The sequence below is a fragment of the Gossypium arboreum genome, chromosome 13 (assembly GCF_025698485.1).
Source record: "Gossypium arboreum isolate Shixiya-1 chromosome 13, ASM2569848v2, whole genome shotgun sequence".
NCBI lineage: Eukaryota > Viridiplantae > Streptophyta > Magnoliopsida > Malvales > Malvaceae > Gossypium > Gossypium arboreum.
This window is the reverse complement of record NC_069082.1, coordinates 125,882,501-125,954,589: the sequence shown is the minus strand read 5'-3', so window position 1 is coordinate 125,954,589 and position 72,089 is coordinate 125,882,501. Positions and strand designations below refer to the sequence as shown.

The 72,089-nt window shown below is 35.4% G+C and overlaps 3 protein-coding genes and 1 long non-coding RNA gene across 4 annotated transcripts; 3 read left to right on the top strand and 1 right to left on the bottom strand.

Moving 5' to 3' along the window:
- Positions 1-4,343: 4,343 nt before the first annotated feature.
- Positions 4,344-6,587, bottom strand: LOC128286775 (uncharacterized). Its single transcript, XR_008277483.1, has 3 exons — positions 6,400-6,587; positions 5,439-5,480; positions 4,344-4,557 (listed from the first exon to the last, which is right to left on the bottom strand). It is a non-coding gene; the product is annotated as an uncharacterized LOC128286775 (long non-coding RNA).
- Positions 6,588-13,373: 6,786 nt separating this feature from the next.
- LOC108456045 (probable 2-oxoglutarate-dependent dioxygenase AOP1) lies at positions 13,374-15,065 on the top strand. The gene is made up of 3 exons (XM_017754637.2): positions 13,374-13,852; positions 13,990-14,311; positions 14,580-15,065. The coding sequence occupies exons 1-3, from the start codon at positions 13,476-13,478 to the stop codon at positions 14,850-14,852; spliced, it is 972 nt and encodes a 323-aa protein (XP_017610126.1). The 5' UTR covers positions 13,374-13,475; the 3' UTR covers positions 14,853-15,065.
- Positions 15,066-26,577: 11,512 nt separating this feature from the next.
- Positions 26,578-28,380, top strand: LOC108456216 (probable 2-oxoglutarate-dependent dioxygenase AOP1). The gene is made up of 3 exons (XM_017754811.2): positions 26,578-27,104; positions 27,244-27,565; positions 27,893-28,380. Exons 1-3 carry the CDS (start codon positions 26,728-26,730, stop codon positions 28,145-28,147), a joined length of 954 nt encoding a protein of 317 aa, XP_017610300.1. The 5' UTR covers positions 26,578-26,727; the 3' UTR covers positions 28,148-28,380.
- Positions 28,381-30,796: 2,416 nt separating this feature from the next.
- Positions 30,797-32,184, top strand: LOC108454974 (probable inactive 2-oxoglutarate-dependent dioxygenase AOP2). Its single transcript, XM_017753610.1, has 3 exons — positions 30,797-31,173; positions 31,395-31,632; positions 31,930-32,184. The coding sequence occupies exons 1-3, from the start codon at positions 30,797-30,799 to the stop codon at positions 32,182-32,184; spliced, it is 870 nt and encodes a 289-aa protein (XP_017609099.1).
- Positions 32,185-72,089: the final 39,905 nt, after the last annotated feature.

The window sequence follows — 72,089 nt, the reverse complement described above, 5'->3', positions numbered from 1 at the left end:
AATAAACTCGGTATGGTCATTACAAGTTTCTGGTTATGCCATTTGGACTAACGAACGCTCCTGTAGCGTTTATGGATCTGATGAACCGTGTGTTCCAACCATGTTTGGATCAGTTCATAGTTGTCTTTATTGACGATATCCTGGTATATTCTGAAACTGAAGCGAAACATGATAAGCATCTCCGTATAGTGCTGCGAGTGTTAAGGGATTAAAAACTCTTCGTGAAGTTCAGCAAGTGTGAATTTTGGTTGAGGGAGGTAACCTTCTAAGGACATGTGGTCTCTGCCGAAGGGATTAAGGTGGACCCTCGAAAGATTGAAGCAATTTTGGAGTGGAAGCCACCTAGGACGGTGTCGAAAATTTGAAGTTTCCTAGGGTTGGCAGGATACTACAGAAGGTTTGTGGAAGGTTTTTCTGTGATGGCAGCACCTCTGACAAAACTCATAAGGAAAGGGGTACCGTTTGAATGGACTGAGACCTAGTAGGAGGCTTTTGAGAAGTTGAAGAAAGTTCTGACTGAAGAACCTATGTTAATTCAGCCAGAGTCTGGGAAGGATTTTACTACGTACAGAGACGCATCATACGTGGGTTTGGGCTGCGTGTTAATGCAAGAGGGTAAGGTGGTTGCATATGCATCACGACAGCTTAAGCCTCATGAGGGGAACTATCCGACTCATGATTTAGAGTTGGCGCAGGTGATATTTGCACTTAAGATTTGGAGACATTACTTGTATGGAGAAAGGTGTATTATATACACTGACCATAAGAGTCTTAAGTATTTGTTGACTCAGAAGGAGCTGAACCTTAGACAAAGGAGATGGATTAAGTTACTTAAGGATTATGACTGTTCGATCGAGTATCACCCGTGCAAGGCTAATGTGGTAGCCAATGCTCTAAGTCGTGAGAGTCAGATTCGATCTAAGAGCAATGTTTGCTCGTCTGAGTCTCAGATGATGATGGAAATCTGCTATCGAGTTGCAAGTGAGGCCAACCTGGGTGGATCAGATTAAGGAAAAGCGGTTGAACGATGAGTCTTTGGTCGCTCGTTTCCAACAAGTTAAGGAAGGGGAAACTTCTGAGTTTGGGTTAAATGGCTAAGGAGTTTTGTGTTTCTGAGGAAGAATTTGTGTTCCGAAGGACTCTGATTTGAGGCAGACAATATTGAAGGAAGCTCATGGAGGACTTTGTGCCATGCATCCTAGAGGGAACAAGTTGTATCACGACTTGCGAGAATTGTACTGGTGGCCTGGACTTAAACGAGAAGTAACGGAGTTTGTAGGGAAATGTCTGACATGCTAGCAAGTGAAAGCTGAGCATCAATTACCTTCGGATCATGCACTAGTGAAGATACCACTTTGGAAGTGGGAGAGGGTAACCATGGACTTTGTGAGTGGGCTGCCCTTGACACCATCGAAAAAAGACTCGGTATGGGTGATTGTGGATAGGTTGACCAAATCGGCCCATTTCATACCTGTTCATACTGACTTTTCACTTCAAAAGTTAGCCAAGCTGTATGTGGCGGAGATTGGACGACTTCATGGAGTCCCGATTCGATTGTCTCGACCGGATCCCGATTCACATCTCGGTTTTGGCAAAAGTTGCATGAGGCGTTGGGGACGCGATTGAACTTTAGTACGGCTTTCCATCCCCAAACTGATGGTCAGTCAGAGAGGGTTATTCAGATTCTGGAGGACATGTTGAGGGGATGCGTGATTGACTTTCGAGGTAGTTGGAAGGATTACTTGCCGTTGGTAGAATTTACGTACAATAACAGCTTACGGTAGTATTCAATGGCACCGTATGAAGCATCAGATGGACGAAGGTGTCGTACACCTAGTTGTTGAACCGAACTAGGAGAGCGACAAGTTCTTGGACCAGAGTTGGTAGCTGATACTGAGGATAAGGTCAGAATAATTAGGGATCGGTTAAAAGAAGCATCTGATAGGTAAAAGTCGTATGCAGATTTGAAGCGTAAGGAGATTGAGTACTCAGTAGGTGATATGGTCTTCTTAAAGGTTTCTCCTTGGAAGAAGATATTGAGGTTTGGTAAGAAGGGCAAGTTGAGTCTGCGGTTCATTGGGCCTTATCGGGTTTTGAAGCGAGTAGGCCCAAGGGCTTATCGCTTGAATTGCCTCGAGTTAGACAGATTCATGATGTTTTTCACGTCTCCATGTTAAGGTGTTATCGTTCTGACCCTGCTCATGTCCTGCTAGTTGCAGAAATTGAAGTTCAGACTGATTTGACCTTTGAGGAGGAGCTTGTCCAAATATTAGCTCAAGATGTTAAGGTTCTCAGAAGGAAATCTGTCCCATTAGTGAAAGTACTTTGGCGTAATCATGGAAGGGAAGAAGCTACTTGGGAATCAGAAGAGACTATGCGTCAACAATACCCTCAACTAGTTGGATCAGGTAAATTTCGAGGACGAAATTTCTTTAAGGAGGGTAGAGTTGTAACGCCCCAATTTTCGGGAATTCTGTGAATGTTGGCATAGGCTTAATTATGTTAGTGGGCCTCTAGAAGGCCTAAGCTTAAGATAGAACCCGACAATTTTAGTTAATTTTTGTTCCATAAGAAAAATGGGGTGAAATTATGAAATAGAACCTATGTGAAAAATGTTTGAAAATGCTATAGGCTAAATTGAAGTGGCCAAATAAATAGGAGTGCAAAATAGGAGGATCTGCATTACAAACCTCCCATTTTACATGAAGTGGCCAGCCATCATGTTGTTGTAGATAATATGAGCACTTGATATCCATAATTCATGGTACAAATTGATAATGGGTTAGGTAAATGTTCCATGATAATGGATTAGGTAAATATTCCATGATAATGGGTTAGGTAAATGTTCCATGATAATGGTTTAGGTAAATGTTCCATGATGGGCATTTCATGTCTTTTGTATTAAAGAATTAAATAGATGAAATATGAAATTTTATTAAAAGAAAAAGGGGTGAAAAGAACAAAGTTTTGTCCATCTTTGTTCATCATAGCCTAAAGTTAGAGAAGAGAAAGGAGAGGAGAAAGCTCTTGAATGTTCGGTCACTTGGGGAAGAAAATTGAAGGTAAGTTTATGGTAGTTTGCTTCTATCTTGATGTTCATGAGTTCTTCTTGATTCTACCTTAACTCTTGAAGCATATTTTGGTTTTTAGTTGTGCTGTGAGCATTTAGTCATGAATTAAAATGAAGGAAATGGCTGTTGTTTCATGTTTTTTTGATGAAAAATGGAAGATAGGTAAAGTAGAGCCAAACAAATGAGCATGCATGTGCCTTAGATGCTAAGGGGAAAAATCGGCCAACATGTTGTGCTTTAAAATGATGAAATGGAGATTATACTTAAGTAAAATCATAGATATGTGATGATTGATTGGAGATATACATGTTTAAATAACATGCATGTAAGTTATGTGTGAAAGAGTGATTTGGTAATAAATCTGCTTGGGACAGCAGCAGTAACGTGACTTTGGAAAATGACCATAAATTGTGAGAGATGAGTTAGAAGGTGAATAAATTATGTAATTAAAGCTTAATGAGTCTAGTTTCAAATGAAATAAACGAGAACATATTTAGAATTTTGTACAATGAGAAATTTGATTCGTAATGAAGAGTGGTCAGATTAGTCAAACAGTGAAACATGGGAAACTTTAAGAAAAATCTGGTATTGATTGGCCAAACCAAAAATTCTGAAAATTTTATGGATATAATATATATGAGTCTATTTTCAGGGAAAATTAACGGCACTTGATTTGGATTTTCTTAGCTCGAGTTATAAATGATTTAGTGATTGTTGCTCAGGAAGACAGCTTGCAGTGAAATTATGATTATGTGGTAAACATTGACAAAAATTTGTTAATGAGTTGCTTATTGATTTCTTATAAGCTTACTATGATCTGTAGGTGTGGTTGGCCGAATATTGTAAGGGGTTAATACGTAGTTTGCATTTGAATAGTTAGATTAACGTGTTAGTAATCCAATTGTAGGCGTGTAGCACCCCAAACCCGGCCCAGACGTTAAGGCCGAATCCGACGTGCCACTTTGAAGTCAAAAACCCGTGTTCCCTTTTTAGTGTTTTAAAAAAAAGCCGAATTTTGTCAAACTAACCAAGTGAATGGAAGTGGGCACCGGTAGGTATCCATAACAGAGGAGGTGAGCCATGAAGGTCGCTAAGTACCAAGCTCTCGATTGGATCCAATCCTAGACATGTCCACATCCATTGCTACACTTGGTTATAACAAATTGAAATTTCTTTGAGTGGTTATCTTTGGTAAATTGAATATTCGTGTCATCGTGTTATTTAAAAAAAAATATCGTTTTGAAATCGTGCCCTAAGTCTAGCCCATTTGAATTGTTATTATCCATCAATTTAAGGTTGTTTAAAATAATATAATCCCAGAAAATCAAAGAAGAAAATAAAGTTAAAATGACCTTATTACAACCCAAAACTTTAAATAGTAATTAAAAATAACTTAAGAATACCAGTCTCTTTTTCAAACCCAAAAGTGTTCACAATGGCCACTCTGAATCCCCTCCGGCTCCAAGTCACCCACATCAAGACTCACCTGCAAGGTTAAAGAAGGGGTGAGTTTAGGGAAACTCAGTGTGTAAGAAAAACCCATTCAAAGCCCAAGTCAGCTCAAGCCCATTGGGCCTAAGCCCATTCAAGTAACAGTGGTACTGGGCCAGAGCCCTTTTCAGATTACAATAAACTGGGCCTTAGCCCTTATTCAGATAACAAGATGGCCCATAGGCCCATTTCAAAATACATGCAAGATCAAGAAACATATGCAAGCCCATTTGGGAGACTACTCAACCCACCAACCACTACACTCCACCGTACCAGCCATACACTCCATGTGGGGAATAGCTCAACCCACCCAAATTTAACACTCCACAGCTTGCACCTTGCTGCTCGATTATCAATAAATTGAGGCAAAGCCTCCAAGACGTGGACAAGCCACTTTCAAGATTCCTCCGTCAATATCCCAAATCCCATGCATCGATAATAACAACATGGCATGCAAGAAATAACAATAGTCAAACATGCATTTAGGTCAATTTAACCCTAGGGGTATTTCGATAATTTATCTCCTAGGGGTAAACGTAAATTTTCACTTTTAAAGGTATTTCAATAATTTATCTATTTTAGGGTTTTTCATGCATATTCCTACTTTTCACGTACTAACGTAATCACGCATCGAGGGTTCTTACCGAATTGGGCCCGTTGGCCCATCATTCCAATTTTGGCCCATTAAGCCCAAAAATATCGAGGGCACAGAAATCATGCACTTTGCAGTCCAAACATTGCAGCTTACCAAAAACATTAATCGATTTACCTCATAGGCATTCGCACACTCGCAAATCTACAAAATATCGATTTTCGGCATTTTGGCTTTTCGGCTTTTGCCGATCTAGACTAAGAAAGAGGGTGTTAGTTACACACCTGTTTGCGACGATATGTTGACGAGATCCACACACGAACCGCCTACAATTGGATTACTAACACGTTAATCTAACTATTCAAATACAAACTACATATTAACCCCTTACAATATTCGGCCAACCACACCTACAGATCATAGTAAGCTTATAAGAAATCAATAAGCAACTCATTAACAAATTTTTGTCAATGTTTACCACATAATCATAATTTCACTGCAAGCTGTCTTCCTGAGTAACAGTCACTAAATCATTTATAACTAGAGCTACGAAACTCCAAATTAAGTACCGTTAATTTTCCCTGAAAATAGACTCATATATCTTCTATCCATAAAATTTTCAGAATTTTTGGTTTAGCCAATCAATACCAGATTTTTCTCAAAGTTTCCCATGTTTCACTGTTTGACTAATCTGACCACTCTTCATTACGAATCAAATTTCTCATTGTACAGAATTCAAAATATGTTCTTGTTTATTTCATTTGAAACTAGACTCATTAAGCTTTAATTACATAATTTATTCAGCTTCTAACTCATCTCCCACAATTTATGGTGATTTTCCAAAGTCACGTTACTGCTGCTGTCCCAAGCAGATTTATTACCAAATCACTCTTTCATACACCTATCTTGCATGCATGTTATTTAAACATGTATATCACCAATCAATCATCACATATCTATGATTTTTACTTAAGCATAATCTCCATTTCATCATTTTAAAGCACAACATGTTAGCCGATTTTTCCCTTTAGCATCTAAGGCACATGTATGCTCATTTGTTTGGCTCAACTTCACCTATCTTCCATTTTTCATCAAAAGAACATGAAACAACAACCATTTCCTTCATTTTAATTCATGACTAAATGCTCACAACACAACTAAAAATCAAAATATACTTCAAGAGTTAAGGTAGAATCAAGAAGAACTCATGAACCTCAAAATAGAAGCAAGGTACCAAGAACTTACCTTCAATTTTCCTCCTCCTAATGACCGAATACTCAAGAGCTTTCTCCTCTCCTTTCTCTTCTCTAACTTTCAGCTATGATGAATAAAGATGGACAAAACTTTGTTCTTTTCACCCCTTTTTCTTTTAATAAAACTTCATATTTCATCCATTTAATTCTTTAATACAAAAGACATGAAATTCTTATCATGAAACATTTACCTAACCCATTATCATGAAACATTTACCTAACCCATTATCATGGAACATTTACCTAACCTATTATCATGGAACATTTACCTAACCTATTATCATGAAACATTTACCTAACCTATTATCAATTTGTATCAATTTGTACCATAAATTATAGATATCAAGTGTACATTTTGTCTACAACAACATGATGGCTAGCCACTTCATGTAAAATGGGAGGTTTGTCATGCAAATCCTCCTATTTTGCACTCCTATTTATTTGGCCATTTCAATTTAGCCTATAGCATTTTCAAACATTTTCACATAGGTCTTATTTCATAATTTCACTCCCTTTTTCTTATGGAACAAAAATTAACTAAAATTGTCGGTTTCTATCTTAAGCTTGGGCCTTCTAGAGGCCCACTAACATAATGAAACCTATGCCAACATTCACAGAATCCCCGAAAATTGGGGCGTTACAAGGTGGTTCATGTGTGGATCTCGTCAGCATATCGTCGCAAACAGGTGTGTAACTAACACCTTCTTTCTTAGTCTGGATCGGCAAAAGTCGAAAAGCCGAAATGCCAAAAACCGGTATTTTGTAGATCTGTGAGTGTGCAAATGCTCGTGAGGTAAATTGATTAATGTTTTTGGTAAGCTACAAAATTTGGATTGCAAAGTGCATGATTTCTGTGCCCTCGATATTTTTGGGCTTAATGGGCCAAAATTGGAATGATGGGCCAACGGGCCCAATTCAGTAAGAACCCTCGGTACGTGATTCTGTTAGTACATGAAAAGTAGGAATATACATGAAAAACCTTAAGAATAGATAAATTACTATAATACCCATATGTATGGAAAATTACTGTTATACCCCTAGGTACAAAATTACCGAAATACCCCTAGGGTTAAATTGACCTAAATACATGTTTGACTATTGTTATTTACTGCATGCCATGTTGTTATTATCTGATGCATGGGACTGGGATATTGACGGAGGAAGTACTGAAAGTGGCTTGTCCACGTCTTGGAGGCTTTTCCTCAATTTATCGTTAATCTGAGCAAAAAGGTCGCAAATGTGGAGTGTTAATGGGTGGGTTGAGCTATTCCCCACATGGAGTGTATGGCTGGTACGGGTGGAGTGTAGTGGTTGGTGGGTTGAGTAGTCTCCCCAAATAGGCCTGCATATGTTTATTGATGTTGCATGTATTTTGAAATGGGCCTATGGGCCATCTCATTATCTGAATAAGGGCTAAGGCCCGTTTATTGTAATCTGAAAAGGGCTTTGGTCCAAGACCATCATTATTACCTAAATGGGCTTAGGCCCAATAGGCTTGAGCCGACTTGGGCTTTGAATGGGTTTTCCTTACACACCGAGTTTCCCAAACTCACCCTTTTATTTTCATCCACGCAGAAATCCTCAACCATAGTGGGCTTGGAGTCAGAAGGAATTGGAGTGGCCACCCGCTCGAAAGTTTGGTTTTCTTTTGGTGAACTGGACATCCTTTTCTTTACATTTGAAGTTTTGGGTTTTTTAAATGTAATAAGGCCGCTTAATTATTTTTGATGGTTTTAATATGTATTACTAAGATAGGTATTACTTATTTTAACTGTTGAAATTGGATAGCTTTAGGGCGCGTTTTCAAAAATAACAATTGATTTCAAAATAATACGACAACAAGCAAAGCTTCCGCAATGAAAGTATTTTCCAAAATTAATAACTTTTCCTAAAAATGACTTAATCAAAATCAGTTTCCTAGAAATATCCATGATGTTAAGGTGTGGCAATGGCGGTATGCATGTCTAGGATTGGATCCGAAGGGAGCTCGGTACTTAAGCAGTCCGATGGACTCACCACCTCTTTTCCGGTTTCCTACCTGGTGCACAGCTTCCATTCACTTTAACCTATAATGAAATTATCTTTTTAAAACACTAAGTAAGTTTTTTTCTGGATCAATAATATTAAATGTTTTGAACGCTTCGATGTGGCATGTCGGATCCGGTCATAACGTCTGGGCCGGGTTTGGGGTGCTACAGTACAGGTATACCTTCTATGTCTTGTTCAGTTGGCAGTAATTTTTTCTGGATTTTGGACACTGATGCAACTAATCATATATGTTTTGATTCTAAGAGTTTAACTTTACCTATTGCTTACCCTCCTAACTCCCGTTTTGTTCAGCTTCCAAATGGTAATCGTTCTCCTATTACTCATTCTGGTTCTTTTATTTTATCTCCTCATATTACCTTTACTGATGTTCTTTGTGTTCCCACCTTTCATTACAATCTTATTTCTGTTTCCAAATTGGCTCACGATTTACATTGTGCAGTCGTTTTTAACCCTGATTTCTGCCTTTTGCAGGATCTCTCCAATGGCAGGATGAAGGAGATTGGTAGACACTCGAATGGCCTTTACTTATTTGAGTCTTCTTCTTCTCTGGTTAGGTCATTTGGCTCTCCTTTGTCTTTGTCCACCTCATTTTTACCTACTTCTACTTCTTGTATGGCATCTACTGCACCTAAAATTCCATTATGGCATACAAGATTAGGGCATGTGCCCATGCACAAGTTACATCATTTGTCTTTCTTTAATACTTTGACACTTAATAAACACTTTACTTATTCTATATGTCCCATGGCGAGATTATCTAAACTGTCTTTTCCTATTAGTACTTCTAGGGCAGTGACTCCATTTAGTCTGATCCATCTTGATGTTTGGGGCCCTTATAGGGTGTCTACTCATAGTGGTGATCGTTTTTTCTTAACCATTGTTGATGATCACACTAGAATGACCTAGGTGTACTTACTAAAGCTTAAATCTGATGTTATTTTAGCTCTTAAATAGTTTTTTTTAATGATCAAAATGCAATTTTCTGCTGTTATTAAAATCGTCAGGAGTGATAATGGTTCTGAATTTTTTAACTCCGCTTGTTCATCTTATTTTCAGTCCTTAGGGATAATTCATCAAAGTTCATGTGTTGATACCCCTCAGCAAAATGGCATTGCTGAGCGTAAGCATAAGCATCTCTTAGAAATTGCTCGCATTTTGCGTTTTCAGTCGAATGTTCCAACCAAATTTTGGGGTGATTGTATTTTGGCTGCTTGTTACATCATCAATCACCTTCCTTCCTCTGTTTTAGCTTGGCAAACGCCATTTGAACTGCTTTATAAAAAACCTCTAGATTTTTCTCACTTTCGTGTTTTTGGCTGCCTTTGTTTTGCAGTAAAACCTTATTTTGATAAATTTTCTTCTAAATCACTTCCTTCGGTTTTTATGGGTTATTCTTCTTCTCAAAAGGGTTATATTTTGTTTTGTTTAGAGTCTAAAAAGTTTTTTGTCAGCCGCAATGTTAAATTTGTTGAAGATGTTTTTCCTTTTGGTCCCTCCTCGATGAATTTCTGCTTTGTTTCCCTACTCTGAAATATCAGATTCTGATTTTCTCATTATTCCTTGTCCCACTTCTATTCATTCCTCTCCCATCAATCATTCTCTAAGTACCCCTTCCACTATTCCAACTTCAGTTCCCGCTTCGGTAAGTACATCTCCCCCTTCAAACTCTCCTACTCTGCCCGTTGTTAAACCTAGGCGATCTAGCCGAACCATTAGGCCTCCTCTTGGTTACAAGGTTACTTTCATCCCTACCAATCTACTTCATCTGCAGGTTTTTTTTCCACTTATACTTCTTCTTCGCGTTTCCTTTTACATACTCATGCTTTTGTTTCTTCTCTTGCCAACATCACTGAGCCTATTTCCTATTCTGAGGCTCAAAAGTCTCCCCACTGGATTCAAGCCATGCGAGAGGAAATTCAGGCCTTAGAATCTAATCATACATGGACTGTTGTCCCTTTGCCTCCGGAAAAAGTTCCTATCGGCTTTAAATGGGTGTTCAAGGTTAAACTTCGAGCTTCTAGTGAAATTGAGAGATATAAAGCTCGTTTGGTTGCAAAAGGGTACAATCAAAAGCGGGGATTGATTACTTGGAAACTTTTTCTCCTGTTGCTAAAATGGTCACTGTTCGAACCATTTTAGCTCTTGCTGCTTCTTTCAATTGGCCGCTTTATCAAATGGATGTCTCTAATGCCTTTCTTCAAGGCGATCTTTCTGAGGAGATCTATATGACTTTACCTGAAGGTTTTCGCAGCCAAGGGGAGCATATGGTGTGTCGGCTACAAAAATCATTATATAGATTGAAACAGGAATCTAGCCAATGGAATGCCAAGCTTACTGATGCTCTTATTTTGGCTGGTTTTGAGCAAAGTAAGCATGAATATTCTTTTTTCATTAAAAAGAAAGAGGGCAAGATGGTTATTTTACTGGTGTATGTTGATGATCTTCTTATCACTGGAAATAACATGGACATGATTGCTGACTTGAAAGGGATTCTGAACCAGAATTTTAAGATGAAGGATTTAAGAGAATTAAGATACTTTCATGGAATTGAAATTTTAAGGTCTCCAGAAGGCATTTTGCTAAATTAGCTGAAGTATGCACAAGAACTCATCCAAGATACTGGTCTAAGTGACGCAAAGGTTTCTCTTACACCACTTGAGCAGAATCAAAACTAACAACAATGAGAATTTGATGAAGTCACTCAAAGAAAGATCAAGAAGATAAGTTGTTAGAAGATAAAGCGCTTTATCGAGACTCATTGGAAGATTGATCTATTTAACCTATCCAAGACCAGACATCACCTTTACTGTTACTCATCTTAGTCAGTTTATGGAAAATCCAAAACAATCGCATATGGAAGCAGCATTGAAAGTAGTGAGATATATAAAGAGGGATCCGCGGCTTGGAATTTTTTTGAAGGCTAACAATAAACACCAATTGGTGGCATATTGTGATTCAGATTGGGCTTCTTGTCCAATGTCAAGACAATCGATTTGTGTTTTTGTGTGCGTTAGGAGACTCACTTATCTCCGGAAATCGAAAAAAGCAGTATCAGATCTAAGTCTTCTGCTGAAGCGTAATATCGAAGTGTGGCATTTGTAACATCGAATCGGTTTGGATTTCGTGTTTGTTTAGAGAACTGGATATAGGCGAATCGAACCAAAGGAGATTGTTTTGTGACAACAAAGCAACCCTTCAAATAGCAAAGAAACCCTGTATCATGAGAGGACTAAGCACATAAAGATTGATTGTCATTTTGTAAGAGAAAAAAATACAAGGAGGGCTTATAGCTACTGAATATGTATCAACAGCAGAACAATTGGCCGATGTTATGACGAAAGCCTTGGGGTTACAACAGCATAGTCATCTGATTTCCAAGTTAGGGTTAAAAAGTATTTTATACCTCTAACTTGGGGGGTGTAGAAAGAGTTGTAGGCTGTTGAAGTAGTTAGAGTAGTTAGTTTCTTTTGTTATGAATCAGTTATACATGAGTTGTATAAATACATTAGTAATTGTAATTTTATATGATATATACAGATGAATTTTTACAGTTATTACATAAAATTAATACTTAATCTTTTACGATGTTGGATTAGTAATTATTTTTTAAGGTAAACATGTCATTAAAATGAAGAAAGACAAAAGTCAAAAGGGGCCAAACAAAGCAGACAGGAGTAGCCAATCCAACACAACAGTACAAACCACCAAAGAAAACATAAAATTCCGACATGAAAGACAAGAACAGTTGAAGAATCGAGAGAATATTTTGGCCTGAATTAAGCCCAGCCTGATTTTGATGGAGATCTAACTACTTACTAGTAGCAGCCATTACAAACGCAGAAGCAAAATCCCTGACAAATCCTGCAACAAAACAGCCGCCATGACAGCCCACGAGATCCAAAACATGAATTACGTACGGTGGCCGAAGCAGAACAAGAATGATATTCGTTATATGCATGCATTTACGTTCAAATTTGAGGGCTAACAAGTAGCTATAAATTACACTGATATTTAAATCGGAAGAGAATCTTATTTATAGGTCAATAGGTTTTATCTAGACTACAATTGAATTGTTGACTCAAAATTAATTATACCAAATTTTAAGAAACGAATAAATTTACTATTATTAAATACTAAATAAATACAATTATTTATTTATGTATATAATAGTAACGATATTAAAATTGTTATAATAAATAAATATAAAATTAAAATTTTACAATTGCATCAAATAAAAACTTTGATAATGTATCGAATAAAATTTTCCGTACGATCTTAATGAAAATAAAGAGTCTTTTGTGTTTAATGGTTGGAGATCCTTTGTGTTCATATCATGCTCACTTTCCTGACCATCTACGATTTTTTTATTCATATTGAGCAAATTGAAATTTAATATGTTGAAAACAAAATTCCAAATATTTTATATTATTACTATTATTATTTAGTCACATGGTTGATGTTTATTTTTTTGTCAAATTGTTAATGTTATTATATTCATGCTAATAATTATTATTATTTGGTCACATGGTTAATGTTATTATATTCATGCTAACAATTATTAAATGCATGCATTGATGTTCAAATTTGAGAGCTAATAGTTAGCCATAAATTACACTGATATTTGAATCAGTCAAATGGAAGACAGTCTTACATATATGGTCAATAAGTTGTTTGATTAGATACGTAATATGAAACTCAGTATTATTTCCTTTTTTTGTTCAATTTTTTAATTCATGAAATTTGACTTCAACCTTAATTTTAAATTAAGTACCGTTTAAAATTTCCTTTGACTAGTGCGCCTCCTTCGTCTTGCATGGATAATCAAATTATAAAAATAAAAAAAAAAATAAAAAAAATAAAAACTGGGAAGTTAACATAGATGTTTCTGCTCACCACGCCACCCTTGAGGAAATGATATAAATAGACCCGAATTCCTAGGTAAAGAGGAACCAAGTTAATTTACAAGCTCATTTAGTTTAAGAAAACATTTCCTTAAAGCATTAAAAAAGAGTTTAGGACATGGGTGTCAATGCTGAAATTGAGTTCCCTGTCATTGAGTTCCGTTCATCAGATTTGCAACGAGGAACTGATGGGTGGCATCGTTTGTGCAAGAGAGTTCGAGAGGCTTGTGAAACTTTCGGCTGTTTCGAGGTGGTGTATGAAAAGATATCGCCGAAAGTCCGAGAAGAGACGTTCGGGTTGATGAAAGAACTAGTTGAGGTCCCAGTGGAGAGGAAACAGAAAAACGCTAGTCCCATGCCTTACCATGGTTGGGTTGGACCATGCAGTCAGGTTTCTTTGCTGTATGAAGGCTTTGGACTTGGAGATGCCTCCAACTATGACTCTGTTAAAAGTTTTGCTCAACTTATGTGGCCTGATGGTCACCCACGCTTTTGGTAACCCTTATTTTTTTTTGGTTAAATTTTTAGGTTATTTTAAGTTATTTGTTCTAGTCATTTTGAGTTCCAATCATTTTTTCTTAGAGTTAAGCAAATTCGAGTTATTGACATTTTCTTTTGACCTTTTGTCCCAGCAACACTATACATACAATGGCAACTCAAATAGAGGAGCTGAACAAGTTAATCTGGTTAATGTTAATAGATAGTTATGGATTAGGGGACAAATGGGAGTCAGTGATGATAAACTATAAAACACTAGTGCGGTTTATGAAATACATGGCCCCTCCACCAGGAGAGTACGAAAGAGGACTCTTTGCTCACACTGATAAACCTGTGAGCACAATCATTTGTGATGATCAAGTTTCGGGGTTGGAAATTGAGGTTAATGACGGTCAATGGATCAAGTTGTCATTATCACCTTCTTCCTTTTGCTTTGTGGTTGGGGATCCTCTCAAGGTATGCATACATATAAATATATGTGGTTAATGTTTGATTTTTTATTTACTCAAAATTAATCATGTATGCATAACTTATGTGAGTAGAACTTGAAATATAATAGTCAAAATAAAATACGGAGCAATGTTGACACTATATCTCTAGATCAAAATTTTAAATAACCCCTTTACCTTTCTCATAATAAAAATATACAAAGAGATAATAGATTAGTGATGTTGAATGTGAATAATAATAAGGTACTTATTGATGCTGATTTTGGAAATTGAAGGCCTGGAGTAATGGAAGGTTAAAAGCTGTGAATCATAGAGTCATGATGAGTGGAGACAAAGATCGACTTTCTCTAGCAGCATTCGCCATTCCAGTTGAAGGTACCATAATCAAGGCACCCAAAGAGCTTATAGACGAGCAACATCCACAACTTTACAAGGACTTTGATTTCATGGACTTCTTCCTTTTTGCCTTTTCTGACCCGGCAAAGCACATTGACTCTGGCGAGCAGCTCCAAGCCTTTGCTTCTCTCTCACCACCAATTTCCCATTGAAACTATGTTTGTATCGACAAATAAAAGCCTAATTTTGGCTTAAAATCAATTTTAGAATAATAAATTTAAGTCCTATACCCGAAATCCATTACTATGTTTTAGCTTGTTAATAATTGTATAATTGTATTGTACCAAAGGCTTCTAAATCTATCATGTCGAGTTATTTTTGTGTTCTTTTTGTCATGAATAACGCCTTTTGTATTGTAAAAATAATTATGGTGCATTATTGTTTGAAGACTAGTTTGGATTCAATTAGACATACAAAATTTTCTTGCATTTATGGGACAAATGTTGAATATCAACACCAACTTATAATCACCTAAGTGTAGTAGAAAATATATTTTGTTAATGCTTTATGTTGTATGTAAGAGGCCTATTTTGCCCGGCCCTAGCCCAAACCAATAAACAATAAAAATATAAAATAAAATCCAAAATTACTAAAGTCTATTTACAACATTAAAAACCCACTACACTACTCAACTACAACCAAGCAGGCCTAATTTACAGACAACCCAAACTTAACCAAAATTCCTAACCCAGCTTCTGTAGACCCAATAGGCCCAAGACCTTAAGCCAACTCAGAAACCCTAGGGTTTCTGAGCCTCCTTCACACCGTAGCCACCACCCACGTGCCTCAGCGCGCACTCCACCAGAGGGTCGACTCTCCTTGCACGGAAGTGGAAACTCCCTCATCCGTTGACTCTCCAAGGACCTGCAAACATGCAAAAAAGGAGAAAGCAACCAGAACCAAAGCAACACGCAAGGAAAATCAAATAAAATAAATAATATGCATTACCTTTCAGCTATAAAACCCCGAAAGAACAGATTGTATTTTTTACACACACATCAGTAAAAAAATCAAGAAAACAGAAGCAAAAAAGGTTGATTTTAGTCTCCATTTGTTCGGTTTCTTCAATTTTTATTTTTTTATCTCTTTATTTTCATTACAAATCTATTTTAAATAGAAAAATAAATAAAAAGAAAACAAAAGGAGGAGAACCTTACCTGAACGCCCCGTGGTCGGCCATCAGAGTTCTCTCCGTCGCTGTAGTCGATTTCAAGAGGGGAAAAAAGACCATTTTTTTATCCTTTTTTTAGGGTTTGAGGAAGCTTGGTTTTCAAACGGTTTAAACGGAGGCGAAAAACCCTCCTTTTCGCATGCCTTCAACCACCGTCCATGGTGGCCTCAACGGCGGCGGCGATGATGGGTATGAAACCCTAGAGCAAGGGAGAAAGAGAGAGGGAGAGAGAGCAAAGGCTGCTCTTTGTTTTATTTTTAAAAAAAGGGGGCTAGAAATGAATAAAAAAAAGGGTTTTTTGGATTAAATAATAATGGAAAAAACGATGCCGTTTTGGTGATTGGGTTCAGAGGCCAAAACGACGTCGTTTTGGACCTCTGAACCGCGCGACCTGACCCGCGCCCACGGAGGATCCGCGCATTTTGACCGAATGGTCTATTTGCGCATAGGATCCCTCTACTTTCTTATCACGTTTCAATGTGGTCCCGTGCTACCTTTTCATTTCAATTTTTTCCCAAAATTGTGTCCTTGTTTCAATTTGGTCCTCGGGCCATCTGAAGAGGCAGATCTTTAAAACGCTACGCATAAAGGGATTGGGAATATTTCCCAATCAGATTGGGAATATTTCCCAATCAATCCCTCAAGGTTGCAGAGTGTTTCAAATCGGCCCGTTGCTTCATTTTTTTTGCCCGAATTCTCCTTTTAATTTTATTTAAATTTTGATTTCGCCTTTCTTAAATGCTTGCATTTATTTTATTCGAATTTGGACCCTAGATATTCATGTTATTTGTAATCTAACCCTTTTTCACATAATTTTGGACTCTTTTTATTATTATTTATTTTAGACTATTTTACTTATCTTAAATTCCATATTTTAAATTGTTTTCAATTGTTTTAGATACATTATTTTAAATTATTTCATATACCATACACTTTAAATTGTTTTGTACATTGTTCATTTTAAATTTGTTATGTATTATTCATTTTAAATTGTTTTATTATTTACTTTAGATTTTTCACGTATTATTAATTTCAAATTTTTATATGTATTATCTATTTTTTATATACCACTTGTTTCATTTTATTTTATTTTTAAATGTTTTGTATATTACTTATTTTATATTTCTTTCTACATAATATTTACTTTAAACTCATTTATATATTATTTATCTTATATTAGTTTACATACCATCTGTTTTTTTAAATTTTTCTCATATATTACTTATTTCAAACTTTCACCTATATTACCTATTTTAAAATTTCTTATATATATATATATATATATATATATATATATATATATATATCTATTTTTAAATTGTTTTGTACATTGTTGATATTAAATTTCTTTTTCTACATTATTTATTTTAAATTCACTTCTTATCATTTTAAAATTTGTTTTACGTTTTATTCATTTTAATTTGCTTTATAAATTTTTAAAATTGTTATGAAATTCTTTTGTCTTTGATTATTAATGATTAGTATTCAAATGATGTATGTTGTATGATTATTATCGTTGTGTATTTTAATTGCTTTACTTCATATTTTTGCATTATTGTTATTCATTCGTATAATATTGTGTTCATGTATTATTGCTCTAGGCTCATTACTATATTTCTATTCCATATCATCGCCTCATGAATCTAGCCTCGTTGCATTTTTCCAATAAATATTTTTTTAATCCAAAAAAATAATACCACGTCGTTTAAATATCGGATTCGCCATTCTTCAAAAGCAAAAATTTTCTAAATAAGGCAATGTTTTGCATTTTGGAACATCGAAGAATTGTGCCCTAACTTACGGGGTTTCGATTTTCTCGTTGATTCTAAATAGCCAAATACCCTTTTGAGTTTTAAAATACATGGATTTCCAATTAAAATTAAAGACAAACTCGCGCTCGGGAGTTCATGATATCGTGTCCTAACTTACGGGATGTGATACTCCGATATCTCGAGACGAGGAAATCTTTAGCAATCTTTTGATCTAATTCAAGCATTTTTTTTAAAATCAACGTTAATATAAAAAAAAGGATCGTATTTTAAATCCATTCTCAATTTTTAACTTTCGACTTTAGGATAATAACTAATCAATTTGGTACCAATTTTGGGCGTGACGAGGGTGCTAATCCTTCCTCGCACGCAACTGACTCCCGAACCCATTCTCTCGAGTTTTGTAGACCAAAAAAACCGTTTTAATAAACCAAAACGTTTTATTAAAGCAAAGGTGATCCGATCACACCTAATAAAGATCGGTGGCGACTCCCGTTTCATTTTCGTTTTTCAAAACCAAAGTCGACGCCTTTTTCAAAAAAATGGTTTCGACATTGTATAAAGTTTAACTTATGTAGTATCAAAGTATATAGTGTCTTGTAAGTAGGGAATGAATCTCACATTACCTAGGAACAAAATACAAAGATTGTGAATCTATATAAAACTCATATCCCATATTACTTAGAAAAACAAAGGTAGTGAGACCTTAAATCTATATAAAAGCCTATGCTATGAGTACTATTTGCACTAAATTAAATATTGAATCTTCCATTTGGTTTATCTAAATTCTTCCTTTATTTTCTTATTTTGGAGCTCTAAAATTTAGTTTAGCGGTGCCATGGGTGTGGGTGTTTTGTAATTGGTAGTAAAGCTTGGTTGGAGGAGTGAAAATTTTCTTAGTATGCTTTATGGTTGCAACATTGTCTTATCTTCCACATCAGAAAAGTAATTTTCATAGTTACTTGAAGATTATCCTTGGTTGTATAATTGTTGGAAGAAAGTGTGGTAGTGTGAAATTGCATATTTACACCAGATATTGAATCTTTTATTTGTTTTTTTTTTTTTTTTGAGTGGTAGGAGGTATAGCTAAATTTTAATTTAGGGGTGCATTAGGCATAAATGTTCCACACCAACGCCTAGTTTTATGTTAATGATAGCAAACATGTTCTTTTCTACCAGACCTTGTCTACTTGCCTACATCATTATCTACTTATCTATAACACGAATGAATTGAATTATTTTAATTACATTTTCACATTCCATAAATATAAAAATTAAGATGTGAAAAAGATTAGGTAATGTATAAGAAACTAAACTAAATTATTAAAAAATTGTTCTACAATTAAATTATTCAATTGATTGAAAATAAATAAATTGTGCCTTCATCACGCGTATTAGCATCAGAGGTAGTGTTGACCTCCCTGTTGACTCCATTTGAAATTGTGCCTTGCTCAACCATTTTCTTTGATTAAGGGAGCACCAACATTCTATGCTCTTGACCACCCGCTCACAGCACCTTTTGGCAAGACCATCTACTCCTCTAAGAAAAGGCCAAACACCCACTTTTTAGGTGTAAACATTATTTAAGTGTGAACACACCCTTAAGATCATGAGGGACTCATTTGAGCATAACAATCTTATACTAATGGAATAAATAATAGAATGTGACCCCTCGGTGCACATATTTTATGTATTGGATGAGGATAACTTTCTTCGTAACAATCTACCACATTACACTAATGGACAAAGGGACCTCTCCTATGAATTTCCTGATCAATGATAAAGAAAGGATGAGTTTTATAGCACCCTAAAGTTACCTTGAACAATATCTTCCTAGTCAACTGATCCTCTTGTCCTTGTTTCGGCTTTCATCCTCTTTAGGTGAATAAACCTCCACAGCACCACTATGATCTCCTCCTTTCTCCTCATTGTCCTCCATCCTTGTTATATATTGTATCAACACTATTAGGTTTTTTAAATTTTTTAATTGATGAAATTTTAATTTCAATGCCATTCTTTTATCCTTGCACTTGCCTCGTTTTGCTTGGTTTTTTTTTCAGATTGTTAATGTTATTATATTCATGGAAAGAGGTTTGATGAGAAAAATAACAACTCTAATGTTTATTTATTAAATAAAATTTGATTATGTGTACGACCTACGACCATCTCAACTAGAATTTTCTCTGTTGTGTTCAAGAGATAATGGGATTTAGCCCCAAATGTAGACAATTGATTCGACTATGTGTTAGTATCGCTTCATAACAGGTCTTCCAGAATGGTAGTCAAATGGTACCCTTTCACTCACAACAAGGACTTTGATAGGGCAGTCCTCTATCCCCTACATGTTTATCTTATGTCAAAATGTGCTTCCTATCATGCTAAACAAGGCTGAGTAGGATCACATAATCCAATGGGTGACAATTGGCAAGCATTTGTATGCCAATTTCCCACTTTTGTTGACAATTGCAACCTATTTTTCAATGTAACGTTACATTCCTAATAAGTTTGCGAAATTAACTAAAAATTTAGCTAAGGTAAGTGCATCTATCAATTAATAGTATAATTACAGTGGGTAAAGATATCGTTCCTACGAGGACTACAAATACTAGTAATTATCATCTTTCTATTATTTAATCGAATAATTCAAGTGATTGATTAAAAACTAAAATTAACTAAATTAATTAACTAACGAACACGAAAAAGAACAAAACAGGAAATAATTGATTAATAACCAAGAAGCAAAACAATACCCATAAAAGAATATGCCTAGATTTCATCTGTCACTACCAATCTAAATTACACAATTTCTTTACTTAGTATCTTGATCCATGGAAATCCCTAAATTATGCTAATATCTCTTTCGAGAGCAACTGATTCTAAGTTTATTAATTAAAATTTCTTTCTAATTAAAACACCTATTATCGCATTAACTCGTGCTATGGATTCCCCTATTAGATTTGACTCTAATCCAGCAGATTTATCTCATCTTATTTCTAGGATTGTATGCAACTATACTCAATTACGCAAGATCTACTCTTAAACAGGGTCTATTTAACCTTTGATTTAAGCACATCAAACATGGATTAATACTCTAAAAATATTAAACAGGGTCTATTCAACCTTTGATTTAAGTAGATCAAACATGGATCAATATTCTAGAAATATTAAACTAAGAATTAAACACACAAAATTGAGAACAGGAAACTAAGTATTTGTAACGTAAAATTAAAATCAAATGAAAAAATCCATCATAGGGTTCAACTCCTCTAGGTATTTAGAAAATTAGTTCATGCTTGAAAATAAAAACATCCAAGATATAGTATAATCGGAAGAAACAAAGAAACTCATGATAATGTCTTAAGAAATCAAATGGAAATCTTCAATCTTGACGGAAGTTAGCTTCAGAATCGACTTCAATGGTGTTTTTCGAGTTATTTTCTTGAATATTCTATGACAGTTCACTCTTATCTTCTTATTTTTATCATATATACGTCTTAGAATGCTCGAAAAACCTAAAAATTGTGATTTTTCGTTGTTCGGTGCTCAATTCTGCGAAATCAACACGATCTACCACACGCCCGTGTGGCTCCTGCAGCTTGCTCTGACACTCCAATTATTTCTCATTTTTGGCTTATTTTGCTCCCAAGTTGTAACACCCCTAACCCGTATCTGACACTGGAATAGGGTTATGAGGCATTACTAGACAATACATCTCACTCATATACATTTATACAATCATAAACAAAATTCATTCACAATGTCCTTTACGAGGTCCTACATGACCTTTAAACATGCTTAAGAGTGGTCCGGGACTAAATCGGTCACATATAAAATTCTCCAAACACTTAGAAATATTTCATGAAATCATAGGTTACACGTCCGTGTGAACAAGCCGTGTGCCTTACATGGCCACCTGACATGTCCGTGGCGCAGGCCGTATGAAAACAGGGCATACATACTGACTTATACCACACGGCCGGAGACATGCCCTTGTGCTTTGGCCGTGGTCGAAACTGACTTGGGTCACATGGCTAACCACACGCCTGTGTACCCTTTGAAATGGTCACACACGCCCATGTACCAAGGCTGTGTGCCTCACATGGCCACTAGACACGACCGTGTCTCTGCCGGTGTGGACAAAAATAGTCCATTTGAAAAGCCAATTTTGCCACATTTTTTCTCATGCATATCAATCAACCTAAATAGTATCATTTCAAGACATTTATAAACAACCAAAAACCAACCAATATGTGAACATATCATATCATCTATACATAACAATCTCAATTACTCAATTCCATAACCAAAACATGTCATTTCAATATACTAAAATCATCTAGATTGCATAACTTCTAAATGCATTTCATCATTATCTTAACACCTATTATATTCCATAAAACTTACCATTTCCAAATCCCATAACTAATCCATCACATAAGCAGTATAAACATCATATAACTTACCAAACACTTAATTCAAGCCAAATTTAATGCTATACATACCAAATTTACAAGCCAAATCTCACGACTAACATCATGACTCAAAATATACCAAAATATCACAAGCCTATACATGCCATATACCATATATACAAGGTTACCAAAAATACCAACGAGATAATCGATAGTGTGATGACGTATTCCTGACGATCCCTAAGTCCGTATTAGCTTCAAAAATCTATAAAACACAGACAAATAACACGCAGTAGGCTTCATAACTTAGTAAGTTCGCACCAAAAATACTCAACAGTTCATATTATCTAAATCATCAACTAATAGACACTTAGTAGTTCTCATATCATCATTCAATTCTAGCTCATAACCATTTATCATGTATATACCATTTCATCAAGCTTTATACACATAGTATCAACTACCACATAGGTATCGTACGTACATGTACTTCTCGTATTTATTTATTTATTTATTTTATTATCACATCTTTGTTTAACACATTGATTCATTCGGAAATCTTTCAATACTCTAAGAACTTGCACACCTAGTGCATCAGTGATTAGTCAAAGCTATAACAATTTAGTATCACTACATTTAAACCGAAGCTATCTCAGTATCGCATACTTAGTGCCTCATATAGCCGAAGCTATTCCAATTCGCACACTAAGTGCTATTTATAGCCGAAGCTATTTTGAAACGCACACTAAGTGCCAAATATACTAGATTTGTCGTCGTACATGTTCATAGTCACATATATATATATATATATATATATATATATATATATATACATCTTATGCATTATCAAAGCATTAAAGACATAATTGTAACAAATTTTATCACGTACGAACTTAACTCGTACTCAGAATAGACGAATCGGATCAATTACTCTATAATCTTCAATTTTTCTCGATCTAAATTCGAGTTCTTTCTTTCTTGATCTATATGTATTCAAAAGTAACCCATTTAATCACCAACTCAATCAATTGAATCCATAAACATATATTTGGGAATTTTTTCACTTTAGCCCCTAAACTTTCACATTTTGACATTTTAGTCCCTATTTCATAAAACACAAAATTCACACAATTCAATTTAAACACATGCTAGCCAAATTTCATAGGGACCTTTAGCAGCCCTAATCTTTCATTTATTCACACCTTTAACCTCACATTTTCATATTTTCACAAATTAATCCTTAATATGCATTTTTACTCAAAATCACTTTATAAAACATGTATATCAAGCACTAAGCTTTTATAATTCATCATCAAACATCATAAAATACATGAATTCATCAATGGTAACTTCCAAAATTATCAACACTTTTAAAAATTGAGACATTGGCTAGCTAAAACACAAAACAACAATCACAAAAACATAAAAATCATCAAAAACCGATCAAAGATCATACCTTAATCAAGACTCCAAAGTGCCAAAATTAATAAAGCTTCAAAACCTATTCTTCTTTCTAATATTCGGTTGAAGAAATGGGAAAAGATGGACACCAATTTGTTTTGTTTTATTTTATTAGCTTTAAATTATAAATTACTTATTTAACCTTTGTTTATAAACATTTAAAACATCAAATACATGCCCATTTATGTCCATTCCCACTATCCATGGTCTGATTACAACATAAGGACTTTTCATTTAATAAGCCATGACAAATAAACACCTTTACCATATAGAATGCAACTTTTGCATTTTACGCAATTTAGTCATTTTTCTCAAATTGAGCTATTAAACAATAAAATTAATTCACGAAATTTTCACACGTGCATATTCACATACTGTAAACACAAAAAATAATATTAAAATAATTTTTTGATTCAGATTTTTGGTCCCGAAACCACTGTTCTGACTAGGGTTTAAACTGGACTGTTACACAAGTGCTCTATTAAGCATTAAAACATGAATTTAAAGGATGAGGAGTATAAAAGTCACAATTAACATTGGATAATCACCCAAAACCGCATTTAGAATAAGGATAAAACATGTTAGTTTTAACATTTATCAATTCCTCACAAACTATTAGGAATTTACTTACCACCTATTGTTCAATGTTGGGTGTGGCTACTAACTAGAAAAAAAAAATGAATTGTACCTTAGCAAGTCATGTAAGGCTATGCGAAAGCACTGGATTTTGGGTATCTTGGGTATCCTGATCTTGGGTGTCACTTGGGCTATATGATAGAGATCTCAATTTTTCAATATATTATTGCAAGAATGCACTCGAAGCTAGTGGGATGGAAATCTAGCTAAATTACTTTCTCAAGAAGTTCATCTCTCCCTCATTCATTCCACTTTTTTAGCTATTCATCTTTACTCTTTCTAATGTGTTAAAGCCTCAAAGAAGATCACATGCAATATTGATAAGATTCTTTGAGACTTTTAGTGGGCTATTACAAAAATGAGAGGCTTTTAGTAAATTCATTACTAAGTTGGTGATTCAGTTGAGAGTGGCATCAATTCAGTAAAACACTTAAATATAGGAATAGATAGATATTTCTATGAAAAAAAACTGTTTATTTCAATTTTTGTATAATATTTAGTACATGTAGGTTCATGGGGCTAGCCCTTTCGTCTCGCAATCCATGTAGCCTTTGGCAATTCCTTTGCTTCAAATACGCTTAAGTCAATCTAACTCTCGCCAAGTGAGGATTCTTGCAAAATTCCTCTAATGCACCAAAATATAGTCAAAGCAATCTCAAAGACAAAAGAAGCTCAAAAGAGCAGAATAGCCACAGAAACGCAATGCACACAATGTGTTTGAGTAAATGCTCTAAATATATTCTTTGACTCAAAGGATAAAATATAATGGATGGGGAGGCTCTCGATTTATAGTTAAGCTCCCCCAAAACCGATGACATAGATCGAATTACATCGATGGACAAGATTAAGTCTATATACAATAAAGGGATTTACAGAATCTCCAAGATTACAAAATCAAATCTTACCAGATTACAAATCTTCTAAGATTACTTTTCCTATTTACCAAGGTAGCCCTAATTTACTATAAGTTCCTAGGCTATAAAGACTTCAATAGATGGGCTTCATCACTTGTTCTTCGAATTGACCCAGTTTAAGTGGGTCAAATAAGCCCCATTTAATATATAAACTTCCATGAGATACTTTTTGTGCTTTTGTCATGAGCTCTGAACCGCGGCCCGTGACACAAGGACGTAGCTAGAGGAGGCCAGTGGTGGCCTTGGTCCCCTTAGCTAATTGGTATAATACTATTTTTAGTCTTTTTTAGTTATAAAATATTAAATTTAAGTCTTTTTAAGGCAATTTTTTTTTACCTTTAACCTCTCAAATTTTTAAAACTTTATTTTAGCTCTCAGTAAGAGATTCCTAGCTTCATTCCTGAGTACATGAATACAATACTTAATCTTTTTAAATATTCTTTTGAAAGATAAATAGGCGAATAAAATGAAGAAAAACAAAAGTCAATAGGGGACAAACAAAGCAGGCATCCTCAACACCAACAAGAGTCAATCCAACATCACGGTACACGCCACTAAATAAGACATAAAATCCAACATGAACGACAAAAAACAATTACAGATATTTATTTATTCAGTAGCTAAGAGGTAGCAGCCATTGCAAACGCAAAGCAAAATCCCTGACCGCCTGCAACAATACAGCCACCATAACAGTTCACAATGATCCCAAAAAGGAAAGTAAAATGTACAGTCGCCAAAGCAGAACACGAATGATATTTGTTATATGCATGCATTCAAATTTGAGGGCTAATTACTAATTAAGTAGCCATAACTTACAGTTATATTTGAATCATTCAAATGAGAGGAAAAGGAAGACAATCTTATTTATTGGTCAATATGTTTTACTAGAAATGAATAATTTTAACTATTCTTTATATGTAATAAGTAAACGTAAATTGATGGAATCTAAGAATATATGTTTAAAATTTTTCTTTTAATAAATGTCGATAAAGTGTATTATACACAGAAATTCAAATTTGAGTACCGTATTAATTGTCTTTTCACTAGTGCACCTCTCTCGTTTTGCTTGGATAATGTTTTTTTCTTTTCCTTTTTTTGGGCCAAAATATAACATTTATTAGTAACCTAAATGGGTATTCTGGTCGATGTCATTATTATTAGTTTTTGGTCAATGATGTATTCACGTGAAAAGAAGTCTAATATTTTTTACATAAAATTAATATATTACTATATATGTGTTGAATTAGTAGACTTTATCGTCATGTTTTCTTTTTAAAAGGAAAAATACTTCGTTTCACTAACAAATCAAAGAGCTAAACAGTCCACGTTTACATTTCGTCTGCCCAAAATAATTAACTTGTTTGATTTGATACATTATATAAAACTGAGTTTTTTCAGTTTGATGAAATTTGAATTCAATCCTTAATTTTATATTAAATAGCGTAAAAGTTTTCCTTTGACCAGTGTACACCAATGGATGATCAAATTAAAACACGGGGAAATTAATAGAGATGTTTCCTAGGTTGTTTCTCCTCGCCTCGTTGCCTTTGAGAAAATGCTATAAAAAGACCTAAATCCTAACGTAAAGAGAAACCAAGTTAATTTACAAGCTCATTTAATTTAAGAAAACATTTCCTTAGAGCATTTAAAAAAAAGTTTAGAACATGGGCGTCAATGCTGAGATTGAGTTTCCAGTCATTCAGTTCCGTTCATCAGATTTGGAGCGAGGGACCGATGGATGGCACCGTTTGTGCAACAGGGTTCGAGAGGCTTGCGAGACTTTTGGCTGTTTCGAGGTGGTGTATGAAAAGGTAACAACAAAAGTTCGAGAAGAGACATTTGGGTTAATGAAAGAACTGGTTGAGGTCCCATTGGAAAGGAAACAGAAGAACGCTAGTCCCATGCCTTACCATGGATGGGTTGGACCATGCAATCAGGTTTCTTTGTTGTATGAAGGCTTCGGACTTGGAGATGCCTCCAACTATGACTCTGTTAAAAGTTTTGCTCAACTTATGTGGCCTGATGGTCACCCACGCTTCTGGTAACAATATTTTTTTTTACCTTTTTAATTTTTAGGTTATTTTAAGTTACTTGTTCTAGTGATTTTGAGTTCTGAACATTTTCTATTCGAGTTGAGTGAATTTGAGTTATTGACATTTTCATTTGATCTTTTGTCACAGCAACACTGTACATACCATGGCGACTCAAATAGAGGAGTTGAACAAGTTAATCTGGTTAATGTTAATTGATAGCTATGGATTAGGAGAGAAATGGGAGTCAGTGATGATAAACTACAAAACGCTAGTGCGGTTTATGAAATACATGGCCCCTCCACCTGGGGAATACGAGAGAGGACTCTTTGCTCATACTGATAAACCTGTTAGCACAATCATTTGTGATGATAATGTTTCAGGGCTTGAAATTGAGGTTAATAATGGTCAATGGATCAAGTTGTCTTTATCTCCTTCTTCCTTTTGTTTTGTTGTTGGAGATCCTCTCAAGGTATGTAAATATTTTTTTTCTCCGCAAACAAATAAAATTTTATTAGAAATTTAGGCAAGTAAACAACCAAGCCACACTACAACTAGTCCACAAATACAAAAAATAACCAAAGCTGGGAGAAATTTCAAAAATAAAATATAAAATTTAATTGTCAAAATTTTGCACAATTACCATAAAATACTTACTAATGTTGACACAAGAATTTGGTTCTAAATTTTGAATTTACCTTTCTGGTAATAAAATATGTTCGAGAAATATTAGATCAATGATACTGAATGTGAATAATTATCATAAAATACTTATTAATGTTGATTTTAAAAATTATAGGCATGGAGTAATGGCAGATTAAAAGCGGTGAATCACAGAGTAATGATGAGTGGAGATAAAGATCGATTTTCTCTAGCAGCATTCGCCATTCCAGTTGAGGGTACCATAATTAAGGCACCCAAAGAGCTTATAGATGAGCAGCATCCTCAGCTTTACAAGGATTTTGATTTCATGGGCTTCTTCCTTTTTGCCTTCTCTGACCCAGCAAAGCACATTGACTCCGGCGAGCAGCTCCAAGCCTATGCTTCTCTCTGACCACCGATTTCTTATTGAAATCATGCCCATATTGACAAGTAAAAGCCCGATTTTGGCTTAAAATTAATTTTAGAAATAATAAATTTGTGTCTCATATTCAAAATCCATTACTATGTTCTAGTTAGTTATAATTGCATTATGCCAAAGACTTAAATTTATCATGTGGAGTGATTTTTTATGTATGTCATGAATAAGTAATGGAACTTCCTTTGTTTTTTGTCTTGTAAAAATAATTATGATGGATTAATGCTGGAAGACTTGTTTGGATCCAACTTGACTTGGCTTACAAACAATTAATTTCATGGTACATTCAGTATTAGCTCCATGACTGAATAACTCTATAATTAATAAATGAAAAACTAAGAATTACCTGATCAATCCTTCCGTTGGCTCATTATAACTTTGAACGAATTGCTTAATAACAACTGAGAATGAATCAGTGTTTGATAACAAAACATGGTCTTGTGATGAGGTTTTCTTTCTTACTAAAGTGCGGTCGATGTTTTGGATCAAATCCAACTTATGCTTACTGAATCTTCTCGGTGAGGCAGTCCTAAGGATAGTGTAGTTTTGACGAGGAGGATTGATAACCGTTTGACGATGGAGTGGGAACCTCCTTCTCCTGATTCCTTAAATTCAATACAGATGGCGCGACTATAGAGTGCCCAGGAATGACAGGTTCTGGTGGAGTATTAAGAGATGATAAAGGAGCGATGCTCGCTATGTTCTATGGTCCTCTCGGATTTTCGCTTCCATTTGTTGAGGAAATTGCATTAATAAATCTTGCCCTTACTCTTTTCATCCAATCGAAAATATTTATGCTAACGGACTGATTGTAGAACTAGATTCAAACATAGCAGTTTGTTGGTGTAAAAACAAATCGGATAAACCATGGAAGCTTGGAGGCATCTTTTCAGACATTGTTAGGATGGTGACAGAGATTGGTTCAGTGTTTTTCAAAATGCGATTCGTGGAATGGCATGACAGATTCATTAGCTAAAGTCGGAATGGAGAGGAGGTCAATGTTTAACTCATGGTAGTAGTGGATTTTGCGAAAGGCTGCAGATATAAATGGGCAATGAAGCTTACTGTTTGATGATTTTTGAGAGTTATGGACTTTGCATATAGGGACATCCTGTTATACTATTTGCTATTTGAAATTTGCTCAATTGGGTGGTTTCAGGCAGCATTTCATTCAACATTCTTTTGAACTCGTGCTTGAAATGGTTTTACTTTGCAGTTGCCTTTTGGTGTTTTATGGACTTTTTGCCTGTTTTTTTTTGGTGCTTGTAAGGATGCTTGTCTTATTTTTGTGCATCTTCATCGCACATTTAGGTGTTTCATCTTTCGCTTAGGCAGCAGTGTTGTTGAGGCTTAAGGGTGTTGCGTTTGTATAACTTTTGGTTGACTCTCCTGTTTTGGGCTTTTAATAAAACCTTTAATTTGGCCGATAAAAGAACAACTTCAAGGTGCACTCCCTTTGCTACTATCATATATGACTAGAATTTAAAATCAAAGATGGACGGTAGAAAAAATTGTGGTCTGTTTTCCTATCTACGAGACCAAAAATGAATGAGCTGACTTATTTTATTTATTTTTCAATATGAAAATTAAGATGTGAACATAATCAAATCATAGATTAAAAAAATCAGATAAATTGGTTAGTTGGTCCAGAATTAATAATTTGTTTGATTGGATACATGATTGAGAATAAATTTGAATTCACCAACCTCTTAATTTTATATTTGACCGGTGTACCTTTTAATACGTAATCTTCATGCGAAACTAATATTCTAATATTTTGCTACATAAAATTATTACTTAAATCTTTTACTAAAAGTGTATTGAATTAATAAAAAGGAATCGTGGATAATGCTTTGCATGGATTTTTGGGAAGTTCAATTGCAAATTTAGAATTAAAATCAATTTTTTTGTTGCAATTGCATTCATATTGCATTATAAGTTAAATTAGTTAACCTATAATTTAAAAATAAAATAAAAATTCTAATTACATTATTCAATCTTTATTTTACAATATAATAGCTAGAACTAATTACTTTTTCTTTTTTAATTTATAAAATTTTAAATTAATAATAATAAAATTATACTTTAATCCTAAAAATAATAAAATTTAATTTAACCCTTTAAAATTATTAAAATGATAAAATTATATTTTTACTATGAATATATAATTTAATTTAGGACTAAAAATATTTCAGGCTAAGCGACTACTCTCCAAGTCTTAATATAAAACTATAAGTACCGTATTCCTGGACCAGTTCACGCCCCTGGTTTTGCTCTGTTAATGTTTGATTATCTGCATGTGAAAACATATTCAACTATTTATTACCTAAAATAAATTAATACTTAAATCTTTTACAATTTCTGTGTTGAATTAGTAAGTATTCATGAAAAAAAATAGTAGCGTATAAAATTTCCTTTGACCAGTGTACCACCTTGCATAACGAAACTAAAAAGCTGTGGAAATTAAAAGAGAAGTTTCTTACGTTGTTTCTCTTCGCCTCCCCACCTTTGGCAAAATATTGCTATAAATAGACGTAAGTTTCTTCATAAAGAGAAACCAAGTTAATCTCAAGCTATTTTAGTGTAAGAAAATATTTCCTTAGAGCATAAGAAACAATTAACAACATGGGTGCCAATGCAGAGATTGAGTTCCCAGTCATTGAGTTCCGTTCATCGGATTTGAAGCGAGGAACCGATGGGTGGCACCGTTTGTGCAAGAAAGTTCGAGAGGCTTGTGAGACTTTCGGTTGTTTTGAGGTCGTGTACGAAAAGATATCGACGGAAGTTCGAGAAGAGACGTTCGGCTTGATGAAAGAACTAATTGAGGTCCCAGTGGAGAGGAAACAAAAGAATGCTAGTCCCTTGCCTTACCATGGTTGGGTTGGACCATGTAATCAGGTTTCTTTGTTGTATGAAGGCTTCGGACTTGGAGATGCCTCCAACTATGACTCTATTAAAAGTTTTGCTCAACTTATGTGGCCTGATGGTCACCCACGCTTTTCGTAACAATAATTCTTTTACCTTTGTAATTTCTAGGTTTTTTTTAAGTTACTTGTTCTAGTTATTTTGGATTAGGATCATTTCTCATTTGAGTTTAACAAATTCGAGTTCTTGCATTTTCTTTTGATCTTTTGTCCCAGCAACTCTGTGCATACCATGGCGACACAAATAGAGGAGTTCAACAAGTTAATATGGTTAATGATAATTGATAGTTATGGATTAGGGGGAAATGGGAATCAATGATGATAAACTACAAAACGTTACTGCGGTTTATGAAATACATGGCCCCTCCACCAGGGGAGTATGAGAGAGGACTATTTGCTCATACTGATAAACCTGTAAGCACAATCATTTGTGATGATCAAGTTTCGGGGCTAGAAATTGAGGTTAAGGATGGCCAATGGATCAAGTTGTCTTTATCTCCTTCTTCCTTTTGCTTTGTGGTTGGAGATCCTCTCAAGGTATGCATGTATATGAATGTGGTTAATGTTTAATTTTTAATTTACTCAAAACTTAACATGTATATATGATTTATGGGATAAAATATTAAATATATCGGTCAAAAAATTTGAGCAATTACCATAAATACTTATTGATGTTGACACCAAATCTATGGTTGAAAATTTTGAATAAACCCGTTACTTTTCTCATAATAAAATATATAGAGAGATTTTAGATTAGTGATGCTGAATGTGTATAATCAACATAAAATACTTATGAAGTTGATTTTGGAAATTGAAGGCATGGAGTAATGGGAGATTAAAAGTGTAAATCATAGAGTTATGATGAGTGGAGACAATGATCGATATTCTATAGCAACCTTTGCCATTCCAGTTGAGGGTACTGTAATCAAGGCACCTAAAGAGCTGATAGATGAGCAACATCCTCAGCTTTACAAGGATTTTGATTTCATGGACTTCTTCCTTTTTGCCTTTTCCGACCCAGCAAAACACATCGACTCCGGGGAGCAACTCCACGCCTTTGCTTCTCTCTCGCCACCAATTTCCAATTGAAGGCACGTCCATGTCGAAAAAAATCTCGGTTTTCGATTAAAATTAATGCTATAAATAATAAAATGGGTTCTATATATGTGTAATTGTATTGTGCCAAAGGCCACTAAATTTATCATGTAATTGAGTCAACTGATATGTCATTTTATTATTTTTATTTTTATTTTATTTTTATTTATATAAAAAATCACAATGACAGGTATTTGTCTCCTAAGAATTATTTTATTCCACATGCAGTAGATAAAATAATTATCCTTTAAAATAAATAAATAACAAATACATAAAATGTCCAAATAACAATTTTAGAGTGCAATCCCTTTACTAATAGTTTCTTTTTTCTCTAAGCCATTAATATATTAATAAAAGATAAACACTACAAGAAGAATTCCTTGAGAAAACAGTGACAAAAGCACTCCTTTTCAAAACACTATAAGGAGTGGATTTGGTTTTATTATAGTTGAAATTGAGTCACTGGTGGCGGTGTATAACTGGTTATTAAACAAAAACAAAAGACTTTAGTCACAACAAAATATATTTGCAAATATGAAAAGGAGACTAACCTGTATGGGTGAGATAGCATTTTTAAAAGCAGAGCAGCATGGCAATGAAATGGCAAAAATATTAATGACAATAGGTATTAATTATAGGGTTATGTTTAAGGCATGGTGGTGAATGTTAGATTAATGATTAGAATATATGATTTTCATGTTATAATAGATTTTATGATAATTGTATTGTTTAACTGAAATTACTGTTCTATTACTTTTTAAACAGAATAATTTAAATGAAGAAAAAAGAAAATACTCCTTTTACTAATATCATGTTGTATCTTCAAAAAAAAAATCATAACGTAGAGAGAGAAATTGAAGCCAGAGATGGACGGTGGATAAAGTTGTATCAATCACCCGATTTTGAGTCATTTCTTTCCTTCTCTTTTGTTCTCATTGGGCTGTCTGTGGATGGTTATTTTGGTGCTCAGCTTGATGCTCGGTCCTTTGTTTTGTCTGGTCCTATGTTACTATGTCTAGTTGGGGTTCATTACTTCAACGTGATGCGGTTTTCTTACTCAATTTCAACTTTCATTAAAATAATAATAATTTTATCATAAAAGAATATATGAGGAAATATATTTAATTTTTATATTTAATGAATTTATTATGACTAATTATTTTAATTCTATTTTCGAACTTCAATTATTTAATTATAATTAATTAAATAATAATTCAAAAATCTTAAATTAATTCTTAAGTTATTTCTATACTCAGTGAGAAAATGCATTCATTTGTGAATGCGACCCATTTCTCTAACTTTATTATTTCTATTCATTTTGTTTATTTGGTTCTAAATGCAATTCATTTTTTGTTTCAACGAACTAGGAGAGGGGCCGATGAGACATATGTAATTAGGGCTTAAATAATTTATGCTTAAGTTTCACCTTTTCATCTATTAATTATAAACTTATTTAGTCACGAAGTCATTTCAGTATAGTATTGTGACTAAGATCTCCCTAATTACATACCATTATGAAAATTACTTACTCAGTGCTAGTCCAATGACCTTGACATTTGTGTGTTACTCTCATAGGATATCCGTAATCTCTCTGAGATAAATTCATTCTCCCGATATGATCCTATTCTATCTTATGGTAGTCATTACATTTTCCTTCAAAAAAGTAAATTACTATCAAATAGTAATTGTCGAAACCATTTTTTTCTTTGAAACAAAAACGTGGACCAACTTTGAAAATGAAATATGGAGTCGCCACCAATCTTTTTTGTTTAGGTGTGATTGGATCACCAAGAAGTTTGGTCATTTTAATAAAACATTTTGGTTTACTAAAACAACGATTTTGGTCTACGAACTTTGAGAAAGCGGGTTCAGGAGTCGGTTATGTATGAGGAAGAATTAGCACCCCCAATACGTCGAAAATTGGTACCAAATTGATTAAATACTGTCCTTATGTCTGAGATTTAAAAGAGTTTTTTGAAATGTGATTCCTTTTATAAACATTTGAATAGCCCAAGTTGGTCGTCAAAATTCTCTTGTTTCAGAGGAATACAGCATCACATCCAGTACGGTAGGAAACTATCCTTTATACCCTCAAAAACACGATAAATTTCGATTTCCAAAAGTTTATATGTTGAAAATCACAAAAGGATGCCCAATTATTTAGTCCAACGAAAAAACCGAAACCCAGCACAGTAGGGCACGATTCCTCGAATTTCTAAACATCGAACATTGCCTCATTTTAGAATTTAGAGAACACGAGTGAAATTCTAAAGGGATATTCGATTATTTTGACTAAACGGGAAATTGCAACCTAGCACGATAGGGCACGATTCCCCGAATTGCCAAATCAAACATTACCTTCGTTTTGAAGAATTTTTAAAGACATGAGTAAAATTCCAAAGGGATATTCGATTGTTTTGAACAAACTGGAAATTGCAACCCAGCACGATAGGGCACGATTCTCCGAGTTGCCAAACATCGAACATTGCCTTTGTTTTAAGAATTTTTAAATAAATAATTATAAAACTAGCTTAAAACACATTAATTTTGACTTGAAATAAAATGGCGTAATTAATCTTAAAGAGTTGGACTTTATAAAACAACATTTTATAAATCAAAAGGAAAATAATGATCATGGGATAATACACACATAAGATACAATACTTGATGAATGAAGATAGCATAGCCTTATTTAATCAATTAACAACATAAGCAAATAAATATGACTAACTAAAAAATAACCCAATTATAATAATGCACGGAGAATAATTGATATGATAATACAAAACGAAAATAATATGCCACAATAACATATGGAATAATATAAAACAAATAGATCATAAAAGCTAGCATATGCTAGAATTTGAAATATTCTACATAAAAACTAGGGATATGTATATACGCACAAAAATTTGAGTTAGATCATCAAACAATAAAAATATAGAATAATATATAAACTTTAACATATAAATGAAATTCAAAATAAGTATTATAAGAAGAACTTTGAAAAGAATACTATACAAAATGATTTAAACCCAAAATTTATCGATAATATATAATATACATAAATATAATAATGGATGTCAATATAAATTTTTAAACCAATGGCGTACATGTTAGAAAGTTTTAAGATAAATAGATTATATGAATATAACCGTATAAAAATATTTAAAAGAATGTATATGAACTACTAACTATGTAATATGAAATTAATGATTGTACAAAAATAATTTGAAACGAGATTTATTCATCCACAATAATTAATATACATGAAGTAAAAATCCTAGTATAAACAATGCATATAAAAGAGGATAATAATATAAGAAAATATTAGAAACATACAAAGTATATAATACCAAAATTGGATTTAAAAGAAACAAATAATATATATAAGTAAAATTTTAAAGAAAAGTTATATTAACATTGTATGGCCCAAATTTTGCCCGGGGCCCAATAAAACCAAACCCAAATAAACATAACTCAACTACCCAATTAAAACCCAATACAAACCCAAAACTTAGCCCAAAACACTAACCCAACCCCAAAAAAAAAAAATCAGAAAAAGAAAAAACCTAATCTTATCTACTCCACCACCATAATTAGCCACCCACCTCCATTTTGCTCCACTTGCCTACAATGGAAAAAGCAAATAAATTAAAAAAAAAAAAAAGAACAAGTGGTAAAAGCTTATAAAAAGCCACAATCTCAATGTAAAAGGGGGGAGAGGGATTGGAGAGGAATTTATTGTATTTTGGAGAGAAGAAATTTTTTTGAGATTCAAGAAGAGGGAATTTTGATTAATACAAAGAATTTATCTTCAAAAATACCTAAAGGTGATTTTATCTTCTTTATTATTTTACTCTTATTTTTATTTTTATTTTTTTTCCTTTTTTCGAATCTATTAATCTATATATATACATCATAATAAAAAATATAATAAATATATATATACAAAACAAATATAAAAATTACATTTTTCGCCATCACAGCGTGTGGTTTACTGGCGCCGACGACGACGGCCGACGATTGTTATTGATGATTATTGGCGATTCCCTTCCCTCCTTCTCTCTTCCTCTCTCTTCTTTTTTCATTTATTTTTCAGATTTACCTTAGATTTCATATTATTTTGCTATTTAATTTAGCTTTAAATATTAACCATGTTATATATGTAATATTGTTATCACTATTATTTTTATATATTGTTATTATTATATTATATTTAGCTATATATATATTTTCTTTATGTTCCGCTTCTTACTATTGTATGCATATATATCTATTATTATATTTATTATTAATATTGTTAGCATTAGTACTTTTACTTAATGTGTATGTAGATATACATGTACATATTAATAGTTTTTATCATATGTGTATATTGTATATATTATATTTATATTATATATATATTCTTAATGTTATTAGTTGTATACTTCTTGTATATTTCTATGTATATATTTTATAGTGTCTCATGTACACATTCAAATACTATTATATATAATGTATTTTTAATACCATATCATGTATATATTATTATATTTATTTTATCCCTATTATATTTATTATTAATATTAGTACACATATTTTATTATAGGAGTATATATATTCTTTTCTTTATATAGTATTATTTTCATATATCGTTATATTTATTATTATATTTATCATTTTTCTCTAATGTTACTTACTATTTTGTTTTAAATTATTATGTATTATTTGGTATATATGCGTCTTTTATTATTACTCTTATTATCATTATTAGTACATGTCCATTATATATGTAGATATTTTAATACATATAAGTACATATTCATGTAGTGTCTTTAGCATATATATATATAAAATATATTTTTCTGTTATTAATATTTCTAATATATGTTGTATATTTTCATTTTGGTATGTCATGTATATATATATATATGTATATGTATGTTTTATGTATATATTGTTATTTTCTATTGTCATTATGAATATATTATTTTTCTTATTATATTGGTAGTACATCATTTCTATTTTTTTGTAAATATTAATATTGTTGTTTTAATATTCTCGCTTTAACATTTCATTATTAATTGCATCGTTGTTTTGTATTATTTACTAATTCTTATTTTAAATAATGTTTTACTCATAATTTTTAATTTCAATAAATAAGGCAACATGCCGATTTAATATTAAGTCATTGATTTCATCACTATGTTGGGTGAATATCAATCGACTCGTGTTAAAACAAGACGTCCTTCTCAAAAGAAAACGAAACTTGAAATTTCTCGTGTTTTGATCGGATCACGATTCAATGTTACTTTGAACTTGCAATTTTGAAAATTAAGACAATACTTGTTTAATAAGATACCAATTTTGGGCGTCGCGAGGGTGCTAATACCTTCCTCACAGAATCGACTCGAACCCAACTTTACTTTGGCTTTTGACGTAGACCTAAATTCGCCTTCATTTTTGCGCAAGAATAAGTTTTCTTTTCTAAAAAGGATGATTTATTAGGTGTCCGGTCACACCGGAAAAAAGATCGGTGGCGACTCCTTTGTTAATAAAATCGAAAGTTGGTTTTCAAATGTTTAATAAATCACCACAATTAGCGACCAAGCGAAACTAAATTTTTTTACGTCATACAAATTGGCGACTCCACTAGGGACGCTTTTGAGAGTCGAGTCGAATTAAACTCGCGTTGTCAAAATTTTCAAAGTTCCTTGTTCAAATTAACATTTAGTCGTGATCCTCAAATTTTTGTTTTCAAGAAAATCGTGCATTTGCATCGTGTTGTATATATTCTAACTTGTTTTATCCGGTTGTTTTTCACTTTAAATTTTTGTGATTTTAGTTTTGGTTTAGTTTTTAAATAAAACGTAAAGGTTTGCAAGTTTCTCCCCACACACCGTGCACGCGGCATTTTGTTGCATAACATGAGCTCTATACCCGGCTCCGTCCTGTTTAAGTGAAAGTAAACGCTACGCCTTCGTGAGTTAACTCGTCCCTCCAAGACAAAGCTAGTGAATACTTTCGGGTTACATATGACTTATGCTTTCGTGAGTTAACTTGTCCTCCGCATAGGCATAAGTAAATGTAATCCTCGAATTGAACTCGTGAGCTCGTGATGGGCTATGACCGAGGCTTCGTGCTGATCTTAGCAGATGATAGTACGAGCAATTCGAGTACCTGTCTAGAACCGAGACTGCATATAATGAACCATACGAGCTATCCAATTAGACCATGCCGAACCTCTGTCCGCTTATAGTCACCAAAATAAATACACGGGGAAAATGCCTTTTGCCTTTTATTTACACTGTTTATGCAAATGAATTGGATTGGGTAGTTTAATTTGTTTTTCAAATTATATTTGTTGTGTTTACTAACCAAGTTTGTTTGTTTTTATTTTTATTTTCATCATGCATCATAGGCATCATATTAGGAAGGTGTTGATTAAAGGTTGGTTGCCAAAAAACGGGTTTCTGATGGAGGAGTCAATTACACAAATAACCGAGAAGAATGCCGTGGTTCGGGACTGGTCTCTAAAAACTCAGAGAGAAAAGGGGGATAGTCTAGTGGAAGGGTGTGTTGCCAATTTTCCCGAACATATAACTGTAAATGTTCGCCAAAATAACCTTGAGGATTTGGTTCGAATTTGGAATCAATGGGATTCAGACACTAGGGACATTTTCACTGAGAGGTATGGAGATATAGCTCACCTGATCACCATCCGTAGTGAGCGAACAGTTGATTCAAGCCATGGTTCGATTCTGGGACCCAGCTTATCAATGTTTCACCTTCAATCAAGAAGACATGACTCCAACCATAGAAGAGTATGCTGCTTTACTCCGCATCGACAATGTACAATTCGGCAAAATATATGTGAAGGAGCCTAAGCCGATGACCTTCAAGAAAAAGTTAGTGAGACTGACGGACATGACTGATGCATGGGCTGAAAAACAGATAAAGAAGAAGAATGAAACCATTTGCATTCCATGGTCCTCCTTACGAGATTTGGTTCTGAACCATCCCGACATGCTGAAAAGGGTAAATCTATTCGCTTTGGCCATTTATGGTTTGGTCATTTTCCCAAAAGTTCTCGGACATCTCGAAGTTGCAGTGGTTGATTTCTTCGAAAGGTTAAAACAAGGAGTCAACCCTGTCCCGACTATCCTAGCCGAGACCTTCAGATCCCTGAGTACTTGCCGAAGGGTTAGAAAGGGACGATTTAGTGGATGTGCTCAGTTGCTCAATGTTTGGATTTTGAGTCATTTTGAAAGTAGAGCGCACTGCTCTATATGTTTTCAAAATATTTGCCCCGCTAGAAGCTTATCTCAAGAAAGAATGGTCGAAGGAAGTCACCGAGCAACATTGGGTATCGCCTTCGAAATCTTCGCCAAGGATATAACATGGAGAGCACCCTGGATCCGTCCTTCAGTTCTACTATACAAATGTGGAAGCCAAGATTGGGTACCTTTACTCGGGTTATGGGGAGGAGTTGGATATGCTCCGCTATTGGTCCAAAGGCAATTTTCTTCGCAACAATTCCTACCAAGAATCGGAGGATTAGCATAGATTCGAGTTAAGTTTGCATGGGTGAAGGATATATGAAGAGAGTCCGAGACATTGCAAAGTCTTGGAAGGAAATTCATTTCATGGAATTAGCCTTGTATGCTGATACCCTTACCCAAGATTACGACATATGGAGGAAGCAACGGGTAAATAGTCAGCAAATCTCGTCAACAAACTACACTATCCAAAATCCTTTCTCGGAGGAAACGCCGTCTGAGCTAGAGATGGCAAGACAAGAATTCGAACGAGAAAAGGCCAATATGTCTCGGGACCTTAGTGCCCTTCAAGAAGAAAACTATCAATCAAGATTGAAGTTCAAAGTTGAAAGGTCCAGAATCGAAAAAGTACAAAGAGAAGCCGAGATCGTGAGAAACGACTTAAGGGACCTTCATTTGGAAAACAAGAAATTAAGAAGCACCGAAAAAAATAGTGGGTTGGGCAAGTCAAGCAGAGAGTGGAAGGAAGAAATTAGCAATATCAAGGAGGAATAGAATTTTGGAAGGAAAAGCAAAGAAAGGAGAGGAAAAGGTCATGCATACACTGTGATAGAATTAAGAAGGAAGAACGCCGAGTATGAAATGACGATTGCAGAATTTATGAATAGTCAATCGAACATCAAGAATTAAAAGGAAAACACGAGATCTAGAAAACATGCTGCAATCTCGTCAACAACAATTAGATAACCTCCGAAGGCTCTAGAAGAAAAGAGTGACCAAGACGATAGAGACATTCACGCGTATGAAGGAACTCTCAAAGAAAAAGAAATGCAACTCGAGTTCTTGATCAATGAAATTCGCAAGGCGGCTATGCAAGATGTTCAATTATCAGATGAAGCCGAAGTTCTCAGTTGCCAATTCCCTCCGAGCCAAAGATCGAGCATATCAGAGTTTTTAGAGCAAGTGAAGAAACAAGGCAATGTGGCTAGGAAATTTGTGTAACCGTTGGAGAAATGAAAACTTTGTGTAATGGACTATGTTGATAAATGAAATGCCTAAATATGGGGCTATCTTGAAATCAACACCAATTTTTTGCATTCTTTGCATAACTAACATGCATTCATTCATGCATTCATTCATACATTGCATATCCCATACTCGGTCGCTGAAGACAAAATATATAATTCGCAGTTGTAATACTACAAGACTGGAACCACGTCATCCGTATAAAACGCGCCGACAAGCTAGAGTGATGGAGGCTGAATTCAATGAGAAAATTGAAAGGTTGGAAAGGGCTCAAAAGGAATTACAAGAGCAACTGGCCAAATCGCAACGAGAAACGAGAGACCTAATGGTGAGATCTCGAGAGGAATCACTCGAGCAAAGAGATCAAATGGCCAAGATGATGGAGATGATGTCAGCTTTAGTCAAAGAAAAGGGACCCATGCGGAGCCCTGACATTGAGGAATCTCGATCAAGAGTTAATCATAATCAAGACCCGCTCTATCCCCCCGGATTCACTCCACCACACACCCGTGCAGCACAAAAAGGGTACACCTAAGAAAAACCCACAGACCCAGAGCAACGGCCGATGCCACATACTCATTTAGGGCATGGAATATTCATATCAAATTCTGGGGCTAATCCTGCCAATCCAATTGTTCCAGATTTGGACGATCCAGCGGAAATAGCCAGGTTGAGAATGGACGATCATGGGGCTCAAGAGAAGTATAGGATCTTAGAGGAAAGACTCAAAGCAATAGAGGGTATGAAGCCTTCTCTCGCACTAAGTGCCAAAGAGCTCGATTTGGTGCCCGATCTAGTTCGCCTCCAAGTTCAAGGTGCCGATTTGAAAAATACGATGGCACGAGATGTCCAAAGGCGATCTGGTCATGTTTTGCCGAAAATGACCGGTTATGTGAACGAGGATAAATTACTCATACATTGCTTTCAAGATAGTCTAACAGGTCACTCTTGGTGGTACAATCAACTTAGTAGAGAAAAGATTCGATCTGGAAGGACTTGGCGTCGATTTTTGCGAGCAAGACAAGCATGTATCGGACATAGTGCCGCACAGTATGACCTTGCAAATGATGGAGAAGAAACCAGCAGAATCCTTTAGACAAGATGCAAAAGATGGAGAGATATCTCGGCTCAAGTGGAGCCTCTCTCGACTAAGACCGAGATAATGATCCTTTTCATCAATACTTTGAAAGCACCATTCTATGACAAGCTGGTGGGAAGTGCTACGAAGGATTTTTCGGATATCGTAATATCTGGTGAACTCATAGAGAATGCCGTCAAGAGCGGTAGAATGGAAGGATCAGAAGGCTCAAGAAAAGCAGTACCCGTAAGGAAGAAAGAGCCGGAAGCCCACATGGTGGGAACTGGGAGTCGTTACATTCCCAATTCGTATCCTAACCAACCCCGACCTCGAAATTATCCACCCCCGAATTTCTATTATCCCCCTCAAACCCCTTACTACCAAGCACCACATCCGTCCTACCCCGTATACGCCACGAACAACCAAAGACCCATCACCACTTTCCCACAAAACACGGTACCCTCCCAAAGCCAACCCAGAAACGAACCAAGACCAGTAAGGCATAATCCCGAGAGACCGCAATTTACCCCCATCCCTGTGTCGTATGGGGAATTGTACCCAAAACTTTTGGAGAAACAATTGATATCTCCCCATTACATGGCCCCCCTTAATCCTCCATACCCGAAATGGTACGATCCAAACGCTAGTTGTGCATACCATGCGGGGAACCAGGGGCATTCTACTGAGAACTGTCTTGCTTTCAAAAGGAGAGTTCAAGGGCTCATCGATGCGGGCATTTTACGATTTGATGGTACTGGCAGTACGACCGGGAATCCATTCCCAAATCACACCGAAGGGAATGTGAGCGCAGTAGAAGAGGAGGATAAACGACAAAGTAGAAGATGGGTTTCTGAAGTAAGAACACCTCTGCAGAGAATCTGGGAGGTACTAAGTGAGAAGGGGTTGCTCGTCTGCTTTTGTAATACCTCGAAAATCTTTACAAGAATATATTATCCTTGATATAATAAAATAAGGAAATAAAGTGATAAAAAGGGAAGTTTTGAGTTATGGCAACATTGGGAAGTAAATTATGATATCTTGATTCAGAAAGGACTAAATTGTAAAAGTTAGAAAAGTTTTGTTGCCTAAGAGTAAATACTCAAGACTTAAAGGGTTAAAGTGTAAATATGAAAAGTTGAAGGACCAATAGTGTAAATATTTTAAGGGTAGAATGATCTAGAAACTAAGGAAAATGGATGAATTAGGACCAAATTGAATAAGTGAAGAACTATGAGGGACTAAATTGCAATTTTACCAAATTAAATGATGACTCAAGGATGGAATTCTAAAAGATCATGAAGGGCAAAATGGTCAATTAGTAAGAGAGAGAATTCTAGAATGTAATGATTATGTTAATGATATTTTAAATTAATTAATTAGATAAATATTATTTTATTAATATTTTATGAGATATTTAATATTATTTTATTATTATTTATTTAGTATATAAGGAAAGAAAGATGAAGAATTTTCATCATCTTTCCTTTCCATGCAAACTAACGTGAGAGAAAGAGAGAAGAAAGAAAGTTTTACTTTCTTTACAATTTGGTCCTTTACCAAAAATTTACCATTTTCACCCAAAAATCAAATGAATTTCCATAGCTACCAAGAGAGAAAATGTTAAGGAGAACATGGGAGTTAGAATATCAAGTTGGATTCAAGAAATAGAAGCTGGAGGAGAGAAAATCAAGTTAAAGATTGGTATCAAGAGAATAAGGTAAGTACATCAAGATTTCAATATGTTTTTAAGTTTGTTATTGTTGATAAATCATGGAAATAATGTTATAGTAGAGTTTTCTTACATAAGGTCCTATGTTCTTGATATGTTAGTGAAGAGAAAATAAGAGAAAGTGATGAGAAATGGTGTAGAAAAAGAAAATAAGGGTGTTATAACATGGTAATTAATATCTTGCACTAAAACAGTTATGGACAGCAGCAGTAGTCTAACTTTGAAAAATCACCATAAATTTTATAAATTGAATTAGAAGATGAAAAAATATGTAATTAAATCTTAATGAGTCTAGTTTCTCATAGAAGAAACAGTGTAAGCAATGAATTTGTAAATTTTGATATATAATGAATTTTGTGAGACAAGGTCAGAATGAATTCAGGTTCCCTGTTCAGACTTTGAAAATAATAAAAAATGAAGAAAAATAATTAGAGGCTTAAATTTATATTTATAGAATCCTGAATGAGTCTAGTTTTATTAGAAACAAACTAGAACATCATTTGAATTCTGTAAAAGGAGATAACTAATTTTTAGTGAAGAAGGGTCAGAACTGTCAGACAGCAGAACAGGGTGACTTTAATGAATAAACTGTACTAATTGGCTAAACCAAAAATTATGAAAAATTTATGATAAGAATAAATGTGAGTCTAGTTTCAGGAAAAATTAACGGATCTTAATTTCGAGTTCTGTAGCTTAATATATATATAATTTAGTGACTATGACGCAAATGGACAGTTTTGAATGTACATATAAGTAAATAGTGAAATTATTGATAATGTTACTTGTTGTATGTTATATAAATTAAGGATGTGGAATGGAGAGGAGGAGGAGGAAAATATGTATGAATATTCATCTAGCATGGCTAATTTGCATGTTTTAGGCTCAGGGACTAAATTGAATAAAAGTAAAATTTTATGGGCAATTTTGTAAAATGTCGAAATGACTAAATTGCATGAAATAGATTATTTTATTATTTAAATTACAAAATTTAACGAAATTATCAATTTAGTTCAAGATCGGGAAAACATGTTTTAGGGATTAAATTGAAAAGTGTTGAAATTATGGAAAATTTTGATATTTTATAGAATTCATGGACTGTTATCAATATATATGAGAATAATAGTTGGAAATAAGGATTAAATTGCAAGAATTTTACTTTCCTGTCCCTAAGGATGAAATCGTCATTAATTAAAGTTTAGGGGCAAAATGGTAAATTTTGCCTAGAGCATTAATTAAATGTATTAGAATATGAAATGAATGAAAATGATGATCAAATTTATTTATAAAGATCCGGACGACACAAATACGAGACTTGATCATGGAAAGAAAATATATCGAATAATGAAATAATAAACACGAGCAATCAATGAGGTAAGTTCGTAACTTGAATTATATTCGAAATGCTTGAGGTTGTATGTTATTGATGTGAATATGATTTGAATGTTCATTGTATGAAAATTTATAAAACATTGATATATTTGATAAAATGGGAAGAAATCCGGTTGAATGAAAGGAAAATTCGATGGATCTCGAAAAGGAATTGACGGTAAAAGGATCTAGCCCGACGGGTGATCCTATCCGATATAGCCCTCCAAGAATATGTGTAAAATGGATTTAGCCGGACGGGTAATCCGAATTAGGGTCTGAATTTATCCTGGATGGTAATTCGATCCAAGCTCATTAGAGTAATTGTCGTTGCGGGATTTAGCTCGACCGGTAATCCCGATAATACTCTATGAGTTTATATTGCAAGGATTTAGCTCGACCGGTAATCCCGCTGCAAGGATGAGGTTCATGGGAGTGTGCTCTCGATATGAAATGTGTAAGACCATGGTTGAAAGATACCATGGCAACTGATATGAAATGTGTAAGACCATGGTTGAAAGATACCATGGCAACCTGATATGAAATGTGTAAGACCATGGTTGAAAGATACCATGGCAACTCGATATGAAATGTGTAAGACCATGGTTGAAAGATACCATGGCAACGTGATATGAAATGAACAAGACCATGGTTGAAAGATACCATGGCAACATGACGAAAATGAGTAAGACCATAGTTGAAAGACACTATGGCATCATGTCAAAGATAAATAAGACCGTGGATGGGAGACGCCTACCATCTGTTGAACAATTGATATTCGTGTAATATGTATCGGATGACTAATGGTTATATGAAATAATTATGAATATAGATAAACGAGATAAGTATAAGTACATGAAATATAATTTATGTTAAGTTTGATATAAGCTATTATTGGAATAAATATACATAAAATATATGGAAATGATGGAGCATGAAATATTGATATAATGAAATGAATGATATATGCTTATGAAGAAACGGTAAGAGCATGATATGTTTCATGACATGTACATATATGATTATCTTTGATATGTTGATACAAGGAAATTATGTAATTGAGACTATTATTAAACTCAAGTGCGATATGTCGAGAAAATAGATATATCGTTGTTGAATTTATATGAGATATGTGCAAGTATACTAACAATGTTGCTATTTGATGCTTATACAACCATCAACTGTTGATTGAATGGTAATATATTTATTTATATGATGCATTGAATCGGTAAGTATTTAAATTTTTTTAGTGATCTGTAAATGGTAGTAATGTTCAAACCCTATTCGGCAATGGATACGGGTTAGGGGTGTTACAGTTTTAACGGAGTATCCAAAGGAAAAGATGCAAAAGGTCACAACTTTTGCGAGCTCCATGGTATTGGGGAGCATAACATTCATCTGTGAGGAATTGAAGTGTCTTGCAAAGTATGATGGACAATAAGGAGATTGGGATTTTTTGTAAAGCCAAAGAGGCTGATAGTGGAGAAATATGTGCCTCTCACAATCAATCATCAGGTTTCCCATATAGCGCCGACCGACCGTTAATAATCTATTATGACGCGAAGAAGGAGCCGTGAAACCAAAATGATAATTGAAGTACCATCTCCTTTCCCTTATAAAGACAATAAAACAAGATCTGGAAGTACGATGTCAACATCGTTACACCGAAGGTGAAAAGCTTGAAGCCACAATCAAGACATTGGGGAAGTAGGTCATTTTATCCGCAGTGGGACGGTGCTATTCTAAAGAAGTTGAACCGATAAAGAAAAGTAGCGACTTGAAGCAAAAGGGAAAGCAAGTGATGCACGAAGTCGAAGTCGAGCAAGAAATTCCACCCGCAAGAAACTAAAAAGCACGTGAATGAAGAAGAAGCTCAAGAATTCTTGAAATTTATTAAGCACAATGAGTATAGTGTGGTGGAACAATTGAGCAAGCAGCCAAAGACGAATCTCTCGCCTCTCTCTCTCTCATAAATTCAGAGCCACACCTAATACTTTATTGAAGGTGTTAAATCAAGCTTATGTGGCCAACAACATATCTGTCGAAAAGCTTGATAGGTGGGTAAACAATCTGAATGCGGACAATTTCATCTCTTTTAATGACGATGAGATACCGCCAAATGGTAGAGGCTTGGTGAAAGCGCTGCATATCACGACTCGTTGCAAGGGGTACATAATACCAAACGTACTCATCGATAATGGGTCAGCGTTAAACGTCATGCCATTGGCCACGCTTTCCAGAATACCGATGGATTTGTCCTACTTAAGGCCCTGTCATTCCATAGTAAGGGCATTCGACGGGACGAGGCGCGAAGTCATGGGAAAGATCGAAATCCCTTTGGAAGTGGGCCCTTACATTTATGATGTCGAGTTCCAAGTCATGGACATTACACCCTCTTATAACTGCCTTTTGAGAAGACCCTGGATCCATTCTGCTGGAGCAGTTCCGTCCTCTCTCCATCAAAAAGTAAAGTTCATATGGATGGCTGTTTGGTCACAGTCGAGGGTGAAGAAAACATTATTGCATCTATCTCTGCTGATGCGCCATACCTGGAAGTAAGCAAGGACGCAGTGGAATGTTCCTTTCGATCTCTTGAATTCGTCAATGCCACTTTCGTCGCTGAGGGAAACAGAATTCCGATGCCAAAACTATCAAGAAATACCAGAATGGGCGTCAAGTTGACCGTAGGAAAGGGAACTCGTGCGAGAAGAGGTTTAGGGAGACATCTGCAAGGAATAGTTAGGGCTTTAAAGCCAGTGCACCACAAGGCCCGATATGGTTTGGGGTTCCAGCCTGACATACGTCAAAGAATAAGACAGTGGAAGAAGGATCAAGAAAGAAGAATCGCAAGAACTTTGGGCCGAGAACCAGAATGGGAACCAATAGAGTACCCTCCTTTGTCAAAAACATTTACATCTACGGGAATGATGTACCCTGGACAAGATGATCCACGAAACATGCTGGGGTTAATTGAAAGGGGTTTTCAAAATGTCAGTATAAATGTCATTGACAAAGGAGCTGGTGCAAGTAAAGATGTCTCGAGGATACGCCCTTGCCTTCCTGGTTTCGTGTTGAACAATTGGACACCAAGAGCTTCTTGTAGTTTATAAGTCTTGAGTAATGCTAAACATTAACCTTCTATTGTGTCCTTAGATATAATAGAATTATTTTGTAAGAACTTGCATTCGCTCTTTATCATGAATATCAATGGAGATGCATTTTGTCACGATTTTTCGCATTATCACTAATCATTTTCTCATTTCATAGCCTATCCTTACATTTGCCTCATTGCCACGACATAATATTTTGTTTGTTGTTTCCAATACTTGGATGTCCTCTATAGCTTCCTTTTCCATTCAACTTTCGGTGCTCGATATTGACGACATGAATAAGCCCGTTCTGAATCTTGAAATTGATTTTGAGAAGGTTTGTTTGCTTAAGGGAATTTGAAACCAAGAAAATGTCAAGATTATGTCTCGCCTCTGAATTGTTAAGAATGGTGGAACAAGAGGATAAACAGATTTTGCCTCATGAAGAATCTGGAAACAATAAATTTGGGCACTAAAGAGAGGAAACAAGAAGTGAAGATTGGGACTTCTATTTCAAAGAGTACCAGGCATAGTTTGATCACTTTACTCCGTGAGTACAAAGACGTTTTTGCATGGTCATACCAGGACATGCCAGGGCTAGATGAAGATTTAGTGGTCCATAAGCTCCCATTAAAGCCAGAATGCAAGCCTATCTAGCAAAAATTAAGACGGATGAGACCCGAAATGCTGTTGAAAATAAAAGAGGAAGTCAAGAAGCAATTTGATGCTAGCTTCCTACAAGCCTCCAAATATCCAGAATGGGTGGCTAACATAGTCCCGGTACCTAAGAAAGATGGCAAAATACGAATGTGCGTGGATTACCGTGACCTGAATCGAGCAAGCCCAAAAGATAATTTTCCCTTGCCGCATATTGATACGTTGGTGGACAACACAATAAAACATTCATTATTTTCTTTCATGGATGGATTCTCGGGGTATAATCAGATCAAGATGGCCCCTGAGGATATGGAGAAAACTACCTTCATAACAATGTGGGGAACGTTCTGCTACAAGGTGATGCCATTCGGGTTAAAGAATGCTGGAGCAACATATCAGAGGGCTATAGTGACGTTATTCCATGACATGATGCATAAAGAAATAGAGGTCTACGTCGACGATATGATTGCTAAATCCCGAGGGGAAGAAGAGCATGTAGTGAATCTCAAGAAGTTGTTCGACAATTGAGAAAGTTCCATTAAAGCTCAATCCACCAAATGTACGTTTAGAGCTACCTCGGGAAGTTGCTAGGCTTCATTGTCGTGAAAAGAGGTATCGAGGTTGATCCAGTTAAAATAAAAGCCATTCAAGAGTTGCCATCTCCGCATAAAAGGAAGTTAGAGGATTTTAGGAGATTAAATTACATCGCCTGATTTATCGCTCAGCTTACCAACCAATGCGACCCAATCTTTCGACTTCTTCGAAAACATAACCCTGGAGAATGGAATGAGGAATGCCAGTTGGCCTTTGATAAAATAAAGCAATATTTGTCTAGTCCTCCAGTGCTAGTACCACCAACTCCGGGAAGACCATTGATATTGTATTTAACTGTGTTTGAAAATTCAATGGGTTGTGTACTGGGGCAACACGACGAGTCAGGAAAGAAAGAAAAGGCGATCTACTACCTCAGTAAAAAGTTCACTGAATATGAAGTAAAGTATTTGTCCATTGAAAATATCATTACGCTCTAGTTTGGGTAGCTCGGAGACTCGCACAATATATGTTGTATCATACGACATGGCTAATTTCAAAGCTAGACCCAATAAAATACATGATGGAATCACCGGCACTCTCAGGAAGAATGGCACGATGGCAGATCCTCCTATCAGAATATGACATTGCCTATGTAAGTCAGAAGTCAATAAAAGGGAGCGCAATAGCTGATTTCTTAGCGACTCGAACGATGGAGGGATATGAGCCCTTGAAATTTGATTTCCCAGATGAAGACTTAATGTGCATCACAGAAATGGAATCCGAGTCATCAAAAGAGAAGTCATGGAAGATGTGCTTTAATGGTGCGTCAAATGCTTTAGGGCATGGAATTAGAGCAATCCTGGTATCACCAAATGGGAATCATTATCCGTTCACCGCAAGACTAAATTTCTTCTGTACCAATAACATAGCAGAATATGAGGCCTGTATCATGGGACTTCGTGCATCCATTGAACGAAACATCGAAATGTTAGAGGTGTACGGGGACTCAGCCCTAGTGGTTTACCAAATCCGTGGAGAGTGGGAAGTGAGGGACCCAAAATTGATTAAGTACAGTGATTTAGTAGCTGAATTGATCAAAGAATTCAAAGAAATAACTTTTCATTACTTCCCGCGAGAAGAAAACCAATTGGCTGATGCCCTGGCCACTTTGGCTTCAATGTTCAAAGCAAGTAAAGAAGCAGAAATAATGCCCCTCAAAATGAGCATATACGAGGTCCCTGCACACTGTTGTAGTATTGAGAAAGAGGCAGACGGACGGCCATGGTTCCATGATATCTTAGAATATATCAAGAATCAAAGCTATCCCGAACAAGCGAATGAGAACGACAAAAGAACAATCAGAAGAATGGCAGCGGGATTTGTTCTTGATGGGAATATCCTGTATAAAAGAGGAAAGGATCAAGTACTTTTGAGATGCGTGGATGATGTTGAAGCCAGAAAGATACTTGAAGATGTCCATGAAGGAATCTGTGGGACACATGCCAATGGTTTCAGTATGGCCAGAAAGATTATGAGACTCGGTTACTACTGGTTGACGATGGAAAGCGACTGCATTAGTTTTTCCAGAAAATGCCACAAATGTCAAATCTACGGCGATAAAATTCATGTAGCCCCTTCGCCCCTTCACGTCATGACTTCTCCGTGGCCTTTTTCTATGTGGGGCATGGATGTCATAGGGCCTATTTTCCCGAAAGCTTCTAATGGACATCGATTCATTTTTGTGGTCATTGATTACTTCACAAAATGGATAGAAGCCGCTTCGTTTGCCAATGTGACCAAGACTGCAATTTGTAGGTTTTTGAAGAAGGAAATCATTTGTCGATATGGTTTGCATGAAAGAATCATTTCAGATAACGCCATGAATCTGAATAACAATATGATGAAGGAAGTATGCGAGCAATTCCAAATAAAGCATCATAACTCCTCGCCCTATCGCCCAAAGATGAACGGGGCTGTTGAAGCAGCCAATAAAAATATTAAGAGGATCATTGGAAAAATGACTGAGACGTTTAAAGATTGGCACGAGAAGCTTCCATTTGCTTTGTTTGCATATCGCACATCTGTACGAACATCTACGGGAGCAACTCTTTTCTCTCTGGTTTATGGAATGGAAGCTGTGCTACCTATCGAGGTTGAGATCCCTTCTCTACGAGTCTTAATGGAATCAAAGTTAGAAGAAGCAGAATGGGTACAAGCTCGATATGATCAGCTGAACTTCATTGAAGAAAAGCGTCTCAGGGCAATTTGTCACGGGCAGATGTACCAAAAAAGAATGATAGCAGCCCATGACAAGAAGGTACGACCAAGAGAATTCCATGAAGGAGAACTCGTGCTGAGAAAAATTCTCCCAATACAAAAAGATCTGCGAGGGAAATGGGCACCAAACTGGGAAGGACCGTACGTCGTAAAGAAGGCATTCTCAGGAGGAGCTTTGATCCTTACCGAGATGGATGGGAAAGAGTTGTCGAATCCAGTGAACTCAGATGCTGTGAAGAAATATTATGCTTAAGATGAAAACCCGAAAAGGGCATCTTAAAAAAAAAAGATCGAGGTGAAAACCCGAAAATGGCATCTTGATTATTACAAAAAGATTAGGATGAAAACCCGAGAGGGCGTCCTAATGAAACAAACCTGGCGGTCGAACGATAGGTCAAGCAGTGAGGTTACAGTATTTGAAGCATTTCTGAAAGCTTGAAATCTTCTACGCAAGAAGTCGCGCTCAAAAAGATTTTTGATTGAGGAACGAGGAAGAGTTCATGTGTTAGAGCATTTGTATCCGTTGAATACGATCCTTTCTTTCTTTTTGACATTGTTTAACTTGCTTTGTTTGCCACATTTGAAATAGATGAATATGAAATATCATTTTTGTCCCTATCTGACCTTTTTCATGCATCTCATTATTTACATGATAAATGGTGAAATGACATACTCCAAACAAAAGAAATGTTAAGCATTACCTGGATGAAAATTTGATAAGCACAAGAGTCTCAAAGTAAGAACAAAGTTCAATCGGGGCAGAAGAATGATATTTGAGAAACGTCGATTACTCGTGAAGCTTGAAGACAGGTATAAGGCCTGAAGAGAAAGTCGAGAATCAAAGCAATGAACACAGATCCTCAACAATCATGGCTAAATGGACATACGACAAACATGCTTAAGGAGCACTGCATAATCATGTAGGCATAAAAGCATTTAAGACAAACATGTGCATATCATGATAACATCATACATGACATATACAGGTACTCCAACAGAGCAAGAAATCTTGAATGAGAGTCGTACTGAATCAAAGGAAAAGACACCCGAATTCTACCAAAGGACAGGTTTTGGTATTTTGATGTTTTTAATTCATACTTTTCAAGGAAACTCAACTCATATTGCGAGAGATGAGTTGAGCCTCAAGACACATTGAGGTATTTTTAATTGTTGTTTTCAAAATCAACTCATATTGCGAGAAGTGAGTTGAGCCTCGGGGCACGCTGAGGTATTTTTAGTTTTAAATTGACTCAAATTGCGAGAGGTGAGTTAAGCCTTTTTATTTTTGTTTTTCAAAATCAACTCATATTGCTAGAGGTGAGTCGAACCTCAGGTCACGCTGAGGTATTTTCAATTTTTGTGTTTTAATTTCAACTCATATTGCGAGAGGTGAGTTGAGCCTCAGGACACGCTGAGGTAATTTCAATTTCTGTTGTCAAAAAAATCAACTCGTATTGCAAGCGGCGAGTTGAGCCTCAGGTCACACGCCGAGGTATTTTCAATTTTTGAAAAATCAACTCATATTGCGAGAGGTGAGTTGAGCCTCGGGACACGCTGAGGTAATTTCAATTTCTGTTTTCAAAATTCAACTCATATTGCGAGAAATGAGTTGAGCCTCAAGACACGTTGAGGTATTTTCAATTTCTGTTTTCGAAAAAAAAAAATCAACTCATATTGTGAGAGGTGAGTTGAGCTTCAGATCACACACTGTGGTATTTATTTATTTTTTCAATTTATATTGCGAAAGGTGAGTTGAGCTTGTAATTTCTGCAAGAGGTGAGTTGAGCCTCGAGTCACATGTCGAGGTATTTTCAAAATCTACTTTTCAAGATAAGTTTCAAAAATCAACTCATATTGCGAGAGGATCACATGCCGAGAAGAGAATAAAGATTGAAGCTGATTGAAGACGTCAGATTCTGTCTCCTTAGAGTTGCAGTGGAGTTGATCGAGGGCATCAGATCTTGTCTTTCTGGAGTCGCAGAAGAGAAGACCAAAACCTTATCTCACCGGGCGATAGAAGAGCATATTGAAGTTGTAGATCTTATCTTTCCGGGTTACGTTGAAGCGGATCGAAGCCACAAATCTCATATCCTTGAAGTTACATTGGAACAGATTGAAGCTACAAGGCATATCTCCGAATTTGCAGTGGATTGAACCAAAGCTACAAGATGCGGTGGACTGAAAAGGGACTAACTAAACAAGAAGAGTTCCAAAGCAGTTCAAGAACTCAAGACTCGGCGAGCCCGGGCAAAATTGGTCCTTTTATAGTCTTTGCTCTGTTCTTGTTACACAACAACAAGCAAAGAGGGGCAGCTGTATGGCCCAAATTTTGCCCAGGGCCCAATAAAACCAAACCCAAATAAACATAACTCAACTACCCAATTAAAACCCAATACAAACCCAAAACTTAGCCCAAAACACTAACCCAACCCAAAAAAAAAAAAAATCAGAAAAAGAAAAAACCTAATCTTATCTACTCCACCACCATAATTAGCCATCCACCCCCATTTTACTCCACTTGTCTACAATGGAAAAAGCAAATAAATTAAAAAAAAAAAAAGAACAAGTGGTAAAAGCTTATAAAAAGCCACAATCTCAATGTAAAAGGGGGGAGGGGGATTGGAGAGGAATTTATTGTATTTTGGAGAGAAGAAATTTTTTTGAGATTCAAGAAGAGGGAATTTTGATTAATACAAAGAATTTATCTTCAAAAAATACCTAAAGGTGATTTTATCTTCTTTATTATTTTACTCTTATTTTTATTTTTTATTTTTTTTCCCTTTTTTTCGAATCTATTAATCTATATATATACATCATAATAAAAAAATATAATAAATATATATATACAAAACAAATATAAAAAAAATTACATTTTTCGCCATCATATGGTGGTTTGCCAACGACGACGGATGACGGCGACGATTATTACCATTGATCGGCCCTTGGCCGATTCCCTTCCCCTCCTTCTCTCTTCCCTCTCTCTTTTTTTTCATTTATTTTTCGTATTTACCTTAGATTTCATATTATTTTGCTATTTAATTTAGCTTTAAATATTAACCATGTTATATATGTAATATTGTTATCACTATTATTTTTATATATTGTTATTATTATATTATATTTAGCTATATATATATATTTTCTTTATGTTCCGCTTCTTACTATTGTATGCATATATATCTATTATTATATTTATTATTAATATTGCTAGCATTAGTACTTTTACTTAATGTGTATGTAGATATACATGTACATATTAATAGTTTTTATCATATGTGTATATTGTATATATTATATTTATATTATATATATATTCTTAATGTTATTAGTTGTATACTTCTTGTATATTTCCATGTATATATTTTATAGTGTCTCATGTACATACTCAAAATACTATTATATATATACGTATTTTTAATACCATATCATGTATATATTATTATATTTATTTTATCCCTATTATATTTATTATTAATATTAATACACATATTTTATTATAGGAGTATATATATTCTTTTCTTTATATAGTATTATTTTCATATATCGTTATATTTATTATTATATTTATCATTTTCTCTAATGTTACTTACTATTTTGTTTTAAATTATTATGTATTATTTGGTATATATGCGTCTTTTATTATTACTCTTATTATCATTATTAGTACATGTCCATTATATATGTAGATATTTTTAATACATATAAGTACATATTCATGTAGTGTCTTTAGCATATATATATATAAAATATATTTTTCATTATTAATATTTCTAATATATGTTGTATATTTTCATTTTGGTATGTCATGTATATATATATATGTATATGTATGTTTTATGTATATATTGTTATTTTCTATTGTCATTATGAATATATTATTTTTCTTATTATATTGGTAGTACATCATTTCTATTTTTTTGTAAATATTAATATTGTTGTTTTAATATTCTCGGTTTAACATTTCATTATTAATTGCATCGTTGTTTTGTATTATTTACTTAATTCTTATTTTAAATAATGTTTTACTCATAATTTTTAATTTCAATAAATAAGGCAACATGCCGATTTAATATTAAGTCATTGATTTCATCGCTATGTTGGGTGAATATCAATCGACTCGTGTTAAAACGGTTCGTCCTTCTCAAAAGAAAACGAAACTTGAAATTTCTCGTGTTTTGATCGGATCACGATTCAATGTTACTTTGAACTTGCAATTTTGAAAAGACAATACTTGTTTAATAAGATACCAATTTTGGGCGTCATGAGGTGCTAATACCTTCCTCACAGTAATCCGACTCGAACCCAACTTTACTTTGGCTTTTGACGTAGACCTAAATTCGGCCTTCATTTTTGCGCAAGAATAAGTTTTCTTTTCTAAAAAAGGATGATTTCTTAGGTGTCCGGTCACACCTGGAAAAAAGATCGGTGGCGACTCCCTTTGTTAATAAAATCGAAAGTTGGTTTTCAAATGTTTAATAAATCACCACAATTAGCGACCAAGCGAAACTAAATTTTTTTTACGTCGCTACAAACATATTCAAGAGAGGATTCAAATAAGTAATTTAATATAAAATATGTATATGAATATATAAATATCAATGTATGAGAATAAATATTATATAAATCTTGTAAACATAAAATTACATAGAAAAATCTTAAATAATAATTTATATAATAAAACAATTCAACAATATATAAAAGAAAATTAAAAAAAACTGAAACAAAATGAAATTAAAAAATAGTTCCAAAATAATATGTTAAAATAATAGGTTTAAAAAGCATAAATAAATAAATCCTAAAGAATATAAAACATAAACTAAACTTAATTGAAATAAAACAAAATTGAAAGGATAATTTATAAATAAAACAAATCATTAAAACTGAGCTGAGGATCGAAATAGATTGTGCACAAATGATTGAGGATCAAAACTGAAAATATACCAAATCTCACAACACTGCGTTTAAACAAGGATTAAATTGTAACAATGCGCAAATCTCAGGGAAAATGTAAAAACAAATAAACAAAATGAAGGCCGAATTAAAGATCAATGCAGGAGGGGGACTGATCATGCAAATAACCCAAAAATTGAAAACGCGCGGATCTCCTGGCGGGTCGGGTCAGGCGCATGGGTCATGGCTTAAAACGGCACCGTTTTAAGTCCATTGTAACTGACCCAAAACGACGTCGTCTGATCGTCCTACAAAAGCAAAAATTTTCTGAAAAATATCATTCTTCTACCCCCTTTTAAAAAAAAAGTTTGAAACGCCACTAAATGCTCTCAAACCCCTTCATCTGAACGCTGATTCCGGCGAGAAAAAAGGCCACCACGGTGGCAACAAACGAAACCCAGGTGAGATTTTCGTTCTCTTTTTCTCCCCCTCTTATATTTCTTTCTTCTAATCAATAGAAAATAAGGGAAATCGATATAAAAATGAATAAATTGAAGATAAAGGCACCACCTTTAAAAACTTTTGTTTTTCTCATTACTTTGTGAATCTGTTTTTTCTTTTTCTTTTTTTGTATTGATTTTTTTGTTCTTGATCTCTGTCCCAAATTACATCCCCCCTTCTTTGGCTTTTGTAGCCGAAAGCAAAATAAAGAAAAAGAATACAAAAATCTCCTTTTTTTTGTCTCTGTTTCGCTGTTGTTTTTGCATTTGCTTGCAGGTACAGAGTTTGCTGGCATCGTATGGAGGTACTAGGTGTGTCGACGTGGAGGCGCGAGTGATGGTAATGCTAGGGGCTGTTGTGGGGCCTAGCAGAAACCCTAGGGTTTCTGTTTGACTGAGTGTTTAGATTTTTCTGCCCTTGAGTATTAGGCTAGGGTTAATTCGGCTTTGGGTTTTAAATTTGGGTTTGGGTTTGTAATGTTTTGGGTTTAAAATTGGGTTATGTAATTTGGACTTGTGGACTTTGTATTATTTTTTGTTTTTGTTTTGGGATTGATTTTTGGTTGTTGGGCCCGGGCAGATTTGGCCCATTACAGTAATTAAGTCATTTATCACAAACACACACGACCCGTGGCCACGTTTATTTTTTATCTCTAATGTAATGCCAAAGAAAGGATATCATTTACCCATTAGTTAGGCTATGAATTCTACTATACATATTGCAGAAGTCATATACCCAACACACCAGCTTTCGGTTCCTTATCTGTTTGAACTTAAACTTTTACTTACATCTAAGTATTCGAGTCACGCATACATATTCCACCATCCACTCAAAATTAAGGTATGTCGCACTATAAACGTCAGAAGTGACTAAATTCATAAGTGGATCTAGGATCTATTCTACCGGGATCTTGTCCAATGTACTGTCAACAACATCTATATCTCTAATTTTTTTAGAGTCATTTGCTCCGATGCTCAAAATAAATCATCTCCTCAATTGGACTTGATAGATGACATATTAGTATTTTAATCGGTTACTCGTTTCCTATTGGACTAATGACAGATTTAACTTATCTACTAATACAAATGGTCTTTCCATATTACGATCCGACCATGTAATACCGCTTACTATTAGTTAAACATTAGATAACTAGTGAGTCAACATTTACGTCCATTTTGCTTTGCATGCAAAAACATTGAGGACAATATACAAATGATATTAATGTAACTAATGGATGTTATCGTTAAACAAATTTATTAGAAAGGTACTAGTATACAAATCAAAATATACTTCACTTACGACACCAGATCCAACATTGTATATATATAAAATTATTAAAAGGGTAAAAGTGTAATAATGTGTTATAATAAGATTATATGTTTTATGTTTAAATATTTAAATATTTTTTTTGAAGAATTATGTTTAAATATTTACTTGCATTTAAAAATATTCAAAATATTAAAGATAAGTAGCAAAAATTAAATTGAAGCAGAGCAAGGGGTGGCGCGAGGCGTTGATGGATGCATCTAACATCCATGGAGGTGTTAATAGTTTTTAAGATTATACATCTATAATGGAGTGAGGTGGGTTGTGGAGCAAGAGTGAATTTAGCAACATCCACCCTATCCCACTCCATTATCATCCCTAATATTAAAGTTCTCGAGGCCTTCCCTTGCTATTAAGCTAAGGTATTATTGATTGTAAGTTGTTTTTAAAATGTATTATCAATAATAATTATATTTTATTTTGTCTTCTCTTTTAAAGATTTTTTATCCAAATACATGTTAATTATTTGAATTTTAATATAAATTATATATTAATGTTGAGATGAAATTTTACTTTTGTAATATAATCAATTTCATTTTTGTTAGAACCTTATAAATAAATATAGTTAATTAATTTTACTTAAAATTAATTTAATAAATTTATCTCGATGTTAATATAAAATGTAATTAAAATAAATTTAATATAATTAATGTTAATTGAAGTTAAATGTTATTTTTATGAAAAAGTGAAATATATTTAAATTTATCATTTTAATATGTAACTATATTTTTATTGTTTTGTAATTAAAAATAAAAAAGTGATTAAATGAAATAGAAAATACATAAATAAATAAATAAATAAATAAATAATAAAACGGGTATAATTAATTTTCATTTAAAATTTATTTTGTAAATAGATGTTAAGGTGCTTTCCTCAAACCTGAGAGGGTTAAGTAAATTTTACCCTTTAGAAATAATAGAAGAATAAATATATACGAATGTATAGAAATATATATTTAAAAATGTTATAATAAACGTCGATAATGACAATAGAACGATCGCAAAGCAATAAGAAAAGAAAAAAAAAAGAACTCATACAGATTTTACGTTGAAACCCTTTCGGGAAAAAACCACGGGCAGAAGAGGAAAAATTCACTAATATTGAAAAACGAATAATACAATAAAAGTTTCGACTATATCTATTTAAGGGTTGAAAACCCCTATTCTAATCAAAGTTAAATAGAAGAAGAATATTTCTATACGGATTCAACTTATGCTATATAGCCCATACCACAGGGGTGATCCCCGATCGCAACCCTAGTCCAATTTTGTGCTTAATGGGGATTGTCGTAACCATTTTTTTGAAAAAAACGAAACGGGTATCGACTCGGAGAAGAAAAAAATGAAAACAGGAGTCGCCACCAATCTTTTTAGGTGTGATCGGATCACCTTAAGTTAATCATTTTAATAAAAGTTAAGGTTTACTAAAACGATAATTTTGGTCTACGAAAATCAGAAAATGAGTTCGGGAGTCGGTTACTCACGAGGAAGGATTAGCACCCTCGATACGCCCAAAATTGGTACCTAGTTGATTAATTAGTGTCTTAGTGTCGAAAATTTGAAAACTTGAAAGAATTTAAAATACGATCCCTCTTTGTAAAGAAAATGCTCAAATGTTAAGGACCTTCTCGTCTCACAATATAAAATGTCACATCCAAGAAGTTAGGACACGGCATCTTGAATTTTCGAGAACGAGCTTGCCTTTTATATAAAAATACGTGTATTTCAAAAGGTTATTCAGTTAGCTCGGTGAACGAGGAGAATCGAAGCCCGATAAGTTAGGCACGTTTCCTCGAATTCCCAAACACGAATATTGCCTTTACTTGTAAAAATCTTATTTCGAGGTAACAAAATGCCATACCCAGAAGTTAGGGCACAACATCTCGTATCTCGAGAATAAGCTTTTTCAAAACTCACGTCATGATTTAGAAGAGTATTCCGTTATTTAGGTTAAAGGAGAAAATCGAAACCCAGTAAGTTAGGGCACGATTGTCTCGAATTATCAAATACTGGAATATTACTTTTATGGAAGAATTATTCTAAGGTATCGAGTAAGGAATATAATGAGATGCATAGTAAATATAAAAGCGAATTATGATATTAACAGTAACGTGTAATAATGGGTGGCAATAACGAGTAGTTGTAAAGGATGGAATAATGGCGAGGCTAGTAACATACAAATATAAACAAATTCATGAGGAAAATGAAATGATCGAATGCACAATAAATAAAACATGGGAAAATAAAATGATAATGATAATGAGCGATGATGATGATGTAAGTAATAATAGTATGAAATGATAATAATACGTATGCGTTTTAACATTATAATAATAATTTAAATATGAAATAGTATGGAATATATATATGTATAACGTATGATGAAAAAAAGATTGTATATATATGTATATATATATGTATACGGTGTTTATTGAAGGCGTAATAATAATAAAAATAGCTAATGATAGTGGTATATGAATATATATATGTATGTATTAAAATATTTACTTAATAAGAGAAATATACACGTAGCATTAAAATATATATATATATATATATATATATATATGAAAAGATATGATATTAAAACGTATATACTTGACATATATGAAAATATACACATAATATAGTTATCAAAAATGTACACAACATGCATGATATTAAAGATAGTTATTAAAATATAATACATACATATGAGTGTTTTAAAAAATGCTATGCTCATAATAATAATAATAAAATGCTAATAAGTAATAAATGTAATATAACACTAGAAATACAAATAGATAAGAAACATAATAGGTGAATAATAGGAAAATGGAAATAATAATAATCATAATGCAATGGTAAGGGTAATTATAAAGATGATGATATTAAAATTAATAGTAATAATGTTAATGATAATATTAGTAATAAAACAAAACAAGCATAACGAAAAAAGTAATAAATAATATCTATTATAACAATATAAAACTAATGGTATAATAAGGTAATAATAATAAGCGATCAAGATAAAAGAAAATATAATTACAGTAATAATAGTTGCATTAACAATAATAATAGTGAGAATAATAACGATAATGTAACAATAATAGTAATAAAATATAATAACAATAATAGAAATAATAAAATAAAATAAAAAGGTAACGAAAATAATAATCGACAACGACAATAATATCGATAATAACAATATATTAATAATACTGATATATTCATCATAATAATAATAATAATAATAATAATAGTAGAAATAACAATCGTATAAGTAATAATAGTACGCATAGGAATAATAATAATGATAGCAATGAAAAGAAATAGCAAAAATGAGCAGGAGGGATCAAATCGAGCTTGAAACAAAATTTTTGGGGCAAATCCAGAGTAAATGATGGAGAAAAGGACTAAAATGCATGCGAAAATAATCAAAGAGGGGCTAAAATGGGAAATAACCCCCCCTTTAAAATGCGCAGCGTAATGAAGGACCAAGTTGAAAACTAAAATAAATTATAGGGTGAAATTAGAAATAAGAGAAATTTAATTCCAAAACAATAAAGGAGCGGAGGGGCTAAAAGTGAAATTAGCCCCTCTGTTGAAAACGCGCGGACCCTAAGCGGGTCAGTCACTCTTGGTCGATGGCCAAACAATGCGCCGTTTTGAAGTCTCTGAACCCCCCCTAAAACTACGTCGTTTTACCCCTCTATATAAACCCCTTTTTTTTTTTTTTAAAACCTCATTCTTCCTTTCTGTTTTTTTTTAAATGTTTCCTCTCTTTTTTTCTCTGTGCAGGCCCAGAAACCGGCGAGGAGCCATCCCACCGCCGCGTCGTCTGTTGCGTGTTTGCCACTGTCTGTGATGGTGGAAATCGCCGAGGTTATTTTTTTTATATTTTATACTTGTTTAATGTATGTGTGTTATTTTTACTTATATTATATCTTTATGTATATAAAGAAACTCAAAAAAAATGGAAAAAAAAAGGGAAAATCACCTTAGATTTGGGTTTTGACTTCTGAGGGCTTTGGGTTTATTTTGATGTCGATTCTCTTATTGTTTTGTGACTAGTATTACAATTTTTTTTTGCTAGAAAAACCGAATGCTGTCTTTTTTGTATTTCAAAAATTTCTTTTTTTTTATACAATGGTTTTGCTTGGCTTTTTATAGCCATTTCATTTCCCTTTTTTTTTTCAATACCTATCTATTTTCCATTATTGCTGCAGACAAACGGTGGTGGAGCAGAGGCGGTAGTGGATGGGACAGGGGCGAGTGGCTGAACGGCTAGGGTTTTAGGTCTCCCTTCTTTTTTTTTTTTTTTAATGTATTGGGCTAGGGATTTAGTGGTTTTGGGTTTAGGTCAAATGGGTTAGAGGGTTTTGGGCCCAAAAATTGGGCTTGTACAGCTGCCCCTCTTTGCTTGTTGTCGTGTAACGAGAACAGAGCAAAGACTTAAGAAAGACCAATTTTGCCTGATCTCACCGTGTCTAGACTTGTTTAGTGCTCCTTTTCCCCAGGTAGCCTCATTCCAATCTTGTTGCTTCACTCGGCTTCACTGCTCTACTGCAGCTTCAAGAAGGTAAGGTTTGTTTTGATCTGCTCCACTGCAACTCTATGGAGCTAAGACATGTGACTTTGATCTACTCCACTGAAACTCCAAAGAGATCTGCTGTGGCTTCTATGCTCTCTAGTGTAATTTCAAGGAGAAGAGATTTGTGATTTCCAGCCTGATACCCTACTGCTTAGGGGTTTAAGGCTTATTATCTTCGATCTATTTCGACATGGCTTAGGGGTTAAGATCGCAATTGGTTGCATTACCCTACTGCTTAGGGATTTAAGACCCTTCGTCTTTGATCTACTCCACTGTAACTTCAGGAAGGCAAGATCTGTGATTTTCAACCTATTACCCTACTGCTTAGGGGTTTAAGGCTTGTAAATTCAGCTTGTTACCCCACAGTTTAGGGGGTTAAAGCCCATCACTTTTGATCTGCTTCCCTCTTCGCTAGGGGTTAAGATCTCAGAGATCTTCAATCGCTTCACCGCAACTTCGGGAAGACAAGATTCATTGGATTCGATCTGCTCCACTGCAACTTCAGGGAGACCAGATCTGTAATTTTCAGCCTATTACCCTACTACTTAGGGGGTTAAGGTCTGTAAATTTGGCTCGTTACCCTACTGCTTAGGGGATAAAGCTCATTATCTTTGATCTGTTTCCCTACTGCTTAGGGTGTTAAGATCTGTAAACTCAATCTGCTTCACTGCAACTTCAGGAAGACAAGATTCGCTGGATTCGATCTGTTCCACTGTAACTTCAAGGAGACCAGATCTGTAATTTTCAGCCTATTACCCTACTACTTAGGGGGTTAAGGTCTGTAAATTTGGCTCGTTACCCTACTGCTTAGGGGATAAAGCTCATTATCTTTGATCTGTTTCCCTACTGCTTAGGGTGTTAAGATCTGTAAACTCAACCTGTTACCCTACTGCTTAGGGGTTTAAGGTTCTTCGTCTTCGATCTGCTCCACTACTGCTTAGGGGTTAAGATCTGTAAATCTTCAGCCTGTTACCCTACTGCTTAGGGGGTTAAGGCTTATGAATTCACTGATTCTAGGGACGTGACCTATAGAATCAGTCCCCTGTATTTGTGCTTATGTCAAAGAATTAGGATGTTATGATCAAAATGAATCAAATGTTCCTAATTAGATGCACTTATGAATGATCTATGAATGTATGAGTGCGGCGTGTTGTGAGCATGAATCCCTGTTTAGGTTGCCATTGCTCTTTGTTCATCAAGGTTCCTTTACTGAAATGGTATCCTGTCTTCTTGTTCAGCTCAAATTTCGAATAAAAAACCCGAAGAGGTACTCTTTTTTCTCAGATGCATCCAATCTTTGAGTTTGGTTAGTTCTAAATAATAGTCCTGTTTCAGGTTCCTGTACTATTTAGAAACTTTTGGAGTAATGTGCAAAACTCTTTTTGCAAAAATGGTTTTAGTCCATTAATCATCATTTCAATACAAAATGCTTGAAAAAGATTATAACAACGACAAAACTGCAATTTATCAGAAACAACATTTGAAGGGAATATATTAATCACAGTCAACAAACATTGCTGGAATACAAAATGGATAAAAGGGAATAGGTGCCCCAGATATCGCAGCGTGAGTTTCTCTGTACTGACTTCTTGAGGACTCCTTTTTTGCCCAATATGTGTTTAGGGGATCTAGAGTACTCTTGCAGATGCCCCAAGATGTAACATCTCTCATCCTTGTTAATTTAGGTACCATAAGACCATCGCATGCCCCACCTTTGATCAAAATTTGAATTGCCCTTTACGGGTTTTCAATTCAAAATCCCTTCGGTCTCGAGATGCTCTCTGCGAATTTTCACCCTGGCCTCTCCCCTATTTTTTTTTTAATGTTTTTTTTTTAGGCGAAGTATTTCTTAACCGAATCCGAATTCACGGGATTGGATAAGGTCTTGCCATCCATTTCAGCCAATATCAATGCTCTGCCAGAAAAGGCTTTCTTCACCACATAAGGCCCTTCCCAATTCGCATCCATTTTCCTCTGAAGTCTTTTTGTATGGGCAGGATCTTTTTCAGTACTAGGTCTCCCTCATGGAACATTCTGGGACGAACCTTTTTGTCGTAAGCTCGCATCATTCGCTTTTGGTACATCGACCATGGCGAATAGCCCGTAGTCTCTTTTCTTCAATCAAATTCAACTGATCGACGGATCGGATCCATTCTGCTTCGTCCAACTTTACCTTTGACAAAACTCTAAGGGAAGGGATCTCGACCTCGATAGGTAAAACGCCTCCATTCCATAGACTAATGAGAAAGGCGTTGCCCAGTAGAAGTTCGATAGACGCTCGATAAGCATAGAGGCGAATGGTAGCTTCTCATGCCAATCTTTATAAGTTTCGTCATCTTTCCTACAATCTTCTTGATGTTCTTATTGGTCGCTTCGATCGCACTGCTCATCTTCTAGCGTACGGTGACGAGTTGTGGTGTCCGATCTTGAACGACCGCAGACATCCGCTATCATGTTGTTGTTCAAATTCAATGCGTTGTCGATATGATCCTTTCCGCATTCCATATCGACAGATGATTTCCTTTTCGTGAACTTGCTAACTGCCGATTTAGTGACATTGGCATATGAAGCGGCCTCCACCCATTTGGTGAAATAATCGATGACTACAAAGATGAAACGATGCCCATTTGAAGCTTTTGGTAAAATTGGCCCAATCACATCCATGCCCCACATCGAGAAAGGCCATGGCGAGGTTATGACATGCAGAGGTGAGGGAGGTACATTAATCTTGTCTCCATAGATTTGGCACTTATGACATCTTTTGGCGTAGTTAATACAGTCTCCTTCCATGGTGGACCAATAATAACCGAACCTCATAATTTGCCTGACCATTGTAAAACCATTAGCATGTGTCCCGCAGATGCCCTCGTGGACTTCTTCCAGGATTTTCCTAGCCTCAACGGTGTCTACACATCTTAATAGTACCTGATCCTTCCTTCTTTTGTATAGGATCTCCCCATCTAAGACATAGTCACTGGCCAGTCTTCTCAACGTTCTTTTGTCATTCTCAGTAGCTTGGTTAGGGTACTCACGATTCTTCACATATCGTAGGATGTCGTGGTACCAAGGGTGATCGTCATTTTCCTCTTCTTCTTCAAGGTTGTAACAATGAGCCGGGGCCTCGTAAATGCTCATTTGGATCGGTTTCACATCTTCTGGTTGGTTCACCTTGATCATAGAAGCCAAAGTTGCTAGGGCGTCAGCCATCTGATTTTCTTCTCGTGGGAGGTAGTAGAAGACAATATCATCGAACTCTTTAATTAACTCAAGGATTAACCTCCGGTAATTGATCAATTTGGGGTCTCTTGTCTCCCATTCACCTTTGAGTTGATAAATCACTAGGCGTAATCTCCATATACCTCTAACACCTTGATTTTACGTTCTATGGTCGCACGTATTCCCATGATGCATGCTTCATATTCGCCATATTGTTCGTGCGGTCAAAATCCAATTTACTAGTGAATGGGTAATGATCTCCGTTTGGGGACACGAATCGCCTGATTCTGTTACCCACGGCATTTGATGCCCGTCAAAGTTTAGCTTCCAAGGATGACCTTCTTGAAGGTCTTCTTGATGGTTGCTATGCACATTAGATCTTCATTTGGGAAATCAAAGTTCGAGGCTCGTAGTCTTCTAGGGCCTCATTGTTAGGAAATCGCTATCGCACTCCTTTTATGGCCTTCTGGTTCACATAGACTATATCGAACTCAGAAAGTAGAATTTGCCATCGGGTCTCTCCCGTTCAAGGCAGTTGACTCCATCAAGTACTTCAGAGGATCCATTTTAGAGATCAGCCAAGTTGTATGGTACAACATGTATTGTCTCAGTCTTCGGGTTGTCCAAATCAAGGCACAGCACAACTTTTCAATGAACGAGTATCTTGTCTCACACTCAGTAAAATTTTTACTGAGGTAATATATCGCTTTTTCTTTCCTTCCCGATTCATCGTGTTGGCCAAGTACGCATCCCATAGAATTTTCAAATACTATCAAATACAGTATCAATGGCTTATCTGGATTAGGTGGTGTCAATACTGGGGCATTAGACAAATATTGCTTAACTTTGTCGAAAGTCTTCTGGCATTCCTCGTCCCAACCACCAGGGTTGTGTTTCTTAAGGAGACGGAATATGGGGTCACATTTTTCAGTTAGTTGTGAAATAAACCGAGCGATGTAATTTAATCTTCCTAGGAATCCTCGGACTTCCTTTTGAGTACGTGGTGGAGGTAACTCTTGTATGGCTTTGACTTTATCTGGGTCAATCTCAATCCCTTTTTCACTAACTACGAATCCAAGTAGTTTTCGGACACTGCTCCAAAGGTACACTTCACGGATTGAGTTTCAATGGAATTTTTCAACCTCAAAATAATTTCCTCAAGACTTGCACATGCTCCTCTTCATCCGAGATTTGGCGATCATGTCGTCAACATAGACTTCAATTTCTTTATGCATCATATCATGAAATAGGGTTACCATGGCTCTGTGATATGTTGCTCCCGCATTTTTCAATCCGAACGGCATTACTTTATAGCAGAAGGTTCCCCACATGGTCACAAATGTGGTTTTATTCATGTCTTCAGGATGCATTTTGATCTGATTGTACCCCGAGAAACCATCCATGAAGGAGAAAAGTGAGTAACCTACCGTGTTGTCCACTAAAGTGTCGATATGAGGCAATGGGAAATTGTCTTTCGGGCTGGCCTTGTTTAAGTCTCTGTAGTCTACACACATCCGTACTTTCCCATCTTTTTTAGGGACGGGGACGATGTTGGCTACCCATTCTGAGTACTTAACTACTTGTAAGAAACCAGCATCAAATTGCTTCTTGACCTCCTCTTTTATTTTTAACAGAACATCGGGCCGCATCCTTCGAAGTTTTTGCTGAACTGGCTTGCATTCTTCTTTGATGGGGAGCCTGTGTACCACAAGGTCAGTACTTAGCCCAGGCAAATCCTGATATGACCATGCAAAGACATCCTTGAACTCTTGGAGTAACTCAATAAGGCCCCGCTTTGTCTCTGTGGTGATGCAAGTTCCGATCTTTACTTCTCTTCTTTCTAGTTCATCTCCCAAGTTCACGACTTCTACGGTCTCTTTGTGGGGTAGAATCTGTTTCTCCTTGTGTTCTACCATCCTCAACAAATCAGGGGATAAGTTAAAATCACTGTTATCTCCAAAATCCTCGGATCCCTCTAGACACATATCGCGCTCAAAGGGAGACTCCGAATCAATAGCAAGGTCACTCACATCGTTGATATCTGGAGACCTGTTTTGGGCAGAAAGGAAGATGCAAAGAATAAAAGAATCTAAGAACAATGGCATGTACGGTATGATTATGAATGAAAGAATATTTGTACTGAATAAGACGAAAGGATGCATTTCATTGAAATAACGATTTCGAACATAGGCCTATTTCACAAAAAGACACTTATTACTCCTAGGCCTAGGGTAATAAGCGTGTTTTGGGCATTACTACGTGTTAGTTTTAAAGACTACGAGAATCTCTTCCGCAATTCAATTATTCAAAACACTTTCGGCTCATAAGGCGAATGCCCGTCCCATTCTCTTCTCCAGTTCTTCCTTCGAACGTGGCATTAATGCTGAAACTTTCCCACATTTCTTCAGTGGACTCTTGGCCTGCCAATCTTCCTTCGGCATAAATAGTTCCTCCTGACACAAATGTTCTGGATATATGGGGAAAGGTCATTGGCTTCCATTTAACCTCTTCCCCGTTCAAACGCGCTCTCCTTCTTTCTTGCTTCTTCTCTTGCTCCTCTTTCTTTTGTCTTGCATCTGGCTTGAATCCTAAGCCAAAGCGGTCCCGTTTGTCTGTGAGCATAGGTACTTTGACCCCTCCTTGTAGGCTTTTTCCAAGTCCTTTCCCTGGCAAGGCTCCCTTCCCAACCATCAGTTGTAGTCCCATTCTTGTGGTTTTGGAAAGTCTGGGTGTTGGGACTTGATTTCCTTCGACAACAAAGGTCGCATTTACGAATTCCAATGATCGAAAAGAACATTCTATGGCTTCATCATCTGTCCTCACATATGGTGCGTTCTTTGGTAATGAGATGCAATGATGTCTTCCTCCGCATTTATAGTCACCAATCGACCTTCCGTTATAAGTTTAAGCTTCGATGTAATGATGACTAGACTTGCCCTCGCCGAGTGGATCCATGGTCTTCCCAATAGGCAATTGTAAGAGGGTTTGATGTCCATTACTAAGAAGTCTATCTCGTACGTGCTAGGACCGATTTGAAGGGGTAATTCAATCCTCCCCATTACGTTTCTTTTGGTACCGTCAAACGCCCTTACTACATTTTGGCATGTCTTCATATGGGAATTATCCACGGGCAACCTATTCAGTGTGGATAGGGGTAAGACGTTTAGTGCTGATCCATTATCGATCAGTACCCCCGGTAATGTGTATCCCTTGCAACGCGTGGTAATGTGCAGGGCCTTTGTGGACCCCATGCCTCCTAGTGGTATTTCGTCGTCGTTAAAGACAATAAAATTGTCAGCGCTGATATTGTTGACCAGGCGGTCCAGTTTGTTGACAGAGATGTCATGCGCGACGTATGTCTCGTTCAGCACTTTCATTAACGCGCTCCGATGCGTTTCTGAGCTCAAGAGTAAGGCCAGTACCGAAATGCGAGCTGGTTGCTTATGTTGCTTTCCTTTGCTCTACTGTCGGGACCTTTTCTTTGGCAATTTTGGTTCCTGTACCTTCGGAAACATAACGTCTCCCACTGCGTGTAAAAAAACCTACATCTTGGTTTTCTTGTGAAGCACTGGCCGGGCTCTTCTTTCCTAGGATCGTCACATTGCAGCTGTAATTCCATGGTACCCTCTTGCTATCTTTATAAGGGAAAGCAACGGGCTTCTGGATCACGACTTTGGGTGCGACTTGTATCCCATCTTCATTAGTTCTTAAGCGTGATATGATAACCAATGGGTGGTTGATTTTGCAAGCGTTTCTCGTCAACCCTTCTTCGGAGGCACACACGTCTGCTTCTTCCTGGTTCCTGACATATTCGAAGAATTCCAGCTCCTTATTATCCATCAATCCTTGTACTAAAGCCCTGAATTGGCTGCATTTCTAGATCTCATGGTCCTCTTGATCGTGGAACTCACAATAATTCTTCACTTCTCGAGGCCTAACCCCCGAATTCTGTGCCATCAAACCTCTTTCCACCATTTTCTTCCACACTTCTTTCAACGGGATATTCACTTCTGCAACATTCATCTTAATTTCCTTCCCTGAACTCTTGATTATGGCATTTATACCCTTATCCCCATGATTCGGTAATGGGTTTTCTGCACTAGGTGTATCATCAAATTTCACGATGCCAATGTTGATGAGTCTTTCAACTAGCTTCTTGAAAGTGGTGTGGTTTTCTATCGAGTGCCCTGTGGCTCCTGCATGGTATTCGCATTGGGCGTTTGCGTCGTACCACTTGGGGAATGGGGGTTGCATTGGCTTTAGATAGAAGGGCGACACTACATGGGCATCGAATAAGCTCTGGTACAATTCCTTGTAGGACATCGGGATAGGAGTAAACTGGACTCTTTCCGTGTTAGGCCTTGGGTTGAAGTCCCGTCTTGCGGAGCCCTGATGGCTGGTAGTCACCACCTTTGGTTGGCTCATGGTGACTGGCTTATTATACATACTCATGTTGTTCACATCTTTCTCTTTCCTTCTCGGGGTTGATCTCTTAGCACTTTCCCCTGCTTCAATCCTTCCACATCTTATCGCGTTCTCTATCATTTCTCCAGACATTACTATGTCTGAGAAGCTTTTAGTAGCGCTCCCTAGCATGTGGTTAATGAATGGAGCCTTTAGTGTATTGATAAAGAGCATGGTCGTTTCTTTCTCCAGAAGAGGTGGTTGAACTTGCGTTGCTACCTCTCTCCATCTTTGGGCGTATTGCCTGAAACTCTCATTTTGTTTCTTCTCCATGTTACGTAATGTGACTCTATCGGGGCCATGTCTCATCACGTGATCATCTCGCTTCATGAAAACCTGCGCTAAATCCCTCCATGAACTGATATGGTTACGACTCAGTTGGTTGTACCACCTAGAAGCGGCTCCAACTAGACTTTCCTGGAAACAGTGGATCAATAGTTGGTCATTATTGACATAGCCTGCCATGCGTCTGCAGAACATAGTGATGTGGGCTTCGGGACAGCTAGTCCCATTGTATTTCTCAAATTCTGGAGTTTTGAACTTGGGAGGGAGTACCAGGTCTGGAACCAAACTTAATTCCTTAGCATCGATTCCACCACGATAGTCGGTGTTTTCCATTTCTTTAAATTTTTCTTCCAACCATCTACATCTTTCTTCAAGCTCTCTCGGAAATTCTACCCTTGTCTTTTCTGCTTCTATCACTTCATCGAGATTGAGGACCACAGGGTTGGTCAGATTGTCCCCAGGATTAGAGCCCGAACCAGTCTGACAATTCATCTGTGCCGAGACACCGGTTTGAAATTGTTGAGGCCTGATAGTGACTGATGGCCTTCTTGGGTACACATCAGGTTGTGTCTGAACGTCCGCTGGGACAAACCCCGGAGGGTAGACAGGATCTTCATTGCCATCTCCATTATTGATTATGGGGCTTTTCCCTTTTTCTAATCCACCAGCCAATAGACGCGTTAATTGATCCATCATACTTCTTTGAGACTCCAACATCTGGTCCCTTACATCTTGCTGGATTTTGGCCAGCTGTTCTTGCATACGTGTTTGTAGTTGATCCTGCATCTCTTTTTGCATTTGTTCCAATCTCTCTAACCTTTGATCCATTGCTTTTGTTTTCCCTCTTATACCGTAACGATGTTCCAGGGTAACTGCCATGATTTTTAGGGTTTCTTGTGAGTTTTTAGTGCGCATGATGCAATGCTGATGCATGAATGCAATGAATGCGATGAATGCAAAAAGGCGTTGATTCCAATTCGATTTTATTAGAGTAACTTTTCTAGAAAACAAGTTTCTTTACATAAAATAGATTACATATAAGGCTTGGCCCTGATACTTAAGGCCTTGACCTGTCTAAGAAGCCAAGCTAGCTTTTGGCCTCGGTCCGACTCTGACTCGTATTTTAAACTCAGCACATCGGCTTGTACTGCTAACGTTTGCAAGTGGTCAGCCACTTCTCGTACTTGAGTCAAAGCTTCGCCCATGATGTAGTCCCTACTCCTGACTTGGTCTTGGGATTGATGAAGTTGCTCCTTCCATCGCTCGTTATTTACTTCGAGGAGTTCTATCTGAAGTTCACGATTTTGCAATGCTGTTTTGAGTTCTTCTATATTCTTTTTTAATTCTTCGATTCTGTTCTGACTAGCTTTCAACTCGATTGCAGAGTTACACGAGCGATATTGGTA

Bases quoted from the DNA above. Each gene is read 5' to 3' on its own strand.
- LOC108456045 (XM_017754637.2), top strand. From the start codon at position 13,476: ATGGGTGTCAATGCTGAAATTGAGTTCCCTGTCATTGAGTTCCGTTCA. The intron at 13,853-13,989 runs GTAACCCTTATT...CTTTTGTCCCAG, and splicing joins GATGGTCACCCACGCTTTTG to CAACACTATACATACAATGG. The intron at 14,312-14,579 runs GTATGCATACAT...TGGAAATTGAAG, and splicing joins TGGTTGGGGATCCTCTCAAG to GCCTGGAGTAATGGAAGGTT.
- LOC108456216 (XM_017754811.2), top strand. From the start codon at position 26,728: ATGGGCGTCAATGCTGAGATTGAGTTTCCAGTCATTCAGTTCCGTTCA. The intron at 27,105-27,243 runs GTAACAATATTT...CTTTTGTCACAG, and splicing joins GATGGTCACCCACGCTTCTG to CAACACTGTACATACCATGG. The intron at 27,566-27,892 runs GTATGTAAATAT...TAAAAATTATAG, and splicing joins TTGTTGGAGATCCTCTCAAG to GCATGGAGTAATGGCAGATT.
- LOC108454974 (XM_017753610.1), top strand. From the start codon at position 30,797: ATGGGTGCCAATGCAGAGATTGAGTTCCCAGTCATTGAGTTCCGTTCA. The intron at 31,174-31,394 runs GTAACAATAATT...GTTATGGATTAG, and splicing joins GATGGTCACCCACGCTTTTC to GGGGAAATGGGAATCAATGA. The intron at 31,633-31,929 runs GTATGCATGTAT...GAGTAATGGGAG, and splicing joins TGGTTGGAGATCCTCTCAAG to ATTAAAAGTGTAAATCATAG.